Raw genomic sequence first — 63501 nt, 5'->3', positions numbered from 1 at the left:
ACAGATGAGCACGCGTGTCACCCGGTGCATCTGGCGCTCCGGTGTCGTCCCCCCCCCCCCCCCCGATGGAGCGCTGCATTTACGGTGTGGGTACCGGATGTTCTCGGGTTGCCGTATGTTCTCGGGTCCTTCGGGGGTCCTTCCAATGAGTTATATCACTAGAGGAGACATCACGAGGAGAGCACCGCCATCTTGGTGAGGTCAAGTTTTGAAGACCAAACCACTTTTTATAACATTTAATAAAGAGCTCTGTTTTTACTTTCAATCAGTTCATTATATGAAAAAGAAGAATGGCTTGAAATTGCTTAGTTTTGTTCAGAAATACAAACTTCACGAGTACCCCTAACTTAACTAGTATTAGACTATTTAGATTTTTTCTATGTTCCTTTATTTTATTTTACTTTACTTATGTTTTTATTTATTTGTGTGTTATGTTCATTGTTTCTTTTTTTCCCCTCTATTCTTTATTTTCTATGTTAATATTTTATGTTTGGCAATGGTGACTGATCTTCGAGGCAATATTGATTACATTGTTATTGTTCGTTGTTAACGTTAATGTCATTGTTAATGTATGATACCGCAATTGTCAATAAAGTTTTTTTTAAAAACTTAGCGACGTTAACTCATTGGTCGTGGCAACTTACAGCCAATCAAATAGTGTGACGTCATCATTGGTCGAAGGACCCCGAAGGACCCCGAGAACATACGGCAACCCGAGAACATCCGGTACCCACACCGGCGTCCGCCACCGTTTGCCGCTCACGTGCCTTTTTGGCATTAGTAATGTCCACACTGTGCCCTCCAAACAACACTTTTCTCCTCTTTTCCACCTCGCCAACGATAACTTTTACTTCACATTGAGTGAAGTTACGTTTTTTTGATTTCCTCTCGGTGTTTGCCATGGTTCCGCAATCAATGAATATTCATTTGTGGGCGTTTCACGGACTATTTATGGACAAATATGGGCGTGTCATGAAGCCGCAAAAAGCTGCGCTGCATTTAGAATCGGTTGTGATTTATTAAGGGAAAGATGCGTAGGATGTGCGTGCGCACGGTTTTATAAATCCGAATATTTCTTTGTGTACGCACGTCCTATGTTTCATCCGTACGCCATTTCTGACGCAAATCCTACGCAAAGTTTTATAAATGAGGCCCCTGGTTGGGCTGGGGCGGCGCTCTCTTTCCCCCGTGTTTCCCTGCTCTCTGTCTCTGGGGGCCTCGCGGCGGTCCTGGTGGTCCTGGCCTGGGTGGCGGATTTGGTCGCCCGGGGGGGCGGTTGTCCCCTGCCTGCTGCCGTATGGCGTTGGGGGGTTCCGGCTGCCGCTGCTGCCGCGGCGGGGGTCTGGGTGTGGGGATGGCTGGGCGCTCCTCCTCCTTCTTTTCACATTCCACCATCCATTTTAGAAGAACATAAACACTCACCTGAGCACAGGTGTTAGCTCACCTTTGCACTAATAGTTTGCATGATGGAATGAATGAAATATTTCACACTAGTTCAAATCAAATCAAATCAAATCAAATCAAACTTTATTTATAAAGCACTTTTCATATATAAATATAACACAAAGTGCTTTACATTAAAACACAACAAAATATAAAAACAAGCATTGACGATTTAAAAATAAATAAAATAAAAATAAATAAATAAATGGGGCCCCCCTCCCCGTACCTAGCCCCCCACTCCTTTCACACCTCCCACCCCCTAAGTGATGGCAAAGGACAATGAGAAATAGGCTGAGCACAAAAAGAGGATGCTGGAAACGCTAATAATTGGAACCTCCCCCTCCGGGAACAGCCGCATAGACAGCCAAATGCAGCTTCACAGGCGGGGACCGCTCCACCACAGCTAAGTGGTGATGCAGGTCCCCATCTAGAGCTGCAGTGGCTGAACAGCAGCCGACCCAGAAGGAGGGGTTCCAGCTGAGGAAGCACCGGAAATAAAAATGAATAAAAATGAGAATAAACAAGTAAAAATATTGATAAAAACAATAAAACATTAAAATAAGGTAAATTAAAATAACGCGTTAAAATCAGATTCAAGTTCATAAAACAAGATAAAATGGATAGATAAATAAATAAAATAAAAAGTACATATAAATAAATAAATAACTGAATAAATACATAAAAGTAGTAAAAAATTAGCTAAAAGCCAGGTTAAAGAGATGGGTCTTGAGCCTTTTCTTAAAAGCATTAATGTTCTCTGCGGCTCTAGTTGGTTTTAAGGCATAAGTATGCGTTTGTGAATACTATCTGTTTTGTGTACATGTTGACATGTGGACATTTTTACAGCTAGCAGGTGTGTTTATAACATTTCAGTTGGTGTGTAGACAGGCCCCGCCCTTTTTGTACTACATTTGAACCTTACCGTAATGATAAACAACCAGTAAACCTGTCTGCTCTATGCTGCTTCATGGTCTTACCCCCCTTCCCCTCCTATTATCACCCTCCTACCCCCCCCTCTCTCTAGCGTCCCTCTCTCTTCTTCCCTCCTTTCCTTTTCCGTCCGGTTCAACACCAAAGATTTTCAAACATGATTGAAATTAATAAAGTTTGGCCTCAATTACAAAAGGGGTTTATTCAGACATACCTCTGGTTCGTCTGAAGATTAATAACCCCTCTTGTTAAAGTAAAATATGTCCAACACAAGAGGCCCTCAGCTCTCCTCTGTTTGCCCAGCTGTTGGACAGGACAAGTTAAAAAAAAAAAAAAACTATACGACCAATGAGAATGGCGCTTTTGCACACGTGTCTGGAGCTTATGAAGTTACAGTAAAACACAACTTGGGGGCGCTCAAACACAAAACTGTCTTACCAGTGAAGAAGATAGACGCCAAGTAGCGTCTACACTGCCACGACATTCTGAAATATCCCATGATACATTTTCCGCTCTTGTACCAGTCGATACCAGTCTTCTCTTAAATATGGGATGTGTCCAAAATCGGCGTCTTTTCCGGCGTCTTTCATCATTCAACAGAACAATAATTTCTTCATCGCTGGAGCTAGAGCTACTGGTGCTGGAAATATTCATGTTTTCTTTATATGATTCTGACAAGCGCGTAAATACTTGCTCTCTTCTTCTGAGTGAAAAGCAAGTTTAAGAAGCGTAAAGTTGCGCAGCGCCACCTTGTGTACAGGGGTATTTCTGTTTTACATTAAGCACCATCTAATGTCAGGGAATGAATTTGCATGTTCACTCGGCTCATCGTCAGTGAAAATCGCTTGGGTGTGAACACAAAAAACGTGTTGAAAAACGCTGGCGAATAACGTGCGCCGATATTCGTCCCCGTGTGTACGACCCTTAAGCATGTCTGGGTTGTTCCAGATGGGGTCATTTTCACGGTAAAAGTGAAGATTTTGACACTTTCAGAAATTCCCACCAGGCTGTTATAGTGGATTTACATGAATACTTTGGAAACAGTCCTGTTTTGATCTGTTTGGATGATAAATGGTAGATCTCACAGGTTGATCTTTCCACATATTGCCTGTTCTAAGTCTAACCTTGAGTTGGTTTCTGAATTATTTTATAACGATTTGAAGATTGTAATCTATATTGTAATCTGTTAGTGGAAGTGAGGTCATTCTAAGCCTCCACAGCTTTCTGCAGAGTTTAAAGGTTTAGACTCATTCCTGCAGGTTTATTGATCCATCATTGGGACCAGAGATACTGGCTCTACAGAAGTCCTAGTTCTGAACTGATCAGGATTCCAAATGTGGGTCAATAACTGAGTCCTTGTGAGTCAACTTGATACTTTTATTGATGAAAGCAGAACTCCTCTTTGTTTGGAGTTGGAGCAAGCAGAGTACAGGAATGCAAACTGTGAGCAGCACAGAACAGGATCAGCTGATCTAGATAAGCGGCTCTGCTGCAGTAAAGCCAGATGTTCAGTGGGATTCAGAGAAGGTCAGCAGGACATTTCACTGTCGCCTCAGGAATACAGACATCAGAATCCAGGTTAGTCTCTGTCACCATGAAAGTGAACAGGCAGGTTGTTCTCACACTTGACCAACAGCTTCCTGTTAGTCAGCACACTGCCCTGATATCGGCAGTCGGGGTACTTGGCTCCTGGCGCCAATTCGCACCTGACGATCCTGAACGTTCCTTTGCTCAGTGTTTTGTCTCCGTATGGCTCTCCTTCACCTATACAGATTTGTTTAACTCTGTAATCGGAAGAGACGATGAAACTGTTGCTATCTTTACATTTCCGCTCGCTGATGTGGCTGTTTATTGCTTCCATCTCTTGGTGACAGTGAAGCAATTCCATGCTGTCACGTACGTGCTTCCAGGAAAAGCTTTCATATGTAGCCAGTGATGAGTCAGCAACGAGCATGAGGATCAGCAAACAGCTCAGCAGGATCTTCATGGTCACCTGGAAGCAGAAACAACAACATCTGTTGGTTTTTCAGCTTTTCTACCAAAGCAGCTGCAGATCCTCAACACTTTCTTCCAGAAAGCGTTTAGCAGAAACCAACACGTCTAGAGATCCTAATGGGACCAGGATCACAGTGATGGATGGCGTTTCTGCAGAAACCATGACATTCCTGGAATTCCCTGTTTCATCCCCAAAGAAGGACCAGGACCTTCTGTTCTAAACGTCTGTCTGTCTCCGTTCAGAAGAAGGAACCAGCAGATAAAGCAGTTTTCTAAGGACACTTTCAAAGTCCCTCAAACTGAAAGGTCTGAAAGGAACTCCAGACTTTCTGGAGAGTGAACTGATGGCTGATGGTCTCACCCACAGTCTCTGGTTCTTCAGGAGCTTCAGAACGGGATGCTGGACCCACGCTGGTTCAGGCAGGAGGACCTCTGAGGCGTCAGCTGCTGAAGGTCTTCAGTCTCTGAAGATCTCACAGGCTCTTTATAGAGAGCAGACGGACAGGAAACGTCTGCAGGGACAGATGCAGATCAGAGAAAGGGAAGTGAAGACCAGAGATACAGATAGAAATGCCTTTATGGCGCTGGTAGGCCGCCCGACCACCGCTGATCGGCTGGTGGGAGCCGTCCACAGTCTGGTGAGACGCCACAGCAACGAGAGGTGTCTTAGTACGCGAGCTGTGCGTTCGCTCCAACCAGTTCCGTCGTGGCGGGGGTGGGACCCGGACAGAAATGACGGTTAAAAACAATCAAAGCACAGCAGCAGCTTTAATCCCCTATTTGCGGGGAGAGAAGGGCGTGCAGCCTGAAACACCTTCCTGAAGAAAAAGAAAAATGGTTTGCAAGAGCCTTAATTGTATGTGCAGGAAGAAGGCCAGTTTAGCATACCGGTCACTGAGAGGAGGGCGGATCTAGGGGAACAGAGTCACGTCACGCTTGCAGACTACTGCAGCCACGCCAAAGGTGCGCCAAAGTCTGTCCGATTTCTCGTGTCCAGGGAGCTGCCTGCCAACCCCCTTTCCACTTCCCGATGCCTTGATGTATGGCACAGCACAAGTTCATGTCCCAACGGGGAGGAGGAGGGCTTTTAAAGCACCGCCACCAAATGAACACAAGCCTCATAATTAGTGGGCGTGGCCTACTTGCCACATGTTCAAATAAGGTGGTAGGGGGCAGGGCAGCTGATGGGGCCAATGCCAGGTGGGCTAGATTTAGCACACTTTTGGTGCTGGGTTCTGTTTTGTGTTGTTTTTTTGTAGTACTGTTGGCTGACAATATTTGTGTGGTTCCTTTCTACTCCCATTGTGTTAGAATTTGAAGAAAAAGTGGAAAAGCATCTAATTAGTATGAATGAGATTGAAAATGATGAACAAAACTCTTAATATATGAAAAATGTTCAACATCTTAAGGTTTAAATGGAATATGAATGTAAAGACAAGATTTGAAAATGCATGAAAAAGAAAATTCAATATGAATCCTTGGATAAATGGAGAAGGATCCAACTATTTAGAAGATGAATAAAAAAGATGAATAAACTGGTAATGGATGAAAAACATGGAATGTTTAACGGCTTGAATGAGAATCTTAGATGAACAGTTGAGGAGAGAGGTTTAACTGGCAAAAACAGCCTAACTTCAATCCACTGATGGGAACAGAGACTGAGTGGTGATGGGGACAGGTTACCATGACAACAGCTGAGGTTGACATCCAGCCAGACTTTTGGTTTGGCTTCTCTGTATTCACCGTGTCTTCATGAACATGTCCATGAACCAAACATACTGGCTGTTAGGAGGGATTTCAAACTCACTGAATTAGAAGCCCAATCATTTCTGACAGTTGGTCCATACAGGATTTCTAATTCATTAGATCAACCTCAGTGTCGTCATAGTAACCATCAACTATAAGCCCAACATGTGTCTCCTAAAATCTAAAGAAAAAAATCAATTTTCAAAACCAATAAGATTGTTACGGCTGTGGCTGTAATATTGTTTTATTTGTATATTTGGAGTGTTTTTCTGTTTTCTTTGGTTTTCTTTGTCTTTCCTTTTCCTTTCAATCCTATAGTTGTGTGCAGATTGGATTCCAGTATCCAGAGCAGCTGATTGGCTGTGGAATTCCAGAAGCAGCTTTAAAAACTGCCACATCATCTGTTGGACCCCCCCCCCCCCCCTCCAGCTGACAGCAGCAGAGCATTTGACAAACATTGTTAGAGGCTTTTGTCCTTGAAATGTGGGTTTGGTTGTTTTTCATTGTAAATAAATCCCCAGCTTCATTTCAGTCTGGGTCCCGTGAGAGTTTATGAGTCATCGGTGAAGAGAATTTTCCTTTATGTTACACCCATTTAGAAACCCCTAGACAGGGTGTAACAAAGATATATAAACACAACTTCAAAACAATTGAAAGAAAAAAAACAACACAAGTTTGAGCTCAAAAAGCTCAATATTGAATAACCGCCAATCAAATCAAATCAAACTTTATTTATGAAGCACTTTTCATATAAAAATATATCACAAAGTGCTTTACATTAAAACACAACAAAATATAAAAACAAGCAAGATGATTAAAAAATAAATAAATATAAATAAATAAATAAATAAATAGGGCCCCCCTCCCGTTACCTAGCCCCCCACTCCTCTCACACCTCCCACCCCCTAACTGATGGGAAAAGACACAAAAACATGATGCTGGAAACGCTGGTAATTGGAACCTCCCCCTCTGTGAACAGCCGCATACACAGCCAAATGCAGCTTCACAGGCGGGGACCGCTCCACCACAGCTAAGCGGTGATGCAGGTCCCCATCTAGAGCCGCAGTGGCTGAACAGCAGCCGACCCAGAGGGAGGGGTTCCAGCTGAGGAAGCACCGGAAATAAAAATGAATGAAAATGAGAATCAAAAAGGAAACATATTGATAAAAACAATAAAACATTGAAATAAGGTAAATTAAAATAACACGATTAAAAATCAGGTTCAAGTTCATAAAACAAGATAAAATGGATAAATAAATAAAATAAAAAAATACATATAAATGAATAACTGAATAAATACATAAAAGTAGTAATAAATGAGCTAAAAGCCAGGTTAAACAGATGGTCTGGAGCCTTTTCTTAGAAGCATTAACGCTCTCTGCGGCTCTCAGGTCCTCTGGCAGACTGTTCCATAAACGGGGGCCTTAGTGCTGAAACGCAGCCTCTCCATAGGTTTTAGTAATCAACTGAATTGAACTGTTCCTCATTCAAGATGAACAGGATTACTGCTCCTCCATTTTAGTTGAAGTGACTTGCTTCAGCAGCATTCTGTTCAATGACGTTCAAGCAGACAGAGGAGCACAAAAGCATCAGTCAAGTCCATTTTTGGTCAAATATTCCAACCCAACATGAAGAAGTTTAAGGGAGCTACCCACGTTCAAACAAGCAGACTTCACATTTTCAGCATTTCTGTTCCTGCCAACCAGGACAACATAAGGACCACTGATCATTGTATTGATGAAGTCTGTTAGTAGACCTTGGACCTTCAATATCAATGAAACAGTCCCGCCAAAAGCATGTGGTCATGTTTTCTGGGTCTCTCCTGTTGCTGCCTTGCACAGAGAAGTCCACATCAGATAAAGTGCAGAGGTCCTTGGCCTGCAGTGGAATCTCCTCACTGACAAACATGTTGGAGAACACTGCCGGATTCTTCCTCAGCTCCTCCAGTAAACCAAGTGTTCTCAACCCCTCAACAAACCTATCCAAACATTTGAGAATGTGGGAATCGTCCTGGGCAAATGAGGGTTTCATTTTTCAGACAGGTGGGACAGGTGAGGCACTTACTGCTCCAGGGCAGTCGCCAATCTTCCATTGACCAAGAAGTCTGCAGCTGACTGGACAAGGGAGTCCTTCTCCTCCAGGCTGGACACATGTCTGAATGATGCTGAGACCATCTGCTGCCTCTGCAATTGTGCTGTTCGCCTGTCAGACTGTTGTTGCTTCCTGTAGCTAAAAAGAAAAAGAAACACAAAGATAGTGAGTGGCTTGTAAAGATCCCTTCCCTCTAGAAATGAGATGTTTCAGCAATAAAGCACTGGTGTTCATGAGAATGTTCATGGATATCCTCACGGCTATGGTTGGGCTGAAGGCCAAGTGACGCAGGTAACCTGAACACGTTTGAAGCCATTGATAAATCCTAGAGAATAAGGCTGTGTCACTGTACTGTCCATTCAATGGAGAACAACGTTCTCCTGCTGACTGATGAACTGTTCCCTGAAAGCATGGTCACCACCTTCATCCACCGTGGACGGGGGGGTTGGTATCCCACAGATTGGATAGAAAATTCTTTGGGAAAGAAATGTGGACCGACTCCTCCATGGACCACACACACAGTCATCATTTTAGGCCCCCCCACCCCCCACCCCCCCACATGTCCACTTTAGTCTGCAAAGCTAAAATGAAAGAACAGTCAAATCTAGCTCTGCTGTAATGCTTGTTCATTTAACACCTTCAAATGCTCTGATTCATATTAGTGCTGCTACAAATAACTTTTTATTGCACATTTCAAAACATGCTTCAAAAAGGTGATTCAGTACATTGAAGAAATGAAGAATCAGGGAAAAATCCTAACCAAGAGTTAACAAATGAAAGTAAAAGAACTAAAAAGACGATCCAGACAATAAACACATGAAGAAACCTGCCCAATACATCAGAAACAAACAGAATCAACAAATCAGAGAGGAGAAATAAGGGAGCAATCATGTTTCAGTCATCTACATTTCTAGAATTGTTCCAGTTGAAGGAGTACAGTCCTAAGAATTTGGGCTTCCCTACCTTGAGGATCCAGAGACAACTGCCGGTCTTTCTGGTGTCCCTCAAAGATCTTTGACTGGTGGACGGCCCTCATCAACAGCCTTAGGGACTCTCTTGTGGGGCCGCCTTCATCAACGGTCAATCATGGTGAGTGAATCCTGCTGGAAAACTCCGTGGATGCTTTCCCCTTTCAAGTGGGGCAGAAGAACTTGACAGACATGAAGGTAACCCAGAATCATTTCTGTATCCAGAAATGTTTAGTTCTATTTCCAATCTAGTTTCACTTCCATCCAGAACATATTTGTATGTCTGCAGTCCACAAACAGATGAGAAATAGTTTCCTCTCAGCTTTAGATACAGAATTCTACCGTTCAGAGAAAGATCTCTCATTAACCACATGTTATATCTTTGGATCATTTGTTCACTTATTGGCTTGAAATGAACTTCACTGCGATTTTTGTCATTTTTATGAATAATTCTACCAAGATATGTCAGTGAAGTTTGAACAGAAATACGGTTGATTTCTGGTGAATCCCAGTCTTTTAGTGGAAACAGGACAGATTAGTTAAGGTTCTTTTCTAATCCAGAGACGCCAAAGAAGTCCTGAATTCCTTTGATTGCATCTGTTATTTCATGTTCATTGGACAGAAACATAGTTGTGTCATCTGCTAGTTGAGAGACTTTAAATTCTCTCCCTGAAGCTGTAAAACCACCAAATGGACATTTTGAATATGATTTTAATAACCTGAGGGGGCTGAGAGGACATCCCTGCTGGATTCCTCTGTTAATGTCCAATCAGGAGTCAGTTTCATGGAGCTGTTGCATCCATTGAACAGAACCTCCATCACTTTAAAAATCTTTGTCTTTTGGAATCAAGAGACTTTCTGGTTTCAGTCTGGTTCTTCTCATAATCTAGATGACCTGCAGCTCTGATGCAGTCAGAACAGCTCAGTGTTATTGGCTTGATAAGAAGAGTCAGGGGCAGAGTGAGCAAACCAATGAGGGTTCAAATCCAGCCTTTGGTCTTAGTGAATTATCTAACAGTTGTTTTTTAAATTATCAGAGAAGTTCTTTACCATCGAATGGCTTTGCTTGTCGTAAAAAAAGGACCAGAAGAGTCGCGGTCCGGTTTGAGTGAACAGTCACTTCATCTGTATAGGTGTAAACAAAATCAGCAAATAAATGTGATTGAAGAGCAAAAACAAAGTGCTGTCAGCTTCCTGACATTTCTTCATCAATATCATGTGAAAGTGTGTGAATAGTGATGGCGATAATGAAACTACTGGGAGATTGAATCTTTTTGTTGTTGTTCTAAATGGTTTGATCTCATTGGACCACAGTGACATCTAATGGCTAAAAAACTGTTTTCAAAAATGCTAAACTCAATAAAACGGAATGTTTTGGCTTTTTTATTTCATTGTAGTCAGATTAGTGTGGAATAGGTCTGCAGAATTTATCTCACATTTATTGTTATCATGACACAAAGCTGTGCAATATGCATAATCACAAAAGACAGTGAAAATAGCAATAAATGGTTCCTTTAAATGTGCTAAAATGATCTTATGGCACCTTGAATTATTTAACCAATCAAATAAATCCATTTATGCATTTGACCAATCGGATGGACGCCTTACCGTTGTTGACCAATCAGATGGAGCCCTTTTATCTTAGATGTCCGTCTCTTATGGTCATTTGGAATATAAGTTTTACTATGTTGCAATGAAACGGAAATGTCTTTGGTAGTTTTGTTATTTGTTCATATACTAAATGTTATATGGTTATCACAATATTGATCACTAATATCAATAGTTTTCCTCATATGGTGCGGCCCCAGAGTGGAAGGACATTTGATTGTAATCATGTGGAGACGCTTCTGTGTCAACATCACTAGTTTCTGGAAGCAGATTGGAACCTTCAATAACTTTATGAAGGAAGAAGATTTGATCACCTGGACTTTTTATTCATGTTTACATTATTCATTGTGTGAAACCATGGGATGACAGAGCAACTTCAATTTCTGACAGCAGGAGGAGGAAGAGGAGGAGGAGGAAGAGGAAGAGGAGGAGGAGGAGGAGGAGGAGTTCCATCATGTCCTCCACTCTGTTTCTGTCATTTAGCTGATGGATCTCCTCCAGATGTTCAGTCCAAAGCTCCATGAGAACAGAGCTGCTGAAGGGCTCTGTGGTGCAGTGGCTTTGTGTTGCACTGTGAAAGGTTCAATTCCCGTCTGTTGCTCAGGATTCATTTCAGCTTCAAAGGAACTCAGTCAAAGTAGAAACAGAAACTCTTTGAAGTGCTGAAGATAACGTGGTGCAATAACTCAGACTGTTGGTGAACTGTCATCTAACTCAGAGGTTGCTGGTTCAAGACAGTCTACATTGTGGAAAAACTAGGAGTTTCTTTCCAAAGATACTTAGCAGGATTTGAACCCTCAACCTTTTGCATTGGTGGTCTGATGTGTTTCCACTGAGCCCTCATGGCTGGAACAGAGCAGTAGCTGGTCGTTCTGATGAGGTGAAGACGTTCCAGACTCTGAAAAAACTGTTGATGGATTTAGAAAGACATTAGGAGGGAATTGAACCCTCAGTCTTCTGCTCCCAGGATCAAGTGGTTCCCACTGAGCTGATCTGTCTGCAGCAGATCAGCAGCTGGTCTCTGTTTTGAAGTGAAGATGTTCCACACTCTATTCAAAAAACAGTTTTTTGGACCATACTTTGTGGGATTTGAACCCTCTCTCTTTGATTTAAAGGTCAGCCGTGCCTCCACTGAGCCGTTGTGTCTGCAGCACAGCAGCAGATGGACTCCTAGTTTCTGTTTGTTAACTTGTCCAACAGCTGAGCAAACAGATGAATCTGGGTCAGGAATCTTTAGACACACTAGGTGGAGATTTGAAGAAACTCCTTTTGGAATTTAGACTCAACTTTATTCATCTGACTTCTATTTGGAACATTTTTTGTTGGAGCGGATGGAAAAGAAAAGGAGGGAAGAAGACAGAGGAGGGGGGGGGGGTAAGACCATGAAGCAGCAGCATGTCTAGAATCATTCCAGTCAGGGTCAGATGTAACCCTGGTCTATCCTAGGCACTTTAACGTTGGGAGGTGGGTCATCTAGACCCACTAGACAGACGCTGAACCTTTTTTCTTCAATGATTTGTGATCTTCACTGGTGTCCATGGATTCCATGAAATCTTTCCACCTTTATCCACCTTTGTCATGGTGGGGAGAACAGGTCAATGGAAGGGGGGGGGTCATCTAAGACAGCACAAGGGTTCATCCAGATCTAGAAGGGGCGGGGCCTGTCCACACATACTCAAACGTTGGAAACATACCTGTTGGCTCCAAAAATGTTCACATCCAGACAAGTCCGCATGTCCACCATCCAACTCATGTTCACACACGCAAACACACAGTTTCAAGGAATTTAGCAACAGTTTCCAGAGAAATTACCCAGAATCCCGTTTGTTTCAGTCCAGATTCTCACTTTCTGACTTTGGACTGAAAAGTTCACAGTTCTGGAAAATAGGAAGAAAGCCTAAAGTCCAGAACTTCATGAGCCGTCTGGCGCCGATGGGCCGGTGCTCACCAGTCTGCGGTGGCTGATGGCGTTGAGGCGGTGAGCGATGGCGAGCACCGTGACTCTCTGAACTTCTCCCGGATGCTTTTCTGGATCAGCTGGTCCGTCCTGCGGGGACACAGAGTGCTTAGGAGGAGCAGGTGGGCCGCCTTTGGACAAATGGACCCGGAGTCCCGCTGCACCTCTGGTCCACGTTGGCAGCGGCCTCGCCCATGATGACGATGCGGTTCTTCCTCAAACACAGCAGCTGCCTCTGACCTCTGACCTGGTCTAGAGCGTTCCACAGAGCTTCATCTGAGTGTTGGTGGAAAGGATCCAGGTTCTTCCTCATAGTTCCCGTGGAGACAGAAGCTTTTATTTTGGAATTTCTTCATTCAAAGCCTTTCCACATGTTGGATCCTCCCAGGTGTCAATCTTCATCTTCAGTGGATTAACGCCACCATGAAAAACCTCTTCTTTTTGGAAAACAGCAGCTCTGTTTTATTGTTCCAGATTATTCTTCTAATCTCAGATTACCAATGAAATCAAACAGAAACCAGCACCGGCCGGCTGTCCTCACTGTAGGTGAAGCTGACCTGGTCAAAGGTCACCAAACCTTTGCTCAGCCAATCGGGAGGAGGCCGCTTCTGGGTTTCCAGGGGGAGACTGGCTCTGGAGATGGGTGTCCTCTTTCCACAGAGGTCATCTGCAGACACAGGCGGAGCCAAACGTCTGCAGATGCTTGTGCAGCCGTCTGCGCTGCTCCTCACCATGTTCTCCATCTGGGCGCTCTGCCTCACGCCCCACTGGAACACGCCCATCAGCGTGACGGCGTAGGTCAGTGGCACGTCCAGTTCTGAGGAGGAAACAGAAAGGAGAAGTTGTGGCGCCCCCTGGTGGAGACCAGCAGTGTTTCTCAGGGTTTGGGAGCAGCAGGACGCCAAAGGTGGTGATGGGGATGAAGATGACGCAGATCCCATGGAGCCGGACGGCAAACCAGCGGGAGGTGGTGAGGAAGAGGAACCACACTCCTGTGCAGAATTCCAAAAACTCATTTCCAACTATCAGCAGTCTGTTTGGTTCTTCTTCCTCACTTTATCCACAAACATGACACAGCAAAATGTTGGGAAAGTCTTCAATATTGACAATTATGAGCAGTTTTATTCTTCATTTTTGTTTGGGAGTCAACCCCCACAACAATATTGTGCACAAAGCAGCAAAGTGTGTGGGTGACCTGCTGGATGCTCACGTTCTAAGTGTGGTCAACCAGAGTTTATCAAAGATTTTACTCTGCAATGTCTTTCTAATTTTGGTTTAAAAAATCTCATTTTCACTATATTCGTTTTCTACAGTTTGCTGTTTTTTTGGTCTAAGTTTTTTCTAATTTTCACTGTATTATTTCTGATTTCTGTTGTGTTTTTTTCTGAACTTGCTATCAAATTCAAAGTTGGAAGTGTGATCCAATGAAAACTTCATAAAGACACTTTTTTGTTGTATTTGGAACAATCTCACAAATCTGAACAAAAATAGCTACAAATGAGGCTTTTCACAGCAAATATGAGGTTAGATTCCAAACAGATGAAATCATTCTAGGTCCTGATTAATAAATGGATGGCATGACAGCACTAGTATCAATATGTGGTTTGAATTAGCAGCACCGTCTCCAACAGTCTGCATGAAATGAGTTTCTTTTTAGATTGGGAAATTCAGTGGCAGCTTATGGAAAACCATTGCTAAATCAGTGTTCAAACCCTAGTAAAGGCTTTTTGGATGAACATTGGAGACACTGATGGGATTTGAACCAGACAACACTTTGTATTGATGCACAAATACAGCAACGTGTTTCCATGGTGATGAGTCACCACCAATTGAAAAGAAAAAACAACAACATAGAGACGGTAAAAACAGAAGATATTTGAAAAAAAAATGCATCCAGACAATAAAAGGCAGCAATTTCTCTCCTGCCTTTGGTCTGAATGAATTGTTAAATTCCACTGTTGGTTTTTAGAGAACACTTGACATCAGATGGTTCCAAAAACTGAGTGGAACCTGGTGAACGCGTCCTGAGCCGACTCGTCTACATCCTGGATCTCCAGAGGGGAACTGGTTTGGGACTGGATGAGAAGGAGGGTCAAAGGTCACTTTAGTCTGTTCCATTTAGTTTAGCCATTACCTATTGAATTGGATGACTTCATGTTCTTTAGGGTTTGGTGTTTATTCTACAATTACCGGTAGAATTGAGACGACTATTGTTGGAATATTGGACTACATCAATCAAATTGAATAGAATTGAAAGAAGGGGGGTTCATTGACTCTATTGAGCCTTTGATCTGATTGAACAGGAGTTTCTATTTGGTACATTAGAGTTTCTGGGATTTGGTTAACATTTAATAATAGAATGAATTCAGTTTCTGTTTTGGTTTTTGTTCCCAATAGTACCGTCCTTCCACAAAGAACGTCCCTAAGATTCCCAGTTAAGAAAGGAATAAAGTAGGTTTGTTTCAAAAATGTCATTTAGAAAATCTCAAAGAATTCAATGAAAGCGACTTGCTGATGTCACAGTCTTTAATGAAAACGGTAACCAACTTCCTCAAATGTTTCAAACAACAGTTGTTTCCATTGAAAGCCTTGGGTCTAAAATGAAAGCTGTGAAGACAACAGTTCAACATTTGGAGAAACATCAACCAAAGGACATGGATCAGTTCACTGATCTCAGGATCTGGAAAAAGTCTCAAGTCAATGGAAACTTAACCCTAGCTGGTTCAATGTTTCTGACAGAAAAGGATTTCTGCTTTGACCCAAAGGCAGAAGAGACACAGCCAGTAGAAGCATCTACCAAGCAAGAAGAATCATTCAACAAACATGAGATTTTGGTTTATTCATCTTCATATTCAGCACATTTTTCATCCAGAAAAACAGATTTTTAATGTTTTTTGTCCCTTTTACAACAAATGGTATAGATTTTTGTAATGTAGTAAAAAACACCTTTTTTAAACGGGTTTCCCTTTGTGATGTCACATTTTCAAGACATTTTTGTTTCTTTCTCTATGAACTCTCATCAAGCGGCTGTTGATCAAAGTTCTTTGTGTTTGGAAGCCTGTCAATCAAAAGCATTCCAGAGAAAAAACCCGCTCAGCCATCACTGACGTGCTTGAAAACATCAATATTCAGGATTTACACCATTTCCAACCAGGAATTGAATCAAATCAATCTATTTTCTAAAAATATCCATTTTTAACAGATGTTTATCAGACATGACTAGAGGTTAGTTTATAGAAAACATTCAAAAAATGAAAACATTTGAAGAGACGGATAAAAACGTGGTAAAAAAAACTAACAATGACAGAAGAAAATACATTTGATTGGCTTATGACAGAAAAATGTTCAAATAAAAATGTAAATTAAATGAATAACACCAATCAATAAAGTTGATCAATTAAATGGTTTTCTTACGTTAAACAGTTTCAGGGAGAGTTTCCCTTTTGTTCCATTGAAATGTTCAACACATGATGTCAATAAAGCTTTCTATTTTGTATTAATCCAAAGCCTTAACACAATAAACAATGTTTTCAAACTGAATCAGCTGTTATTTAAAGGAAAACAGGGAAAAAAGGAGAACCAGAGCAGCTGAGCTGTGACAAATGAAAAGTTATAAAAGTTCAAAGTTGAACTGCAAAATGATCTGAATGATGAAAAAATCATTCTATGTTAGTTTGATGAATTATATAGTACATAAATATTAATGGTACAGTCTTAGAAATGTGCCTTTTCTAAGGTTAAATGAATGAATTAGCATATATCTAAACTAAGGTCAAACTCTACTAATTTGGTTTATTCTGATTCAGAAAAAGATTCATTCATCTATGAATGACTGTTATTATTGTCAGAAAGAACGCAGACATTGTCCTAAAACTAAACAGTGATCCCTTTCAGATCAAATGATTGCTCCTCACCCAACAGGAAGGACTCCCATGATGCTCAGCGGCTGAGAGGAGCTCCTCATCAGGAAAAACTGCTTAGTTGGCCTGGAACTCCTCCGGTCCCGGACCAATCTGAGGAGTGAAAAACATCCATGATGCAATATTAGAGGAGAATCTGCAGCTGGACAGTAAACATGTTGATCAGTAAACAGGTTCATGGGTGTCCGTCGCTCTCCACAGATCAAGAAAACTTTGAAAAAGGAGGAAGAGGAGGAGGAGGAGGAGGAGCACTGCCAATTCTCTGCTAGAAAGGAGGAGTCAAGAAGAGTCATGTTTGGGAGAAATGATCCTGATCTTCAATGTTTCCTCCAAGAAATGATTTGAAGTGTTCATGAAGAGCTTTCAGAGTGTGACATCACCATGGAAGATGGTTCACTTCCTGCTCCAAGTCGTAGCACTGATTGGTCCGAATCGGTCTTAGTCAAGGCTTCTACCACAACTACTTTTTGGCCAATCAGGAGTGAGCTTGTTGGAAGGCCACGGCCCTACCACTTGAAATCTGTCAAAGGTTTGAAATGTTAGATGTGGGGGGCCAGCAGGCTCCACCTACTTTTATTGAAGCCTCTGATTGGTCAGTTCATAACTTGAATAGCTTTACGCTAAAAAAGAGAATTATCAAGATTATTAAAAATAGAAAAAATGGTTATTCCCACAAATAGGACTGAGAAAAAGCTGTTTATTTCTCTATAGACGTCTATGGGATTTTTGGCTTCTTGGAGCCCCTGGTAAACTGAGTTGGAAACCCCTGATCTGTACAAACCACTAAAGATGAAAGAAATGGTCCAATCCTTTCAAACTGGAGCCGTTTCCAAGTGAGTCCTGATTCTATCACCTCATAGGATGTTGGAGTCCAAACCTTCACTCTGCTAAAAACAGGCCGCTCAGAAAGAAGTCCAACATTCTTTCTGCTTTGGCAGATAAGTCAAAGAGAATCTGCCAGTTGGAGAAGAAAAATGGTTTGACCAAGAATTCTGATATGAAGAAAATCAATTCCAGTCACTGTTTCCTCTTGATGAGAGGATTTTTCTTTTCTAGTGTTTGTCTTCCAGGAAACAACCACATTCCTTCACAACAGCTTTGATTGACTTTAGGCTCTTTTTTCTAGATGCTTGTATTGAGGAGGTTTCAAACAGGAAAATTCAATCAGAACCAAATCAAAGAAAACATTTTCTGCAGCTTAAAGTGGATTTCTTTGTTTTTGCTCACATCTCCTATACGCCTACAGAATAACATTGATTCATTTGTTGATGAGACGCTTTGGATGTGTTTGTTTTTGAAAAGTCTATCAATCTATTTTCTCCTGTTTTTGGTTTGGAAGAAACCAGGGGAGACGTGGGGGTCTGATGAAGATGATGGTCAGGAGGGGGAATTGCATCACCCCTGTGGGTGTCACTGAAGGAGGAGAAAAACCCCCCTGCTGGAACATCTGACCCACTACCCCTCTGATGGACGACGGCGGGGGGGGGGCTCCTCTCTCTGCTGTCCCAACCTGAACTCCTCCTGCAGGCGGCTGCTGCTGCCTAGCTTTCAGACGGCGGGGGCTCCTCTACGTCCTGCTGGCCTTCGTCTCTCTGCTCACCGTGACCCTCAACCTGCTGGTTATCATCTTCAGGCAGCTGCACACCCCCACCAACGCCCTGCTGCTGTCCCTGGCCGGGTCAGACCTGGTGGGGGGGCTGCTGGTGATGCCCATGGAGGGGGTTTGCTACCTGGAGACGTGCTGGCTGCTGGGCCGGCTCATGTGCGCCCTGACGCCTTTCCTCTCCTACTGCCTGCTGTCCGGCTCCCTGGGCCACATGGTGCTCATGTCCGTCCACCGGTACCTGGCCATCTGCCAGCCGCTGCTGTACCCCAGCAGGGTCACCCTGACCCGGTGGTGTTCCTGATCTGCCTGTGCTGGGGCTGCTCCGCCCTCTACAACGGCTGCATTCTGATGGGACAGCGGCCGCACAGGGTCCACACCTGCCACGGCGAGTGCGTGGTGGTCATCAGCCACACATCAGGAAGTGTCCACCTGTTCTTCTGGTTAGTCGGCCCCCGCTCTGTCATGCTGGTGCTGTACGCCCGGGTGTTGGTGGCGGCCGTGTCTCAGGTCTGGCGCCTGCAGACGGTCCCTTCTGTTCCCACGGTGAAGAGGTGGGAGTGGAAAGCAGCCCGGACCCTGGGCATGGTGATGGCAGTGTTTCTCATGTGCTTCTGCCCGTACTACTACCCTTCCCTGGCAGGCCAAGACCCCCCCACAAAGCTGTGGTATTATCTTGGGTCATGCTGCTGAACTCCTGCATGAATCCCCTCATCTATGCCTTGTTCTATCCCTGCTTCAGGAAGACCACCAGACTGATCTTCACCCTTAAAATACCAGCCAGACCAAGATCCTGGAGGTGAAATTGACCACAAGCCAAGCTCCTCCAACCTGTTAAAGTCAGCGTTCATTCAGAGAAAAGACAAACAGATGAGAAATGTTTACCCACAAGGCCATTTCTTTGGTTAGTGGTAAACTCCACAGAATGTCTGAATCCATGCCTCAAGTCCCAATAACCCTCAGATTTCCTCTTTGCTTGTTTGTGATCAATGTTCTAACAATAAAGGTTGAACAGTGGCAGTAAACTACCGTTATCACAGAAAACACTGATTTACCCAGAACACGACATTTTTACAATGTCAGGAAAATGTGAAAGAACATTTCCACAGGATGTTCTGTTTGAAAATGGACAAATATCAAAGGATTTACTCCATCATATCAACTCCATGAAACTATTTTAAATGTTTTGTTTCCACAAACTTTAAATCTAAGGATCTAAAGCATAAATCCTGGGATAGCAACGGTTAAATGTCAAAAGATGATGAATGATTGATGGACTTTAACAGTTTAGCTGCATGAAGTTAAGCAGTAAAAAGGTTTTCAAAAAGACAACAAAAAGATGCTATTAGGCTACAAATATTCATCAATCAATGAAAATTGAAAGTATAGAGAACCTAAAGTAGATCATCCTTAAACAAAAGGATGGAGTTTGGAGTCATTTCAGGAAGTGAAGATCATCAATCTCCATCACTTGGAGGAGAAATGTTTCAGAAGCTGCCATGACTCAACGGGACGAAGGAGAAGCTTCATCGTCTCTTTTCAGAAGCATTCCCTGTGAAAGCATGGTGGTGGTGCTATCATGGTGTGTATTTTCCTTGATGTTTTAGCTGTAGAAGGCTTGTGTGGTTTATTAAAATAACACTGACTGTGTTTGAGAATAAAAGAGTGATTGCTGAGCTTAAAAACACTGAAATATTCAGAAATAGAAACGTTCTACCAAAATCTGCTTTGGAATCCCACGTCAAAAAGTCTCCTCTATTCAGTTTGCTTATTATGGGTAATGTCTGCCACCTGCTGCTGTGATCTGCTGCTGCAGTTTATCAGAGATTTAACCATTTTTGGAGGAAACTTGTTCTCTAAATCAGAAGGAATTTCAACATTAATATATCCATGACAATCTGACAATCAGATGTATTAATAACAATTAACAATCTGGCGGAGCAGATATAGGGGCGTCCGTCCGCACGCCCCTATATCTGCTCCGCCAGACGGACACATTGACGAGAATATCAGTTTTGTTCATTATTTCGTTCTGTTAACTATTATTTATGAGGATGAATTGCACAACATGCCAATATTGCAGAACTTATTTCACTTTTCTTTTTCCAAATATGTGTTCATTTGAATTTGTTGTAATTTTCGTTTGATTTTTTTGTTTGTTTCACTGCTGATCGATCAAACGGATGTTGGTGTAGCTGTTAATTGTAAGACTTGCTTTGTGAAGTCTTCATGTTATTTCTGAGAGGCAGTATTGTCATTTTCACTTTCACGTGTTTCTTCCATCTGCCGACGGTGTCGCCGTTTCTCATTTCACCCGTTTTTGTGCGTACGCCTGGGTCAGAGCTTGAAGGACCGCACATTTTCCCGTCAAGTTTGCTTTTTATAAATCTCAATTATTAGGTAGAGAGTGGCGTACGCCTTCTTTTGTGCGTACGCAACATTTATAAATGAGGCCCCAGGTTCTGGTGTCTTTCCCTGTTCCAGACTGTGGAGGTGAACAGGGGATCCATGGTGCTCTTTTGATTATGCACTGACTTGATTCTATAAATGCATGAATATTCTATTGTGAAATATGTTTGTTTCCAGCCTGCAGTAACAGATGAGATGTGCCGAGGTCAGCAGCTATTTTATTTACACATTTTCCAGACATCCTTCAAGTTTATAATGTGAACTTTAGAGTTTAAAACTGTTTTCAAATGTTTACTCTGGTTTTTAGTTCTTTAGTTTAGTTTTTTAGTTAGTTTTGTTCCATTTAGTTTAGCCATTACCTATTGAATTGGATGACTTCATGTTCTTTAGGATTTTAGGTTTATTCTAACTATTGTTGGAATATTGGACTACATCAATCAAATTGAATAGAATTGAAAGAAGGGGGGTTCATTGACTTTATTGAGCCTTTGATCTGATTGAACAGGAGTTTCTATTTGGTACAAGGATGGAGTTTGGAGTCATTTCAGGAAGTGAAGATCATCAATCTCCATCACTTGGAGGAGAAATGTTTCAGCAGAATTGGTTTGACCTCAAGATCATTTTGGAAACGATGTTCTTGATTCAAATGGAGAAATTCTTCAATGAAGAGACTTCAAAAGTCAATTTGATATTTAATGTTCAACCAAGGAATTTCAGAAAACCTGCAGAGAAATTCCAATTGCTTTAATCCATTTAATAAGAAATAGAATATTGTCTTCCAATGTTCAAATTAAACTACCAAATTTATTCATAGATGAAATAAAACTCACTGAAAAATGTGATGATAAATATGTAAACAAATCCTTTAAAGGTCAATTCTACCATGACTTTAACAGTAAAGTATCATCAATCTAAAATAACAGACACATCAGGTGATCAACTATGGAAATTCATCAAATGGCCCGTAGTCCCCAAAATGAAAGAAATGCATCCAAATGAAAACAGATCATCTGAATTGACTGTGTTTGAAATTGAAGTCAGACTGTATTTCTCCTCATTGAATGGATTCAGAACTCAAATCCTTTATTGATGACATTTGGAAATCTGCTCCAGAATAGTTACTGATCTAGAGTCCAGATTGTTAAATGCCTTGAAATGTCATTGATGCTGAAAGATTTCTAGATTTTTAGACATGTAGACATTGTTTTGTGTGTGTAGAGCTGTGCCTTGCATCATTGTGTGGTTGTGTCTGAGAGTTTGTAATGATTATATTTCAATAATAATCAAATCTAAAAAGAGGGCGTCAGCAGCTTTAGCATCACCCACCAAGCTTTAGTTTGATGTTTTCTACTGGATTTATTTCCTTTTTGTGGAATAAAGTTGTTTTTAAAACATGATGGCGCTGAAACCAGGGAATTCTGGGATATGTTGGCATGAATAAATGCATACAAACATCCTGCAGACACACAGCGATATGTGTTGATTATTTATTTATTTATTCAATCATTCAAACTTTATTGCACATGATGTCATTTTCCAAGGATTCACTTTCAGGTTTGCAATAAGAACATCATTGTAAATAACAAATACACACATGTATAAATCTACTTTAAAGGAAAACCAGTCATTGTAATTTTCAAAATAAAAGCACGTTGTCCAGCAGAGTTGTACTGTTGTACTTTTGTACTTGACGTTTTTACCGTTTGTAAAAGTTCTCATCTGCTCCAAAACAGCCACCAAAGTGTATTTTGGAGATGTAGCTTCCAGCCTTAAAGGAGGCGGCGCTGTCATGGTGTGGGCTTTCCACTCTGGGATCTGTTTGTTCCCAAAAAGCATCTCAAAGCCATGAGGACTTTTCTGAACTTCCAGTCCCACACAGACACATGAGTTGGTTTGGTTCTCCTGTGTTCTGCAGCAGAGACGTTTTCCTAAACTTGTTGATGACTAAAGTTCTGCTGGTATTTTTCCTCTTCCAAACAGAACCAGAACCTTTTGTAGAGCTGCTTGCTTCAGTGTGTAGAGGAGTGTTTGATTCTCACATCTGGATCTATTTTGGCTAAAGGTGCTGTTTGCTGGTAACCCCCCCGCTGAGGATGTCTTTCTGTATTTGTGCTTCTGTTCATCACTGATTCAATCAACTTTTCCTCTTTTCACGTTGGTGACTCCTTCAATTAACGCAGAAAAACATCAAACTAGTTTTTATGTCTATTTCAGATACATTTGGACATTTTTATTGTTTGATTCTGTTGGTTTTTGTGATTTCTGGTTTCTATCCATCAGATTTAGTAGCTGCAGCGTCACATGACTTTAGAAAACGTAAAGAAGTGAAATAATTCAGATAAATGTGTAGAAAAAACAAAGAAGTGGAGATAAAGAATAACTGGAATTTATTCTAGGAGCATCTTAAATTCAGGGAGAGCCAAGGCGAACACAACAAACAGAACACACCTCTAGTAAACGGAGAAACAAACTTCCCTCAGATCCTACAAAATAAAAGTCCCAAACCTACATGCTGACTGTCTGACCACTAAAAGAAACAGGAGAACAAGGATTTGACAGAAAATGGCAGCTCTCCCCTACAAAGTTGACAGTTTCTGTCTCTTCCAAATCAGCCCATGAGCCCAGCCTGATGTCACCACTGTTAGACTGCAGACTGGGGCTGCTATGCTGCTCCAACTCTTCTATCTGATCCTCAATCATCAATACAACCACTGGCACCTGGTCAGGGGCGTGTCCAACCTGAGAGGTAACCATCCATGACAATCCCCTTCACGTTGTAGCAGTGTTTCCAGCTAGAGCTAGGGCCTCCATCCACATCAGTTTAGAGAAACCGTCCAGGTTTACTTTGAACCAAGAGGAAACTTTTTTATTTAAAATGGAAACTAACTGGAGCCAGGTTAGTTTACCAGCTGTTTACTGGTTGTTGTTACAAATTCATATCAGAGTTTATTTGCAGGAAACGACCAAACTTCACAATTTGACCCATAGTGACGTTTCAGAAGTTAGAATTAGAGGAAGTGCAGTTCTCCATCAGTCCACTGGGGGAGCTGCAGCACCATAACTGAGAGACAGTGGAGCTGATCTCAGATCAGTTCCTGCTGCAGCTCTGACACTCATCTCCACTTCCTCTGATTCCTCCATCACTCTGCTCTCCACCTCCCAGGAACACCGTCCAGTCACCACATCTCTGCAGACCAGCTGCTGCTGCTGCTCCTCTCTTTTCCTCCAGGAGGAACATCAGACTCACCACCTCCACCTGCAGAGAGAAAGTAGAGAGCCAGAGATGAAGGAGTGTCTCCTGATCCTGGTCTGTCAGTCAGTGATGCAGCACAGCAGCAGAAAGAGCAGCAGGAGCTTCAGTCCTGTTCAGAGCAGCAGCTTCCTGTCATCTTCACCTGTTGGAGCTTCTGCTGCTCTGATTGGCTGACTGTTGTCCTGAAGCCTGTCATCATTCTCCTCAGAGCTTCACTGAGAAGCTGCAGCTTCACAGGAAACTCTGCATCTTTGCTCTCAGACTAACTTTAGGACCAAACATCTGGAAGCAGCTGGACTGACTCCAACCCTCTACTGACCTCAGAGTCTGCAGTTTGGAGTTTGGACTCTCCACCAGATCCTGGAGCTGCTGAACATCTGAAGACTGAAGGTTGTTGGAGCTCAGGTCCAGTTCTGTCAGGTGGGACGGGTTGGACTTCAGAGCTGAGACCAGAGCAGCACAGCTGGTCTTTGACAATCTGCAGTCAAACAACCTGAATCCAGAAGAAAGAGTTGAGTTTAAAGACAAAGTTCCTGTTTTTCATCCTTCACTTCTTCTAAAGAGTTCAGAGCTGAAGAAGATCAGAAAGTTTAGAAAAAGTCCAAAGATGTGAAGCAGCAGCAGATCAGAAGAGTCCAGCAGAAGCAGAGAAGAAGAACATTCAGGAACATTCAGGACAACATGCAGCTGCTTCAGGAAAGAAGTCCAGATGTGTGAAAGTCAAACATCAGCCTGTGGCTGCATCCAAACCAACTGATGTTTCTGCAGCAACAGCAGAAAAAGTCCACTTCCTCTTTCTGCTCAGCTCTTCTCCAAACAGCACTGAATCATGGGAGAATTTCAGCAGCAGGATGCTGGAAAGTCTTCCTCCCAGTTTTCAGGAGATGATCTTCCAGTCCTTCTCTGCTGCAGCCCTTCAAGCAGAGACTTTCAGCTCCAACAGATCAAAGCAGAGAGAAGAAGGAAGTGATGAGGAAGAGTCAGCAGCAAATGTTGGACATTGATCCCTGATCAAGCATGACTTCAGCTCTGAATGAAGAGTCAGAAGCTGCTGGGAGCTTTGATGGATGATGTGATGATGTTTGTGGATGAAAAGGTGAGGATGTTTGTGGAGGATGTGTCTGTCAGAGCAGCATCCAGCTGCAGCAGGACTCTGTCACCCTAACCCTTTGGACTCTCAGCTGCATCTGCTGAAACACAGCAGGACTCAGAGTGCATGTGAGCGTGCACGTGAGGCTGCTGCTTCTGCACGCGCTTTAAAGGAGTCTCTTGGACCAAAGCCTCATGTCTGCAGTTCAGTCCTAACACAACTTTGTCATCATATTGATGTGAACACAACTGAAACATGGAGTCTGACCTCAGAGTCTGCAGTCTGCAGTCTGGACTCTCCAGAAAACCACACAGATGAAGAACTCCTGGATCCTGCAGGTTCTGGTTCCCGCTCAGGTCCAGTTCTGTCAGATTGGACGGGTTTTCCTCCAGAGCTGAGACCAGAACTTCACAGCTGATCTCTGACAAACTGCAGTCCTTCAACCTGCAATGAGACAGAAAAGTGTGTTCAGGAGCAGTGATGCAGCTGGAGGTCCAGGAACTTGGTCCATTCAGTCAGGTGGGACCCGCCCTGATGAGACACTGACAGATGACATTTTTAGGAGAGATTTTGGAGGGAAAATCATGAAGACCTGGAAATGAAAATGAATTATGCATGGGAGGGGCTGTTTATCAATTTCTTTTGAATTTTAAAGTTGAATGACATTGCAATAGATTTAATATACCTTTAAAATGAAATGGAAATGAGAAACGAAAATAAATTTTCATCTGAAATATGGAACCAAAAACACATAACAGTTTAAAATCCAATAATTTTACTTTGATTTAAAGCTTTGATTTCTAAAATGTCAGATTAAATACTTTTTCTCCATCTTGAATCCTAAATTGTAAAATACATTTTCAAATGACATCATCACATTGTAAAGTGAATTGTTCATTGAGAATTGAAGATCACTTTGAATGATTGGTACAAGATCTTCAGTAGGAAAATCTGGATCACATTTTAATGGATCTGACACAAATCAAGAGAATATAGAAAGGTTAAACCCCCTGCAGATATTTTACAGAGAGTGGGCGACCTTGGAGCATTTCGGGCAGTCAATCTCATGCAGGCAGTTACTTAGGCCACTCCCCCAGGGCGGTTCAGTTAATCAACTCACCTGTGCAGCATCAAATTTAAGTCCAGGTGTGTAAACTGTTCGTTCTTGTTTACTGCAGCACTGAGTTCTTTGCCGGTTCTCCTTGCTCGCTGTTCTCCTTCTCCTTCTGCGTCTTGATGTTCTCCCCCCGTTCTTTTCGGATTGTTGGATCTCCCTTCTTACGGGGGGGGTCCGTCTCCCCGCGTATGCCGCTCTTTTTTCGGCTACCGGCTCCCGGGGCGTCTTTGGAGCTGCGGTTTTCGCATTTTCTGCTGCGTGTCTACGGAGAAGCGTCCTGCAGCTTTTGGGTTGTCAGTGGCGATCCATCGGGACATGTATCGGCCTTATTGAGTGCCGTGATCGCCGGAATGTTTGGTGAGCGGCGTGCTGCCATCTCTCATGCTTCTGTGCTGTGTTTTCTTCCGGGTTTCGTTTTCTGCTTGACGCGGTCATTGGTGACGTCACGCCCCTCAGGACCCTGGGACTTGCCGTCCTTAATAAGGACACGGTTCAATTCTTCAAAACCTGGTCCAGTTTCTGCTGTGTGGGCAGGGCCGGCCCTGATCTTCTGGGGGCCCTAAGCGAAATGTAATTAGTGGGCCCTCTAACTGATCGGCATCACCAACAAAACACAACTGTTGTTGTAATATAAATGAAATCTCTCTATTACTACATTTTGTGAATGTATTATTGTTGCTGCAGAAGAATTGAACACAGTATATTATCTGCATGTTGGATGCACATTTAGTGAGGCCAAACCAATTTTAAAAGTGAAAAGAAAAAAATATGAATGACAAATGTGTATATATAGATATATCTATTTTTTAATGTAACATTGGGCACTCAACAAATGACATTCCCAAAACTCCAACTTATTAAAAACAGCAACTTAATAGACAATAAAATAATAAAACAATCCAAAATAAAGAACACAACAGCTCAATGAGGGGGATTTTGAGGGGGTTTTTGGAAAGTCAGAGTCTTTCTCAGTCTGAAAAGGACCTCTTTCTGGATCAGAGAGTGTGGTTGGCCATTCAGCTGGACCAATTGGATTTGAGGTGTGTGGAATTTTGGATCCAGTAGCTCCTCTTTCATTCACGCCTCTCTTGGAGTCTCTGGAACATAAAGACATAACTTCAATAAAAGCAAACAGTGAAAAGTCAAAGAGTCCAAACAAATCTACAGAACAGTTACAGTGATGCTGGAAGCAGAATGTTGGAAAGAAGTGCCCTCACTTTTGTGTGTGTCTGCAAATGTATGACTTTCTTTTAAGTAGTAATGAAACAAAAAGTTTGATATAGGTTCCATATGGGGTGGATTTGAACTTACTAGCAGCATCAATGTTTTCCCTTTCAGCAGAAGATGTGGTGACAGCAGTTTCTTCTGCAGCTAAACAACAAGAATTATTATACAATAATTAATGATGAAGTTAATAAAATAACTATAGCAGAATACTACTAATTATATAATAGCTCATTTAAAATCGGTGTGCAGGTTTTTCACAATTTCATGATCTTTTTATATAATTATGAGAGATTTATTGTTTGGTTGTATATTTGCTCAAGATCATATTTATTTATTTAGTTATGAACAACTGGGGGCTCCATACTTTTCAGCTGCTGTTTATGAAAAAAAAGGGGTTATGCAGACATTTCTTTTAAAATTACTTTACAAGCTAATTAATTGCCTGAAATCACATCTTCAGTGATGTCAGGAACATCTTGGGATGTGGACGCTGCACCACCTCCAATACTTTTTGATACTTTTTGAGAGCAGAAGAGACTGTCGGCTGAGACGGAACTGTGCAAAACATCATCACTACGTAGAACCAAAACTGCAAAATACAAATAAGAAATTAATTTACCCATTTATAAATAATAAATGTAAACACTAATTTGAGTATAAATGGAAATATAACCATTTATACACTTCTTTAGTTATTATTTTGTATATTCATAATTTTAAAATTAGTACATTTATTTTGTTTGTCATTTATCAGAATCTTTTTTTTATTATCATTCTGCAGAGCACAATGAAATTTTTTCCAGCAACTCTCGATATAAAAAAGGTAGAATAAAATAAAATAAGAATAAGGAGCTATATAAGGCATAAATACTTAAATACTGTACAGTAGAGTGGGGTGAATATTGCACGAGTGGGTATTCCACATTAGAATGGATATTGCACATACAGCATGAATATTGCACACAGTTTAAAATAGAGTCAGAGCATTATAAATGAGAACATTTATTTCCTAATTGTATTTGGCAGTTTTCATTCTCCATATTTATGCTAATGCCAGATTTTAAGACACACTGTTGAAAAAGTCAGACTACCTGACTGTCTATAATAGATAAACAGCAGTTTTTATACTGACATAAACCAGAAAATGCAGAACACACTAAATATGTGTAGCAACACAACGAAACAACACGATAACGTGAGTTAAAACATTTATCAGCCATTACCGTTGTCATTATTTACTTTTCTCTACTCTCCGCCGTTTAGGTCATGTTCGCCCTCATCTTGGAAACTTGGGCATCAGAATTATTTTCGAGTTTTCCATGGAAATTAATTACGACAAAACGGGGTCGTTTATGTGCAATCTTCTTCACCTCGGATCGATTAGTATTTACGTAAATTGCGCAGCTGCACATAAATACTGGATAATGTAAAAAATACGGCCCCAACATCCTCCAAACTTACCTTGTGATTGATGTTGAAGCTCTTCATCTTTTTCAGCTCCTGATGGATAAAGTCTCTGTGGCATTAAGTTCTCTTGTTGTCGCTTTTTGTAACAAAATGCACTCATTTTTTTTTTCTTTTTCCCAACTTTATTAAAACAAAATGCACTCGTAAATACACACTGCGTCAGGTTCTGACAATGATGTTGACCAATTGTTGCTAAGAGTGGCGTAACATCATTATTTGGGTTGCCAGATTGGTTCAGGTGTGTTGAAGGGGGGGATCATTAAAGTGCGGGCAACTTTCTTTTGCACAACATTCAGAGCACACTTTGGTATGGAAAGCTCTATGAAATGGGTCGCCAGATTTGGTTCTTTTTTTATTTCATTTTTTTCGGCACTTCGGGGCCCTGGTGGTGACGGGGGCCCTACGCGGCTGCGTAAATCGCGTATAGGGGGAGAGGAGGGAGGGAGCCGTCCAGGGCAAGCTTTATAATTAGAGCTACCTGTGCTGTGTTCTGATCATGGAAAATGTGGCCGATTTATAAATAATAAAATTACAAACACATTGGTGTAGATTTTATGTATTTGTTGATAAATAAACCCTCAAGTCATTAGTCCATGGCAATATTTATTTTTGTGCCGCTGAACGATTTACGGGCTCTTGCGAGGAGGCTTTTTTTTCTGTAGTTTTATCTTCTAACTTACTGAAAATAGCTTTATATATGAATCTGTCCGTGTTCCTGGCAATAATTCAACCGTTTTTCATGGGATCAAACCGAAAACGAGCAGATATGCAGCATCACAGGACGGCAAGGAGGAGGAACAGACGTCTCAGAAAATTTCCTCTGGATGCCCCTGACCAGACTTGAACAACTTGTGAGTTAAACTTTAAGTTTTTTTATTAGTTCAATTTAAGCATTTGTTACTAATTATACTCAAAGTTACACAGTCTGCTGGGTAAGACTTTTTAACATTCTTTTTCAACACTGGATTATGAACTGTATAGTCTAACTACATGAAACACTTGTGAGATCTAAGTTTAGTATTTTTTATTCAGAGTCAAACCATATCACTTGTTTTTAACAAAAATACTTTTTTTTTTACTTTTTAAATATTTATATAAAAATCCAAAAACCCAGCCAAAAAAAACCCACGAAATTTTCCAGTATTTATAAATACGTCATAAACTAAAATGTAAGACATCAGAATAAAATGAAACATAAAAAAAATCAGATTTAATTTTCTCAATGAAATAATTATTTTTCTATTTTACAGGGTCTTCCACGTCTCTACTGCTTTGCCAACATAAAGGTTTCTGTCCTGGCCCTCTATGCTGACGCTCAGTCCGACACAAAACCAGACTTTCGGTTGACCCGCAGGACCATTGAGCATCTGGTGGAGCAGCTTCGGGTTCCTCACACTCCTGGGGGGGTGGGGGGGCACACAGGAGACTGAAGTCCCGGTCTTCCTTTTCTGGCTGGCGTGTGGCACATCATACAGTGTGGTAGCCAGGGCCTTTGACACGCCACGGTCCACTGTGAGCGACGTTGTCCACAGGACGGCAGACCGGATCCTCCAGCTGATGAGCAGGGTCACCCAGCATCCAGTGGGAATGAACTGCCATTAGTCACCTCTGGTTTTATAGCAGCTCGCTTGGTCTTCCACCTTCCAAAAGGTCGTAGGGAGCATTGATGGCTGCCACATAAGAATAAAGGCCCTAAAAGAAAATTCAGCTTGTTATTTTAACAGGAAGCTTTTTTATTCCATTCAACTGCAGGCTGTATGTGACTCTAAGCCAAATTTATAGATATTTTTGTTGGGAATCCAGGATCAGTCCACAGTTCACAGGTTCTACGTAAAAGCCAAATTTATGTAAATCAAACATTACCCACCTGAAGGATCCTTTTGGGTGATGGTGGGTATCCCTGCATTGCACATCCCATCACGCTGCTGACACCCTACAGGGAACCCACTAGGAATGCGGTTCAGGCCCGTTACAACCAGCACCACTCCAGAACACGCTCTGTGGTGGAGAGAGCATTTGGCATTATGAAGATGAGGAGGAGAGCAATATTTCTGGGGGCACTGGAAGTAAAACCAACCTTTGCAATGAAAATCATTGCCTGCAGTTCAGTTCTGCACATTCTGTGCATCAGCGAAGGGGACTGCTGGGAGCCACAGATGTTGAGCCACAGCAGGTTGACATCAGGAACATGCAGGACGAGCAAAGTGGAGTCCGTCTGCGAGGACAAATCTCTGCTTTCCTTTCAGCTCCAACTGTGACACACATGACTCTAGAAGACCAGGAGTATTGTTAACATATATAAAATAAATGTTAACATATAAAACGAAAATGTTATATGAAAATTCTTTTGAGATTGTTAAAAATGGCTCAGATTTAAATAATGCATGTAAATAATTCATTTTTGTTCCTGCATTTATTAAACAAATTGCAAAAACAATGACGACGTTACATTTTGTGAACAATATTTTAAACTCAGGTAAGCTTAACAGACTCTCCTGTCACTCTTTGTCCCTTCGTGCTCTTTCCTCCTCTCCTCTTTCAACAACAACCTTTACCCCAACATGACAACGATTACAGTTTAATGATAAATAAATACAAATCTGATCAAGTGTCTCTACTCCCATCCGGCACGAGCTTGCCTGATAACAAACAGGCTATCTTTCTCCATCCACAGATGGAACAGATTTTCCTTATCCTCGTCTGTCCCTACATATATATTATCACATTTAAAAAATGTGTTAATAACTTATTACTACGGTTAGAACTCACTCATTTTTTATGTAATATCAACAGCGTTTGTTTTTAGCATTCGGCGCTAATTCGCGCTAGCGTTAGCTTTAGCATTACCGAAATTGATGAGCTTCAAAACAATGTAGATAGTCGATTGAGGAATATAACATATTACACACATCATCTTACATATTTACAAATATATTTTACAACAGATACTTGATACTTTTAAATATACTTACATTTTTAAGTCCTCTTTCTCGCGCAATCGTCCGCCATCTTCGAATAATTCAAATGCAGTGTATTGTGGGTCACACGCAATGCATTCTGGTATGAACGCAGTGCATTCTGGACAATATTCGCCGATCGAGTGAGCATCGATCCACACTGGTTTTTCGTAGAGAATTCTGGGAAATTTCTAGTGGACATGATTTTTGAACTGTAGATTCGGACAGCACTACAAAATGGCGACCGCACTATATAGTGCACTATATAAGGGTTAGGGCGGTAATTCGGACACAGCCTCAGTTCCTGATTCAAGGAAAACCAAGTTGCTGATTCATGAAAACATAGTTGCTGATTCATGAAAACTTGTCAAAGAGACATTGTAGAATTTTCCAACAGCAAAGCTAAATGAACAGAACCCTTTTCAGAACCTTTAGAACAGGAAATCCTCCTCTGTGTTCCACAGAAATCCACAATGAGTCCAGATTTCCAAAAGAACTGGGATTAGCGGTTTGGCCCTGAAGAACTCATGACCAGGACTGCTGCTGAACTAGTTCAGATAGTTAACGGCACATTTGATGGACAGAAATGACAGAGCAATGCAATATTGGAGTGTGTCTGAAGGTCACACACACAACAAGCTCTGAAGAATTCAACTTCTGTTGTTCTGAGTAAAGTCAGCCTGCCCACTTCTCACAACAGATGAAAATAGCAGCTAGCAAGCTACACAAGCGCACACCATACAACACAACAAAGAATCACTTGGAGGCAGAATTAGGAACAAACAACATTTTCTGTTAATCCCTCTTCTGTCAGAGTAGAAGATCCAGAAAGCAGAAGAGATGAAGAATCAGACACTTCAGACGCTTTTCAGCCGTGCAGAATCACAAAGTGAAGCAAGTTTGATCATGACAGAGGAGATCAGCGCTTCAGCCAGACCATTTACCCAGAGAGAAGTTCTGAAGAGCTTTGATTTGACCAGGATTTATCATTTAAGGCTCACAGATCTCAGACGTGGAAAACTGCATTTGTTCACCTGTTCAATATAGCTAAGATCAGAAATCTACTTTCTAAGAGTGATGCTGAAAAACTCATCCATGCATTTGTTACGTCTAGACTGGATTACTGTAACTCCTTGTTAGCAGCGTGTCCTAAGAGTTCCTGAAGAAGTCTCCAGCTTGTTCAGAACGCAGCAGCTAGATTGTTAGCAGGAACTAGCAGAAGAGATCACCCGTGCAGAATATGGAGGTGAACATCCTAATGGATTCATTTCAGTGAAATGGTTCATTTTGTTTAGGGGTTCAGATACTTCAGTGTTGTGTTGTGTATTTTGTGCTTTTGTGTAGAAGTTTTTATCGTGTTAAAAGTGATGGACTGTTGTCTTTTGCGTTGTCTGCGTTTTAACAAACCATTTGTGGTTGTGTGTGTGAATTGTGTGTTTAGTTGGAGTTGTGTTGGTGACATGGCTAAAGGTAGATAAAGAGAAGCGGAGTCTCTGGGACCAGCAGGAGGTCCAGGTGATTGGGGAACCAGCGTATTCAAAAGCAAATGAAACGCAGCAAGGAGGATCTGATGACGTCTGACAGGACAGAGCAGTGAAGAAAGACAACGTCTTCCTCTGGGGGGGTCAGAACAAACAGGACAATGAGATGCACTCAGGACAGGGAGGTGTGACAAAGCAGGTTTGTCTGGGAACTGCTGATAGAACAGGATGGTGGACGCACAGCACACACACACATACTACATAAATAAACACAACAACACAACTATTGCGGATGAACAGAACGCTGCAGTATTAGAGGCTCCTGAATCTCTGATTCTACAACGGATGATGTCATTTCTGCAGAGAAATGTTATATTTGTTAGGAAACTTTATCTGGAATCACTGCAGAGAAATGCTGTTAGTTCACACCCAGCTTTTCCAGACATACGAATAGTTATGATAAGACTAAAATAATGGACAATAGGACAGACAATGTTTCCATTCATTGTGTCCACTGACGATGCATTCAGAAACTATAATCAGTCATATTGTTGGACACACATCCTAGAGTTCAGCCTCTCCTCAGCTGCAGGTCTGCAGCCTTGAGTTTCTCATGGAGATGAAGTCAGAGCGCTTTGTTTAGAATGGACTGCAAATGCTGCAGAGGAGTGTCTGTGCAGTGCTGGTGTCTACACAATGTTAGCTACACAACTAATGTTTCTGCAGACTATGACTGTATGATGATAGGATTGAAACTACCAAACTCAGACTAACAACCAAACTTTAACAAATGAACCTGAAAGGGAGAAACAATTGTGGATTAAACCTTTAATGTCAAAAGGAAGAAAATAAATTAGAAGACATCAATAAACGTTTAATTGAGTTACAGCTGGAAGAGGCTAGAAAGAAAGCAAAACTAAATAAATAAATATAAAGTCAAATTCAATTAAATATATAAATAACATTTCTTAGGCTCACAAGTAAAGCTTAGTGGTTGAATTTGTCCTAATCCTGCCCTTCACTGTGCACATCTACACAGCCCTCATAAACCACAAGCACTGGTACATTTCCACCATTCTGGATTACAGTCACTCTACCAGATGGAACTCCACTGCTGAGTGGATGAACTCACTCATGAGACGCAGTTCCTGATTGGTCCAACAGAGGAGCCACTGGCAGACTGGTACTGGGGATTTAGATCCAGAAACCACAGAGCATGAAGGTATTCTGTCAGCTTTTCTGGTGTAGAAACCTTGGATCTCCAGCCTTGAGCCCTACGTCTCCCCGTCTGACCCCCCTCACATGATTTTTCTTAAGATAGAAATGAGAAAACCTGGTACGAAGGCCCTAACAGAAGGACAGTAATAGGAGAAGCTCAGCTCACACCCTCTCACAGGGCGTGGTTTCTGATGTCAGCTGATAAAGTACCCCCCTCCCTCACAGTGCGTCCCAAACATCAGTTTAAAGAATTTGGTGGAGTGTTAAAACGCCCCAGATGTCCCAAGTCTGGTTTTCTCCCATAGCAGAGACTTATCACATCATGGTTGAGGGAGGACACAGCCCCCCTAGAACACGTTCAGGAAACTCTCCATCATGGTCGTGTACAGACTGACCCTCCCCTGATGAAGGCCTTAATTGACTGACAGCCTCATCATCTGTGGGCTCAGAGCACCACAGATGATGGGTCGGTAAATTACCCACCAATTTACCCGCTGTAAATAATATTTGGAGCTGTTCAACCGTTTCTGATCCTAATCCATTCGTAGCCCTGGCTGAACTGGACCACTCCCACTCCTGGTTTACACGCACTGACCTCACTGATGTTTTCTCTTTTTTCTGTCTGTACAGAGGTCACCAATAGGCCTGTCTTTGACCTTTGGTCTCTGTTTCTTTATGTACTGGGGTGTTTATGGAGCCACGACACCTGCAATGCAGACTAGACACAAACACACAATTCTGATGACGTATTTAGTATGTTTTCATCTTCCCTTACTAAATAATAAAAAAGCCTTTTTGCCTTAAAGACAGAAAGAGCGGACAGCCACACCTCTCCACCTCTCCCCTTTTGCTAAAGGTTTGAACATTCATGCAGACTCTTGTGTGTCTTTTAATTTCTGCACACTTCATTTTTGGACGTCCTGAACGAGACGGAAACAAGAATCACAAAGTGAAGCAAGTTTGATGATGGCAGAGGAGATCAGCGCTTCAGCCAGACCATTTACCCAGTGAGAAGTTCTGAAGAGCTTTGATTTGACCAGGATTTAGCATTTAAGGCTCACAGATCTCAGACGTGGAAAACTGCATTTTTCACCTGTACAATGTTGCTAAGATCAGAAATCTACTTTCTAAGAGTGATGCTGAAAAACTCATCCATGCATTTGTTACGTCGAGGCTGAATTACTGTAACTCTTTGTTAGCAGCGTGTCTTAAGAGTTCCTTAAGAAGTCTCCAGCTTGTTCAGAATGCAGCAGCTAGATTGTTAGCAGGAACTAGCAGAAGAGATCACATCACTCCTGTGTTAGTTTCACTTCACTGGATCCCAGTTGATTCCAGAATCAAGTTCAAGATCCTCCTGTTAACCTATAAGGCCTTACATGGAATGACCCCATCCTATATTAAGGACCTCATGGTCCCTTACCATCCAATCAGAACACTTCACTCACTAAATGCAGGACTGCTTGTGGTTCCTAGAATTAGTCAAAGTACGGTTGGAGGTAGAGCGTTTAGCCACCAAGCCCCTGTTTTATGGAATAAACTCCCAGCTCATGGAAGAGAGGTCGACTCAGTTTCTACATTCAAAGTTAGACTGAAAATATTCCTCTGTGGACGGGATTATTGTCAGACTAGATCTACATGAGAACCTCTGAAAAAAGAGAAAAAGGAGCCTCAGAGTCTCAGCAGCAGCATACGGTAAGGTGGGAATGGGGGGGTCAGTCATCACTCTGTAGTCATGTCATCAGTCAGTCATCTGGACTCATCATATTGATGTGAACACAACTGAAACATGGAGTCTGACCTCAGAGTCTGCAGTCTGCAGTCTGGACTCTCCAGAAAACCACACAGATGAAGAACTCCTGAATCCTTCAGGTTCCGGTTCTCGCTCAGGTCCAGTTCCGTCAGATTGGACGGGTTTTTCTTCAGAGCTGAGACCAGAAATTTACAGCTGATCTTTGACAAACTGCATCTCTCCAACCTGCAATGAGACAGAAAAGTGTGTTCAGGAGCAGTGATGCAGCTGGAGGTCCAGGAACTTGGTCCATTCAGTCAGGTGGGACCCGCCCTGATGAGACACTGACAGATGACATTTTCAGGAGAGATTTTGGATGAAAAATCATAATGACCTGGAAATAAAGATGAATTATGCAAGGGGGGGGGGGGGGGGGGGGGGCTGTTTAGCAATTTCTTTTGAATTTTGACCTGAAAACATAAAAGGTGAAGGAAAATGCTGTAGATTTAAAATAACTGATATAAAAAGGAACTGAGAGTTGAAAAATGGATTTTCATTTGAATTATTGACCAAAACAAATCAAAGTTTAAATTACCACTACTCATGGCCTGCAGATACACCAGGGCAGGAAAAAGTGCCTAACGAAGGGACTACAGGGCGTCGCATCGATAACTACTTTTTAAGAAGTAGGTTGAATCAGTCGACTGAAGTTCAGCAGTAGGACACACACCACAGTCTGCTGGACATCAACACTCCTGTCCCCGAGGAGGAAGAACTAGGCACAGGAGAACAACTAGAAGCCAACACGTCGCACCCCTCAATTGAGGGCGAAGGCCATTAGTCAAATGGCCGAAGTCCTGCGACAAGACACTGTGGATGGAGGTCAACAACGTATTCTTGAAGGGGGTCAGAGCAACACCATGAAAAAATTTGGAGAGAATGGGGAAACTCATCTTCACATACGGATTGGAACGGTTCAGAGTGGTCAAGGGCAAACGATCTACCCCGAAAATCCCCACCAAATCCAGAAGGCAAAAAGAAATAGACCTGCTAGTTAATGAGAGGCGGCAGCTTAAGAAACAGTGGAGGAAGGCCCAGTGGCGGTTTTTGATATGGGCGAAGTGGGCGGTGGACCAGGTGGACTTCATAGGGGGCGGCATTTTCCGTGCTCGTTGCGTTTCACATAATGTGCTACAAAATTCGAAGAGACAGATTTTAGCTTTTATTTTGACATGCCTGCAGCTGCCGACACTTTTCGCTCTTATTTTGACACATCAGACTCTTAACAATGTCTTCATTCTATTCCCTCTTCACACTTATGGTGCAAAAAAAAAGGATGAAATAACTCAGAGTGAAACAACGTAAAACAGGCACATGAAAAGAAATTAGGCAGACCAATTCAGACTAAAGCAGGCAATGAGGATCATTTCCCACAATTCCCCGTTCCGACATAGCAGACCCGACGCGCACGTGACCACCGCCCTCTGTTGCAAGACTCTTGCGCCCCCACCTCTTTGCTGTAGTCTTTGGAACATAATGAGTCAAAAAATTCGACTGGGGGGCGCAACTCACCGGAGGCTGAATCCCACTAACAGGTGATTGGGAGTCTTTTTCTATCCAACAATCATCTGTAGGCCGCAGCTGTGCGCTGTCGTCATGGAGTTGGAGCCGCATGTGTCAGAGGGAAGGGAAGGGGAGGGGTGGTGGGCGCAGACCATTTTTTATGGATGGAGGTTTTTTGGAGGATTTCTACTGTTGGTGTAGCACAAAGTTAGGAAAATGTCAAATATGTTTGGAGTAATCCCACTGATGAGTGCTATGATTTAGTTTATAATGTTTGATAACACCTAAAAATAAAATTCACAATAAGTTTTTTTTAGATCCAATCCCTCCCATATGTTTCACAAAGACTCACACATAACGTCCCACAACAAGAAATTATTGCTAAAAATGAAGCAGGAGTCCAGCTCTAAAAAATGATAAAAGAGCAAAGAAAACGCAACGATTTGATTTGTAATTTCTTATTATTAATATTTCCAGGTTTGTTTGTTTTGTTCTGCAGCATCTTCAGATTTGTATAATTTTGAAGGAATATATTTCTATGGAGAACAAAATAAGTTATTTAAGGTTTAACTTGAGTTATTCTGGAATAATGTTCCTGTTTCTATTCATATTTATGTTCAAAAAGTTCAGTTTAAAAGGTTTAAAAGTTTAGCTTTAGTGTGTTCAGTAAATGTTTATCTTCTTCGGCTCAAAACCTAAAGCGTGTTTTAAATTTAGGCCCCCTGTGTGACTGAGTTTGACCCCCCTGTAATACGAGTCTAGAAAATTCATGCATTTTTTTGTCTAAAATGGCTAAATAGAAGATGGAACACAATAGAATGTTGTCAAATTTTGCTTGTGTGCGGGTGGGGCTGGTGGGGTTACTCGCCCAGGGAGTAAGTTAGTGTAGAACCGCCACTGGGAAGGCCACAGAGGAGGAAAAGGAGGAAATAAACGTTCTGCTGGAAGAGATCAAGGGTAGGCTGTCCACACCGAGAAGAGCAGAAAACCTCCTGAAGAAACGCAGACGGAAGTAGCAAACAATATCACGGTTCTATAAAGATCCCTTCAAATTTGTCTATTTAAAAAAGAAAAAAGTGGAAGTCTCTGAAGAGATCTCACTCCCACTTGACATGCCACCAGAGCACACCAGAATACCAGCTGGACATGAGTCCACCTAGGCGGAGTGAAGTGGTTAAAATTGTGCGTAGGGCAAGGGCCGCATCCACTCCCAAATGGAATTCCATATAGGCTCTACAAAAATGCCTCAGGCGTCCTGCAATTCCTCTGGAAACTGATGAAAGTTGTGTGGATAAAGAATGAGATTCCAACATCCTGACGGAGAGCCGGAGGGATCCTCATCCCCAAGGAGAAGGACTCCTCAGAACTCTGACTATGACCAAGGCTTGCACAGTACGGCTGTTGGGAAAGCTTTACAAGAACATCGAGTTGGCTCGGATGAAGATCAAGCCTTTAGAACAGGAAATCCTCCTCTGTGTTCCAGAGAAATCCACAATGTGTCCAGATTTCCAAAAGAACTGGGATTAGCGGTTTGGCCCTGAAGAACTCATGACCAGGACTGCTGCTGAACTAGTTCAGATAGTTAACGGCACATTTGATGGACAGAAATGACAGAGCAATGCAATATTGGAGTCTGTCTGAAGGTCACACACACAACAAGCTCTGACGAATTCAACTTCTGTTGTTCTGAGTAAAGTCAGCCTGCCCACTTCTCACAACAACACAGATGAAAATAGCAGCTAGCAAGCTACACAAGCGCACACCATACAACACAACAAAGAATCACTTGGAGGCAGAATTAGGAACAAAGAGCATTTTCTGTCAATCCCTCTTCTGTCAGAGTAGAAGATCCAGAAAGCAGAAGAGATGAAGAATCAGACACTTCAGACGCTTTTCAGCCGTGCAGAATCACAAAGTGAAGCAAGTTTGATCATGGCAGAGGAGATCAGCGCTTCAGCCAGACCATTTACCCAGAGAGAAGTTCTGAAGAGCTTTGATTTGACCAGGATTTATTATTTAAGGCTCACAGATCTCAGACGTGGAAAACTGCATTTTTCCACCTGTTCAATATTGCTAAGATCAGAAATATACTCTCTAAGAGTGATGCTGAAAAACTCATCCATGCATTTGTTACGTCGAGGCTGGATTACTGTAACTCCTTGTTAGCAGCGTGTCCTAAGAGTTCCTTAAGAAGTCTCCAGCTTGTTCAGAACGCAGCAGCTAGATTGTTAGCAGGAACTAGCAGAAGAGATCACATCACTCCTGTGTTAGTTTCACTTCACTGGATCCCAGTTGATTCTAGAATCAAGTTCAAGATCCTCCTGTTAACCTATAAGGCCTTACATGGAATGGCCCCGTCCTATATCAAAGACCTCATAGTGTCTTACCATCCAATCAGAACACTTCACTCACTAAATGCAGGACTGCTTGTGGTTCCTAGAATTAGTCAAAGTACGGTTGGAGGTAGAGCGTTTAGCCACCAAGCCCCTGTCTTATGGAATAAACTCCCAGCTCATGGAAGAGAAGTCGACTCAGTTTCTACATTCAAAGTTAGACTGACAATAATCCTGTCCACAGAGGAATGTTTTCAGACTAGATCTACATGAGAACCTCTGAAAAAAGAGAAAAAGGAGCCTCAGAGTCTCAGCAGCAGCATACGGTAAGGTGGGAATGGGGGGGGTCAGTCATCACTCTGTAGTCATGTCATCAGTCAGTCATCTGGACTCATCATATTGATGTGAACACAACTGAAACATGGAGTCTGACCTCAGAGTCTGCAGTCTGCAGTCTGGACTCTCCAGAAAACCACACAGATGAAGAACTCCTGGATCCTGCAGGTTCTGGTTCCCACTCAGGTCCAGTTCTGTCAGATTGGACGGGTTTTTCTCCAGAGCTGAGCCCAGAGCTTTACAGCTCATCTTTGACAAACTGCATCTCTCCAACCTGCAATCAGACAGAAAAGTGTGTTCAGGAGCAGTGATGCAGCTGGAGGTCCAGGAACTTGGTCCATTCAGTCAGGTGGGACCCGCCCTGATGAGACACTGACAGATGACATTTTCAGGAGAGATTTTGGATGAAAAATCATGAAGACCTGGAAATGAAAATGAATTATGCATGGGGGGAGGGTTAGCAATTTCTTTTGAATCTTGATCTAAAAACATGACAGTGATTGAAAATGCAGTAGATTTAATATAACTTTAATATGAAATGGAACTGAGAGTTAAAAAAAGGAGTTTCATTTGAATTATTGACCAAAAAAGTACAAGTTTAGATTTCAATAGATTTCAGTTTGATTAAAAGCTTTGATTGTCATTTTCATTGTCATGTCATTTTTTTTGGATAATCGACAAATCATGGACCCCTTTTTCTTATTTTGTTTTTTTTCACAGAATTACCTTATAACAAAAAAAAATTAATAAGGGAATATGAGGATAAAAAGAATTCGCTGTCAATTATTGTAGATGGTTGAATTTATTGATTTCTAATTATTTGACTTCAGGTGCTCCAAAAATGGATTCATGATTTTTCTAAAGGAAACATATTTTTAACATATTTTTAATTTTTGATACTTGATCAATTTTTTGCTATGAAGATTTCTGAAACAGTGTTATGTCATTTTTACTGATATAGTATTATTTTTAATCATATGCATTGTTTTTCTAATGAATATAATCTGCATATATTGTGAATAACTGATCTGTATTTCTTCTTCCACTTTCGGCTTCTCCCATCAGGGGTCGCCACAGCGAACAAGTCGCATGGTAAATTTGGCAATGTTTTACGCCGGATGCCCTTCCTGACGCAACCTTCTCAAACCGGGCTTGGAACCGGCAGAGGTAGAGAAGGGAACAGGGAGCAGCCCGGAGTCGAACCCTGGTTTCACGGACGGAAGGCGCCGCAAACCAGCACGAGCTAAACCGGCTCCCTAATAACTGATCTGTTTTTGCCATGTTGATTTCTCAAATACTTATTTTTTACATAATAATTAAGTAATTCATCTTTGTCAGGTGATTTATTGATCCAAAAGGATACTTAATTCTGTCTGATAAAAGTGATGAACTGGATAATGATAAATCATTAACAAAATGGTTACAGTAGAACAGGGGTGGATTATAGAAGTTCACTACCTTCCCTTTCAAGCAATATTTAATTTTATGTCTAATTATCCTAATTTGAATACATCTTTGTATGAATGTATAGCTGATGATTGTAATGTAATTGTGTATTATTTTTACATGAATGCTTGAAATAAACAATTTCAAATCATTTCAAATCTAATCAGATTAAATAGCTTTTCTTCATCTCGAATCCTAAATTGAAATGCATTTTCAAATGACATCATCACAGTGTAAACTGAATTGTTCATTGAGAATTGAAGATCACTTTGAATTATGGGTAAAAAAATCTTCAATAGGAAAATCTGGATCACATTTTAATGGATCTGACACAAATCAAGAGAATGTAGAAAGTTTAAACCCCCTGCAGATATTTTACAGAGAATGAAAATTCATGAAAACAAAGTTGCTGATTCAAGGGAAAAAAAGTTGCTTATTCATAAAAACAAAGTTGCTGATTCATGAAAACAAAGTTGCTGATTCAAGGAAAACAAAGTTGCTGATTTATGAAAACAAAGTTGCTGATTCAAGGAAAACAAAGTTGCTGATTTATGAAAACAAAGTTGCTGATTCAAGGAAAACAAAGTTGCTGATTCAACTTGTCAAAGAGACATAGAATTTTCCAACAGCAAAGCTAAATGAACAGAACCCTGTTCAGAACCTTTAGAACAGGAAATCCCCCTCTGTGTTCCAGAGAAATCCACAATGAGTCCAGATTCCCAAAAGAACTGGGATTAGCGGTTTGGCCCTGAAGAACTCATGACCAGGGGCCTCATTTCTAAAACTTTGCGTAGGATTTGCGTCAGAAGTGGCGTACGGATGAAACATAGGACGTGCGTACGCACAGAAATATTCGGATTTATAAAACCGTGCGCACGCACATCCTACGCATCTTTCCCTTAATAAATCACAATCAATTCTAAATGTTCCGCAGCTTTTGCGGCTTCATGACACGCCCATAGTTGCCCATAAATAGTCCGTGAAACGCCCACAAATGAATATTCATTGATTGCAAAACCATGGCAAACACAGAGAGGAAATGAAAAAAACGTAACTTCACTCAATGTGAAGTAGAATTTATCGTTGGCGAGGTGGAAAAGAAGAGAAAAGTGTTGTTTGGAGGGCACAGTGTGGGCATTACTAATGCCAAAAAGGCACGTGAGTGGCAGACGGTGTCAGACGCCGAAAATGCTGCAGCCTCACAACCTCGGACCGTGGCCGAAATAAAAAAGAAATGGTCAGATATCAAAATCCTAGTGTTGTTAGGACTTGAAGTGGGACAGGCACGGCGTGGTTCCTCCGACTGCTCCTCTGTAACGCCGGGCCCAAAAGCCCGCAGAGGTCCAATAGGACGGCTCGAGGAAGTGGGAACCGGCTCATAAGCCACTCGTCCTCGTTTGCCAGCAAGTCTTCTTGCTGGCAAAAGATGCGTTCACTCCGAATTCTTCCATTTGCCACATCTTCTAAGAGCGCAAGATCAGCCATTGTGCGTCATTACGCATTGTGATGGGGCATTTTATTTCCCTCCATTTAATTGATGACAAGCTACAGATGTCGGTAATAATCCACGTGGAAATGGGAAATTGATCAGCAAATGTAATTTCTTGTTGCTTTCTGAATGGTTGAGACATACGCCATACATTGTTTTATGAAAAATAAAACAAACTAAAGGCATATGCATGAAAACCATAATTCAGTAGCTTATGAAGAAATGTTTTACTATGAAAACAACTTTCCCCAGTGGACAATTAATACGTCTGTCTGTCTGTCTGATTCACACGCATCTGGCGGCGCGTGCACACGCAGCAGCTCCTCTCTCCCCTACCTTCCATGTTTTTTGGCTTTTCTTTTGGCTTTATCTTTTTGGGTTTCAAGGATTTATTGTTTTTATTTTATTTATTGCTCAAAGACCTCATAGTGCCTTACCATCCAATCAGAACACTTCACTCACTAAATGCAGGACTGCTTGTGGTTCCTAGAATTAGTCAAAGTACGGTTGGAGGTAGAGCGTTTAGCCACCAAGCCCCTGTTTTCTGGAATAAACTCCCAGCTCATGGAAGAGAGGCCGACTCAGTTTCTACATTTAAAGTTAGACTGAAAACATTCCTCTGTGGACAGGATTATTGTCAGACTAGATCTACATGAGAACCTCTGAAAAAAGAGAAAAAGGAGCCTCAGAGTCTCAGCAGCAGCATACGGTAAGGTGGGAATGGGGGGGGGTCAGTCATCACTCTGTAGTCATAAGGGACGGGTAACGTTAAGGTTTTAATGGTACTACTCCTCTTATTGATACTGCTTATCGATCCGGTATTTTAACAATACTCATCGATACTTTTTGTGGTCGAAAAATAAATAAATAGCAAATTTGATTTGATTTATTGATTTATTTCAAGCATTGTAGTCAAAGCAATAAAGAAATTACACATATTTATCAAACTCATTACAGAAATGATGAAATGCATAGATTAAAAAGACAGAAAACAAAACAAAAATGTCACTTAAATCACATTTTCTTAATTAAATACAGTGATCATTAACTGAAGTATAAGTAGAGTTTGATTTATTGCTTGAAAAGGAGTGGGAAGAAGCAAGCTTATATAATCCCACCCCTACTGAGTTCATTCATTTGATAGTTTTACAGTGTTTTAAATCCGGTTCTGATCTGATAGATTCTCTTCAAGTAACAAAATCCAGTGACTAGTAATGATTGATGATCTTCAGAAAACATTCATTCATGATTTCAGGAAACAATAATGGTACCGATATGTATTAATAATTGAATATCATTAGAACACATGATAAGATTAAACCAGAAATTATTGCTGCACATTGCAGATCAAGTAAACAAAATCAATAGCTTATTGATTGTACAGGTAATTGAAACCTTTCAGTAATCATTATTGCACATTACAATGTAACACTCATTGGTTGTAATTAAAAGAGCTTTGATTATTTCACCACAATCAAGTTCACACGTATTTGGAATTATTCAAACAGCTGTTGATCCTTAAATCCTCTTATCGTCATATCCTGAAATCAGAGTTTCTTTATACATTTTCTTGAATATTTGAACATTTTTTGAGCTCATCACTTAAACGGTTCCAAAGTTTAGTGCCACACACCGACACACAGAAACCTTTCTTTGTGGTTCTTATCAGTTTGATCTTGAAGTTCCTACATCCCCTCAGTCTGTAGCCTCCTTCATTATCTAAGAACTGTTTTTGGATATTGAATGGTAACGATATCCAGCTGGCTCTGTATAAAAGTTGTGCAGTGTAAAAATCCACAAGGTCATACAGTTTTAAAAGTCTAGATTGATAAAGTAGATTGTTTGTCTGATCAAGATATCCGGCTTTATGTACAACTCTGACGGCTCGTTTTTGAAGTAAACAGAGAGGATGTAGTGAACTCTTGTAATTATTCCCCCAAATTTCTATACAGTAGGTGAAATATGGTAATATTAAAGAACAGTACAATAAATATCTACTGTTGTATCCTAATATATGTTTAGATTTACAATTGAAATACTTTTTGAGGCTTTAGTTTGTATGTGTCTGATGTGTGGCTTCCAACTTAGTTTGTCATCGATAAAAACCCCTAAGAATTTGATTTCTGTAACACTTTCGATTAAGACATTATTTATTTCAATTGAGAGCTCTTTATTTGTGTTGTAGTTTCCAAAAAACATCACTTTGGTTTTATCTAGGTTCAAAGATACTTTGTTGTAATCCATCCATAGTTTTATATTATTTAACTCTGTGTTCACCACCTTTATAAGTTCCCTTTGATTGTCTGTAGAATAGAATATATTTGTGTCATCAGCAAATAATATGAGTTTCATAAGCTTTAAAACATTGAATATGTCATTTATGTAAATATTGTATAGCAGCGGGCCCAGAATTGATCCTTGTGGGACATCACAACTGATCTCTTTGGTTTCTGATGTATCTTCATCAATCTTGACAAATTGTTTTCTTCCCGTTAAATAGCTTTTGACCCAAGTTAGCGCTAGTCCTCTTATCCCATACACTTCCAGTTTGTCAAGTAGGATGTCATGATTGAGAGTCAAATGCTTTTTTTAAGTCAATGAAAATTCCAGCTGCATATTTCTTTTTGTCCAAAGCATTTGTGATTTCCTCCACAGCATCAATGATAGCCAATGAGGTAGATCTATTTTCTCTAAAACCATATTGGTTTTCATTTATAATGTTATATTTTTCAATAAATAAAGCTAATTTATCATTGAATATTTTTTCTAAAATGTTTGAGAATTGTGGAAGAAGAGAAACAGGTCTATAGTTTGTAAATTGGTGTTTGTCTCCACTCTTATAGATGGGAATCACTTTGGCTATTTTCATTTGGTTTGGGAATCTCCCAGTTTGTAATGATAAGTTACATATGGATGTTAGAGGCTTAGCTACACTATGAATGACTTTTTTCACCACCTTCATATCTATATCCTCACAATCTGTTGAGTTTTTACTCTTGAAATTATTCACAATTGATATCAGCTCATTTTCATTCACATCAAAGATAAAGATTGAGTGTGGGATCCTTTCAATAAGTGGATTATTGTCTTTGCTAGTTTTGCATTTTGGAATTTCTGCTGCCAACTCTGGACCCACATTTACAAAGTAGTTATTGAGACCGTTTGCTGCTTCATTGATGTCATAGCTTTAATCCCTTCTCGTCTATAAAGTAATCTGGATAAGTTCTATTTTTGTCCCATTTTTAATGATGTTATTTAATATTTCCCAAACTCGCTTTACGTTGAATTTATTTTCATTCAGTAGATTATTGAAGTACACCTTTTTTACAGTACCGTGTTATTTCAGTTAGTTTATTTTTATATGACTTATATCTTTGTTCAGTTTCTCTTGTCCTCTGTTTTAAAAATTTTTTATACAGGTTATTTTTCTTTTTACAAGCATTTTGTAGACTGGTGGTTAACCAAGGGCATTTGGCATATTTGTTCTTGAATTTATAAATTGGACAGTTCTTATTGTAAAGTGAGCTAAATATTTCTAAAAAACATTTATAAGCAATATCAACATCTTTCTCTCTGTACACAGAGTTCCAGTTTTGTCTGGATAAGTCATTATTCAGAGCATTCATGGTTTTTTCATTTCTTAGCCTTTTGTAGACTGGTTCTTTTATCATTTTCTTTGTCTTCACCTTGATGTCAAAAAGTGCAAAAACTGGTAAATGATCAGTTATGTCACATATCATTAGTCCACTCATATGAGTGTATTCTATATTATCTGTAAAAATATTATCAATAAGAGTCGCACTTTGAGTAGTGATTCTGCTGGGTCTTGTTATGGTTGGATATAAACTCATAGCATACATTCTGCTGATAAAGTCGTCGGTGGCTTTATGTTTGCTGGGGTTTATCAGATCGATACTGAAGTCTCCACAGATGTATAATATTTTGTTATTTAGAGAGGTAAACATCTTTTCCATCCAGTCACTGAACACTTCTAAGCTTGACCCTGGCGACCTATAAACACAGCTTTTAATGACATTTTTCCCTGAATCGTTACATATTTCAATTGTAAGACATTCCGGTATTCCATCCACTGCGACAGACAATTTATCAATTACCATAAACTTCATACTTTTTTCCACATATATTGCGACTCCTCCACCTTTTTTGTTTACTCTGTTCACATAGTTAAGTTCACAGTTTTCCAATTCAAAGTCAGCGTCTTTGTCGCGGCTGAACCAAGTCTCAGATATGGTTATGATATCAAAGGAATGCCCGATGTTCTGTAAATAGTCCTTGATGTCTTCAAAGTTGGTATACATGCTTCTGCTGTTAAAGTGAATAATTGATAGTTTTTTCTTCTGGGTTAACAGAGTTTTTAAAGTCATCTATGCTGTAATATTTGCAGTCCATATTAACAGTGGAAAAGAATTGATCAGGGTCGATGTCTTGAAGGTTGTTGTCATCATCACTGAATATTTGAAGGTCGGTTTGCTCACCATTCAGATCTCTCAGAGTTGTGGTTGCAGGTGACTGTTGAAGAAAAAGTGTTGTTTTTTCAGAAGCCATGGATAGTAGAGTTCGTCTCCTCATCTCGTCAGACCAGCATCTTCACGTATCTCTTGTTTAGACTGTAGTGGGTAAATATTTTTCCAAATCTTGCAGGCTCCTGATAAGAACAACCTTGGACTGCTCAGGGGAACCACAGAGTTTGGCATAAATTTTACAGTCTTTTACCCAGGTTCCTTGAATTTTCCCCTGCTTTTTTAAGCAACGTGCTCTTCTGGCGATGTCGGCATTCCTTTTCGTGAGATTGTCATTCATGAAAACGTTGGTTCCCCTCAGATTTCTTCCTTGCTTCAATAAAGCTGCTTTGTGTTTCCGATTGACAAACTTTAAGAGGATTGCTGGTTTGTCTGTGTCTCTTCTCCTGGGAAGCGGTCTGCAGATCTCCACATTGTTGGTGTCCAGAGAAATTCCATTGGACTTTAGGAACTCCTCCACCTGTTTTTCCACAGAGCTCGTCTCCTGCTCGTCGGATTGCTCACCATTCCCAGCGGTCACCGCATGCGCGTAGGACCGGGGTTTGACTTTCAATCCGGTGATTATCACGTCGTTAGATCTGGAGATCTGCTCTTGGTCATCCATTTGTTTTTTGGTCATCCACCTCTCCGATAGCATCCAGAATTTGTCCATGAACAATCTTCATAGCTTTGTTCTCTTCCAGCACAAAAATCAAGCATCTTCCTCAAGTCCTCATATTCCTCAGACACTGGGTTTCTTCTTGGTGGCATGTTTAGGAATTGCCTCTCTCAATATTTACGCTTTTATGCGGTAAATAGAGTTGCTCTATGCCTGCGTGGCATCTTCTCTGAGAGCCAGAAGTAAAAAAAAAAAAAAATTAAGAACATAAACTGTTTTATTTCCTCATTAAGTAACAACATTGTTTTTTTTAACAAAACATTTCACTTTATACATGAGGATGTTCCAGACAGGATGTTTATTTAATTATTGAATCTAATTGTTTTTATTATTTATGAGCGTGATGTTTCTTTTGATCTTTTGTCCATTTTCCACAACCTTGAATAGACTTTTCTGTCTGTCAAACACCAGAGTTAAGTTAAGTTAAGTTAAATGATGGAAACAAATTCACTTTGATGCAGACTCCTTTCTATTTATTTATTTTTCTTTAAATCCAGTAAACCCAATAAATGATATTAATTTTACGGATGACAACTATCATTAGTTATTAACTATTATTAAGTATTAGGAAGCAGCTGATTGTTTGTCGAGGGTCTGGAATCATAAGCGGTGAGTCTAAGCCCCGCCCCCGCCTCTCTACCTGTTTGTTGTTTGCTCCGCGTGTAATCCCCCCACCCCCGACCCCCTCCGCTGCTGCCCCAGCGTGTTCTGCACAAACAGCGCAACATACAGTCATCGTAGTAGCAAAGCCACAGGATGGTAGGCAAACTTCATTAATTTTATGCAGAAACGGGTGTTCTTAGTCTAGGGCGCTCACGTGTCCCCTACCAGATCACCACTGACTGTGTGTGCGCTGCCTTGTCTTGTGTGTGTGTGTGTGTGCGCGCGCGGCGCGTGCTGTCTGAACAGCAGCCCCGCCCCCCCGTGCACACAAATAGACAGACTGAGCTCTCCTCTTCAACGAGAATACCGAAATTAATATAATCATTAATTAACGGAAAATTGACTGACTTGGTGACTTAAATATGGCATATAACGCTTATATTATGTGGGACACAAACAAAAGTAACTTCACTACCGTAGCAGAACCGTTCAGGTCAGATCTTAACGATACTGTGGTCTTGAAGAATGTTGCCCCGGGGCTGGTTCAATAAGTCATGTCATCAGTCAGTCATCTGGACTCATCATATGGATGTGAACACAACTGAAACATGGAGTCTGACCTCAGAGTCTGCAGTCTGCAGTCTGGACTCTCCAGAAAACCACACAGATCAAGAACTCTTGGATCCTGCAGGTTCTGGTTCCCGCTCAGGTCCAGTTCTGTCAGATTGGACGGGTTTTTCTTCAGAGCTGAGACCAGAACTTCACAGCTGATCTTTGACAAACTGCAGCCCTGCAACCTGCAATCAGACAGAAAAGTGTGTTCAGGAGCAGTGATGCAGCTGGAGGTCCAGGAACTTGGTCCATTCAGTCAGGTGGGACCCGCCCTGATGAGACACTGACAGATGACATTTTCAGGAGAGATTTTGGATGAAAAGTCATGACCACCTGGAAATGAAAATGAATTATGCATGGGGGGGTTAGCAATATCTTTTGAATCTAAATCTAATTAAATCTTGCAATTTAACTTTTATTACATCTTTTAGAAAAAACAGCTAAAACTTCCTGCTTTTTCTGCCACAAGTATCACAAAAATGCATGTGAGATTGCGGAGAGGCTCTAGATTGACAATACAGACTAAGAGTTTTTCCTTTTTTTTGGATGCTGGTGTGCCGCGGGACTTTTGTCAAGGTTAAAGTGTGCCCTGGCTCAAAAAAAGTTGAAAAAACTGCTATAGACCATAGCAGAAAACTATGGATGCATTACCATTGCAGCATTTTTGTCGTCCATGTGACACATCAGAACGGCGTTCTGGACGTGTGGTTTGTACGTGATAAAACGCTGCTTTTTACATCCATCTTGGGACAACACAAGACTTAAAAGCATTTTTTACACCTGTGACGGAGTCCCGCCAGGAAAGGATGCAGAGGAGCCAAGGTGAGGATATTCTTTCATTTATTCAAGACAACGCAGGGCCACACAGCGCATGGCACCTCCGTCTCACTCCTCATTCACTTCCTGTGACACTTCCTTATAACCCCTACGCCCCTCCCACGGGCGGTGCTCTCCATTATGCCACAGGAAGGTCACAGGAAACACATTTTAAACATAAAACAAATAGATACACAAAGAATAAAACACAGTGTGGCCCCCCTCGTCATCTGATGGTGCCACACCATCACATCATCCCCCTCCTCTGAGGGATCGACGATGTGCGGCGATCCAATACAGTAGTCTGCCGCCGCGCAAGACAGTTCTGCAGTCCAACCGCCAGGCATCAGCGGAGCCTTCCTCTGGCCCGTGCTCCTCTATCCACGTCCCGGCGCCGGATGGAAAATAATAAATAGATACACAAAGAATAAAACACAGTGCCCCCCCCCCCCCCCCCCGGTCATCTGATGGTGCCACACCATCACAACACCACTTTTCCTGGTAATTTGTGACGCCTTTTGTTTGCCATAGTAAACGGAGACACGCAGAGGGGGGGGGGGGGTAACAGGTTAAACCCAGACTTTGTCTGCTCTTACAAATGTCAACAAGTTTTAAAATGAACACTAAGACTGATCACCACTCAAATAAAAAAAGAATGATACTGTCCATTTGTGGAAAATGTTCATAACTACTGTAATTTCCTGACTATAAGCCGCTACTTTAGTCATGCGCTTACAGCCGTGTAGCTTATTCATTGACGGAGATTTATGGATTTATTTGATTGCTGCCATGAGCGCTGTAGAAAATGTATGTTTTAATATCTTATTCTTTATTATGTTACAGCTTTATCCTTAGTGTGAAGTGAACTTATTTTGAACTATCCAGATTTATGGTCGTGTGACATTCCTTTTTGCTTTATGGTTGCAGCATCCTGTGAAGACATAGGATGTTCTTTGTGCAAACTTAGGTGTTTTTCTTAGGTGCCATAAATATGCCATGGGCGATATCTGTACCATCTGGGTTGAAGATTCTTCCCCTGGGAAAGTGTGAAGATTCGTGTTCTCATGTGGAGGTTGAAGCTGACCTTTGCTCTGGATACCGGTAAAAGGAACCTTGAGTTGTCCAGGAATGATTTACTCTGACCAGATGGGGACTCTTGATCATCGGACTGTGTGCGCCGGTGAAATGGGCCCCCGAGAGGCGGAGCGGATCCGAAGCTGGCAATCGTCAGCTATTGGCCAGAGGAAGCAGGCGGGCTATCAGCTGACGAATCAGAGCGACCAGGGGCGGAGGACCAGCGACCATGATCTTTCCGGAAGGCGGGGATTCAAACACCTTAAAAAGACTGTTTTCAAACTCTTCCATTGTTCTTGGGTAAATCTACGAATAATTCGCATGTAACTTGTGCGTCAGTAGATCTTTACTTGAGAATCCAGATATCTGCATTAATGTTTTAATCTGTGCTTTAGAACTATTGTCAGGGAAATAAACTCAGTGTATTTTTGAACCGGTTGAATCCTTGTTTGTTTTACCACTCTCGACTATCGAACACGCATGTACGGAAAGAACTGAAAAACGGACGATCTCTTTCCTTCTGCGCACTTTCAGTCTCAGAGCGGAGGCTGAATGCATGATACAACTTTTAACAGCAACTCAGTTTGTTTACGACACACCTGTAAGCAGCCAAACACCATGGACCTCACTTCAGCTGTTAGACACTTCAGTCATGGTTTAACAAAAAGAAACACCCATGCCCAGCTGCATCCCACAATCCTTTGGTGCCATTTCACCCAACGTGCACGTGACCGCCACTACAATATGACGCAACTTTCAAGTTAAAAGCAATCGTTAAAAGCAGTGTGAAAAAAATCCATCATCACCAACGGGTTTGGAAAAGCCGGTCTGCTGCGTGACGGAGAGAACAGCGCAAGAAAGGAGAGAATTTACCTCAGAGTGACATTGACACTAGTCCATCTATTTAGCAGCTCTGTAATTTACGAAATGATCTTTTAAACGTGTTTTGTTATTGTTATGGTTATTATGAAGCGCCTGTTTGCTCATTTTATTTTCAAATAAGCAGTGCTTGTTTTTGGCAGAAAAAAGCCGAAAGAACGGTGAGGTGAAGGCTAACATGGCCAACAACAACATTTAGCCTGGATACATAAATAAATCCATGGGGGAAATGCAGCAATCTGAAGCTTGGCTGCACATAAATATGTGGGAATGGCAGCAGCCTTTATTTTGTCGGAACACGACTTTAAAAACAAATTCACGTGATTGTTTGAACGGTTTTCTAAGGACTGAGCGATATTTTTCTTTGAAAAGCTCACACCGCCCCAAAGCCGCTGTGTGAGATGGAGACATGGTTCTCCTGAATTCGGCTGCTCATCCACATAGAGTTGCGGGACAGATGACAGTCTGAAGCCCCCCTCCCGTAACAAAGCAACCTCCCCGCCCCTCAAACACAAAACTAATTAAGTCCGATTGCTCTGTACGGTTCGCTCCGTCCACTGGCAGCCGCGTCCCGCATGCAGGGACCGGACGTCAGGGGGCACGAAGCGCTCCTCCCTGGCGCCCCCCTCTCACAAGGGGTGTCGGAGAAGATAGGAAGGGAGAGACCGGGAACCCGCAGCTCAAGGGTGGAGCACAGAGGCGTCCGCGGAGTAACAGTGTGTCACTGTTGTGGAAGGAAACGTTTGGCAGCACGCGCTGCGCTGAGGCGCGCGCTTTAAGTCACTGCTGCTTTCTTTTACTGGTATGTTTTTTTAACCAGCACTGTTACTACCATATTGCAGCCGTGACATATGCGGAAGGAGAGGAGAGCTACTCTCCTGTTCTCCCCTCCTTGCGCTGCCCCTCCCTGCTCCTTTTTGAACACAACACAAACAACACAATGTGGTGACCTGGGGGTTAGCCCCACCTTAAGCCCCTAAGGCTCATGGGAAGTGGGGAATCGCAGGTGTAAATTTCCTCACCATAACTGAGGGAGCTGTAAGCAGAAGGAGCTGCTGCTCTGTAGATCAGAAATCTGTTGCAACTGTTTGTCCATTGAAATCTGTAGTTCTGGGGATGGATTCCTGTTTTCTTTCCAGAACACAGAATTTAGTCCCAGTTCTACACAGACGTGTGCCATGCCCCCCCCCCCCCTTCTCTTTCCTCCCACCCCCCTTCTCTTTCCTCCTACTTTATTCATGTCCTCCTGTTAGGAATAATTAGAAAAAGAATAGTTAGAAACTCCCTTTTACTTTTAATTACACTAACTTTTACTTTTTATTACACAAATGGTTTAAACTTGATGTATTATCATCTCAAAATTATATTACACTTGAAGAAAGCACAACCTGTGGGTGGGTTTCTCACACCACTGTCCATCGGGTAATCTTCTGAATATGCAAATGCAGGGTTTATATACCAAGCAAATTTCTGAGTTTCTTTGTTTGGACTTTGATGCAGCAACCCTGTTCATCTGTCTGTAACCCTTCGTACAAATTTGTGCGGAGTAAATCTTCACTGAAGCTAAAATGAGTCATTTCCAGCAGCACATCTAATCATCTCTCACGGCACACATGGTTGAAAAACACTGTGCCGACTTCCGGGAGAGCTTGACTTCCGGGTTAGAATGACGCTGTGACGCGGATCTGCTCGAGACCTGGTGGAAAATAAGATGATTTAATCCTGGGAAACTAAAACAAACAAGCGGCATATCTTTTTTTCTCCCCTCTTCTTTTTTTCTTTTTTTGGATAAACACGCCGTCTCAGTATCTTTTTTTTCGGATTTACTCCATCCTGGAGAGCTGCAGCAGCGAAGAGGATCTGGACAGCCTGACACGCTACATCGACGAGCAATACGAGCACTTCGTCATGAGGAAAACCCCTCAGTCAGCCAAGCCAGCCGCCCCCACCAAGCGGAGCCGCCCCGAAGTATCACCGGGAGCTTCTCCACCGAAGACGGAGTTCCAATCTAACGCGTGGGATATGCTTCTTAGCATTGATGCCAAACTATCCAGCTTCGACAGCCGTCTTTCCCTCCTGGAAGTTCTTCACCGGGAATTTCAAGAGATCAAGGATGCTCTAGAATTTTCCCAAAAACAAGTGGAAACCCTGACCGCGGAGAATTCAGCACTGAGGGAGTCGGTAAAGTCCATCACTGATGGAATGAGCCAACTCTCTGAAGAAAATAAGAAGATCAAGGAGTCCATTCTGGATCTTCAATCAAGATCCATGAGAGATAACCTGGCGGTCATGGGAATACCAGAAACACCAGAAGAAAACGCCGAGGAAAAAAACTTTATTCAAACCCAGCTAAAGCTTCCAGAGGAAAAAGTTAAAACCATAAACTTTCACCGTGTGCATCGCATGGGAGCAGTGAGACCTGGGAACCGCAGGCCCAGACCCATCGTGGCCAAGTTTGTCCTTCACAAGGAGAAGGAAGAGGTGAGGCGCCGTGGCAGGGAGCTCCGGGGGACCGACTTCAGGATGGATGACCAGTTCCCCAAAGAAAGGATCCTGTTCCCCATCAGGAAGAAATTTCTGAATGAAGGGGCCCGCGCTGTCATATCTGTGGACCGACTCTATGTGAATGGACAGCTCCACCGCGACCCAAACGTCACTCCCTGGCTCTACTAAATCAGACATGTATCCACTCTCTTTACACTCTCTGCACAGGTGTCAGTTTATGCTTATATGTGACACACTGGGCAGAACTCACGGGGCAGAAAGGTTTTCCACTTTAGGTAAAATCACCACCAGTCTCCTCAGCAGCTTCAAACCTGTTCATGATAGGTTTGTTCTGTTTCTACCCTTCCTGTTTTCTTAGTTATCCCCCCCCTCTGCACTCCTTTCTCTTTTTTCTTTTTTCACACACTATTCCCTCCCCCTCACCTAAGCTGCCACATAACTCAGCCACTCTACAATAGTACTGATCTGAACAACACACTCAGACACTCAGCATGTCCAGCATTATATCACATGCACTGTACATTACACATAAAGCCTCATAGCAACATCAAGCACACCATTATGTGTACATATTAGGGGTGCACAATATACCGCAAATTTATCGTTATCGCAATATCAAGCAGTGCAATATCCATATCGCAAAAGTCAGCAAAAATCGCAATAAATGGTTACCTTAAATGTGCTAAAACAATCTTATGGCAGCTTGAAGTATTTAACTAATCACATAAATCAATTTATGCATTTGACCAATTGGATGGACCCCTTTTATGTCAGATGTTTGCCTCCTACGACAACGAGGGTCATTTGGAGTATAATTTTTAAATTGTTGCAATGAAACGGTAATTATGTTTTTGGTTGTTTTGCTATTTGTGTATATACCGCAAATTATATCGTTATTGCAACATTGATCACTCATATCGCAAGTTTTGCTCATATCGTGCAGCCCGAGTACATATATACTCATTTTTGCCTCCATCAATAACATACAGTTTCTAGCATTCACCTCAACAGCAGCATGTCCACCCTAAGGTTAGTTACTTGGAATGTGCACGGAGCTGGAACCAGAGAGAAGAGACTGAAAATAATGACCAAATTAAAAAACCTCAAAACTGATTTTGCGTTTCTTCAAGAAACTCATATGTCTAATTCCTCAGTGAATATTCTCGCCACAGCAGATTTTCCCAACGTATATTCAGCTTGTTATAATTCTAGACAGAGAGGAGTAGCAATTCAGATAAATAAAGAAGTTAAATTCACAGAAACTAGTACAGTCATAGATCCAGAAGGAAGATTTATAATAGTCACTCTTTCCACTCAAAATATGCAGCTGTGTTTAGCTAATGTGTACGCCCCCAATGTAGATGACCCTAAATTCTTTCATTCCTTCTTCTCTCTCTATCTGAACATACAGACAAATCGCTAATCATTGCAGGTGACCTCAACATGTGTTTAGATCCAGAGATGGATAGGCTAAATAACACAGGAAATCTTAGAACCTGGCAGTCCACAAACACTGTCAAACAGTACATGGAGGATTTTATACCTTTTTTTCCACAGTTCATCAATCATTCTCCAGGCTAGATTATTTCTTGGTTAACAGCTCCTTGTTGAGCATAGCTACGGAAGCACAGATCCACCCATTACTATCAGCGACCACGCACCAGTTTCCCTGACTCTTAAAAACAAAACATCACCACCTTCATTAAGGAGCTGGAGGTTCAATACATCGTTGCTCAGAGACCCTAACTTTAGAGATTTCTTTGCTAAAGAATGATCCCCATATCTTCAAAATAATGACCCCCAGGTATTTCCTTGTGCCTTTTATGGGAGGCCGGGAAAGCAGTCATGAGAGGAAAAATAATCGCCTTCTCATCCCACAAAAAAAGAAAAGAAAACTCTAAACTAGCGGATTTAGAGCAAAAAATCAGACTGTTAGAGGAAACCTACAGCAACTCTCCGGATGATCAAACTCTACAACAAATAAGGAAAGTAAGAATCGAATTAAATGAAATAACTAATCAAAAAACACAGTTTTTATTACAGAGACTACGCTTGGAGAGATTTGATCACAGTAATAAATCTGGGAAATATTTGGCAAATCAACTCAAAATAAACAAAGAGAAGACAACTATTTCATCAGTCATAGACCTAACAGGAAATGCAACACATGATCCAGCTGCAATAAATTCAGTTTTTAAAAACTTTTACCAATCTCTCTACTCATCCCAAATTAATCCTTCTGACAATGACATCAATAGTTTTCCCAATAGCATAGATTTGCCTAGACCAACAGAGGAACAAATCACAGCCCTGGAGTCCCCTTTTACTAAAGAAGAGCTGCATAAAGCATTAACCAACATGCCTAGTAAAAAAGCCCTAGGACCAGACGGCTTCCCAGCAGAATTTTATAAAGAGTTTTGGCAAATCTTAGCTCCCATTTTTCTCAGAATGACAATAGAAATTAAGGACAACAATTATCTACCTCCAAATATGAATTCTGCTAATATAATCTTACTACTAAAACCTGAAAAAGATCCCACATCACCATCCAGCTATTGACCCATATCGCTGATTAATGCAGATCTTAAAATAATCTGCAAAGCTTTAGGCTGGAGAAGGTAGTTCCCTCTCTAATACATCCTGACCAAACAGGTTTTATAAAGGGTAGACATTCATCTACCAACATGCGCAGATTAATCAACCTCATAGATTATACAACCATCAACAACCGAGAAGCAACCATTTTGTCACTGGACGCAGAAAAGGCATTTGATCGGGTCAAATGGAAATTTTTAATAGCCACCCTGAACAAATTTGGCTTTGGAAAATCATTTATTAACTGGATTAAAATACTATATGCCTCTCCTAATGCTCGTATCAGAACAAATGATCAAACATCTCCAAGCTTTAATTTACAAAGAGGAACCAGACAAGGCTGTCCACTATCTCCGTCTTTATTTGCACTATTTATTGAACCTCTAGCTGCTGCTATTAGGCAAAGTCGAGACATTGAAGGCATTCAAACCAGAAATCTAAGAAACACAAAATAAGTCTTTATGCAGATGATGTTTTATTATTTACTCCAAATTCACAATCTTCCATCTGCCAAATCATCTCCCTAATTAATAGATTTTCCTCAGTTTCAGAATACTCCATAAACTGGTCTAAAAGCACAATTCTACCAATTAAATTGCAATTATCTAAATCCATCATCTATTAAAATACAAACAGGCAACATAAAGTACTTAGGTATAAATATCTCCTCTAGGCTTTCTGATCTACTCAAGCTAAACCACACCCAACTCCTTAAAACAACCGAGGCTGATCTCACTAGATGGAAAACTCTGCCCAATTCTCTAATAGGGAGAGTTGCAACCATAAAAATGATGATTCTCCCCAAAATTAACTACCTGTTTTCAATGATTCCTTCCAAACCTCCAACTACTTGGTTCAAATCATTAGACTCATTCATTTCCCAATACCTCTGGGAAGGTAAACCCCCACGGATCAGTTTAAAAACTATTCAAAAACCTAAAGATAGAGGAGGACTAGGCCTTCCAGACTTCCAGGACTACTACTCCGCGAACAGATAGTGTTATGTACAAAAATGGCTGAATCCTGGTGTGCTGGATGAATCCTGGCTAGATATAGAACAAAATCTGTGATAACCTAAATATTTCTAATTATCCTTTCTTCAGTTCTAAAATTAAACAACACAATTGCTTCAGAAGTTTAAACATCAGCTCATCTCTAACAGCCTGGTGGGATTTTCTTAAAAAAAAACAACCTAACTTTATTTCCATGTAAACTTACCCCCATTTGGAACAACCCTGACATTTTGATTAACAAAAACATGATTCATTTTGCTTCATGGAAGAACAAAGGAATCCAGCAGTTCCAGCATATAATTCAGAATAGAACATTTATGTCCCTCTCATCCTCAGCCTATAGAATTAATATTAACAAATTTCTAGAATATCAGCAACTTAAATCAGCTATAAGCACTAAATACTGCCTGACCCAAATAGACCTAGACCTTCCCCTTACAGTAACACATTTCATTGACCTTAAAAATCCCAAACTCACCTCCAAAATTTATAAGATGTTATCAGACATAGATGAAACAATTTACTTACCCATGACAAAATGGGAGTCTGAGCTATCATTGAATTCTAGGGATCAATTTTGGCTACAGATCTGTTTGAATGCCTTTAATATGACCAAAAGCCCTAATCTGCAACTTATTCAATACAAGATTCTCCACAGAACTCACTACACCGGACAGAGGTTATTTAAAATGGGTCTCAATCAGTCTGCTGTATGCACACAGTGCATAGGTAACAACATAGACGACTATTTGCATGCTCTGTGGCTCTGTCCACCTGTCCAATCATTTTGGCGTAAGATATGTGAGGATTTATCAATCTGGTTTAATCATAAGATTCCTGCTTGCCCCAAATTCTGCTTATTAGGTGACCTGAATAACATCAACATGGAATCTAACAAGGCTTATATGGTTCTCACCGCTGTATGTATCGCAAAGAAAACTATCCTCCTGAACTGGAAATCTAAAAATAATCTTAGCATCAACCACTACAGAAACCTCATGTCAGAGCATATTAGTTTAGAGATAATGTCCTTGTAAAGGAAATTTGTTTTATTATTATCATTGTTTAAATGTATTTGTTTATATGTTAACTCAGATTGACCTTTTTACCTCTTCTAAAAACAGTTGTGTGTTTGTTCATCTGCTTCTCATCCCAATCCCAGCAAGAGAGGGGGTTTTACGACACACTGTCCTCAGCTGATAAGGGATACTGTTTGAAGTTAGAATCCAACCAAAAGGGTCATTTGACGACACCCCCTAATGAACTTTTTCTTTGTCTTGAAATTGTGACCTCCCACTTGTGTTCTTAATAAAAGCAGCACAGGGAAAGGCAGACCTTGGAGAAGAGAAGCGTGGTAGACGTTTTCTGTCACTCTTGCTCCTCTCCCTCGTGCATGAGAAACTTGATTCTTGTTGTGGTTTGTTGTTTATAATTGTGTTTTTCTTTAATGTCTAGATGCATTTATCTGACAGTCCTCCACAAAAAACCTGTCGGCTTCAGACTCTCCCTGGCTCCAGCTGGTTAGTCACATCACCTAGTAGGGGTGGGATGGTGAGGGGTTGAGCCGGGTCCTGGCTGGTTGGGTGGGCCGGGCTGGGTTTGGGGGGGTGGGCTCTGCTGGGCTTGCCGTTCTCCTGGCTCGGGGCTCTAGTTGCCTGGGGGGTTCCTGGGCTGGTGCCTTCTGGGCGCAGGGTAGGCAGTGTGGCTGACCGGGAACGGTGGCCGGGTGCCGTGCTGGGTAGCTGGTCGCCGTGGCGAGGGCTGGGGGGGGGGGGGTTTCTGGGGCCTGGGGTCGTCTGCCCATGGCCGGTGTTTCGCCCGTGGCCAGTGGTTGGCACGTGGCCTGGCCCCCCGGGGGTTGACGCCGCATTCACAGCAGGGGTTAAGGGGTTCACTTGGGTGGGTTTACATTTTTTTTTTACTTATTATTATTATGATTTAATCTATTCTTGATGTATGTATGCATGCATGTATGCATGCATGTATGCATGCATGTATGCATGCATGTATGCATGCATGTATGCAGGTATGCATGTATGTATGTATGTTTTATTTTTTTGGGGGGATGGGGGCCCCGGGGGGGTGGTGTGCTAGTCCTTGGGGAGGTCAGGGCATGGATGGTGGGGCTGGACTCCCTACCCTTCCGTTCTGGCACCGGGACCCTTCCTTGCTGGCTGTCTCTTGGCGCTACAGGGCTCTCTCCTTTATCTGCGGCAGGCTTGCCGCCTCTTGGCTGCCTGGCCGCCCTGGGAGGGGGGGGCGCCTACTGCGGCCAGCTGGGGGGCCGGTCGCTCGGGGGAGCCTCTCCCCCGGTTGTGCCCATCCGCCTGCTCCTCCCCGCCCTCACCCAAACAAAAGTTGCACACAGGCACATAGGGCTCCCGGAGGGGTATGCTGGCGGGGCTCACTGGGGATGCCCCTCTCTGGGTTCTCGTTGGCACCCGCCCTCCTCCCCGCTTTTTACTTGCATATTAGACACTCTGATTCATCTAGGGCCTTGTGGAGAGGGTCTGGTGGAGGGGGGCACGGTGAAACATCCGTGCTCACCTTTCGCTGCCCCCCCCCACAATTTTAACTCCCACTTTAGACACACACACTGCATGCTAGCAGCACACACACAGCAAATACACACCACTCACAGAGGGATCCCGGAGTGGGGGTTCTGCAGCTTGGCAGCGGTGGGGCCCCCACACTGGAGACTTCCTATTTTACCTGCAGCACACACACAGCACTGCCACACCTCCATACATGGGTGGGGTTGGGGGGGGGGGTTACTGCGTGGCGGCGGGGGGTGGGGGGGGTAACCAGATGATTGTGAGTATGTGTGCGTGAGTGCATGGGTGGGACGGACCTGGCTCGCTGGGATCCTCTGGGGCTTTCCCTCCCCATCACAGAGAGGGGAGGGCACTTAAAGGGTTAGGGGGGGGGGGGTGTTGTAGTGGGTAGGGTTATGGTGGTTGTCTGTGGGTGCGTGGCGATCTCTGGGTTGCCCGGGTCGCGTGCCGGGGCTGGCTCGCGGACACAGGGCACCGGTCGAGTGGTGGGCGGTTCTTGGGTTCTGGGGGCCCTCGCTTCGTTCCTGGTGCTCGTCTCGGCGTGCGGCGCCCGGCGGCCCCCATGGCTGCCGCCTGGTACGGCTAAGCGCTCCTGTTCTGTGGCCTGGGGGCCGGACACCGCGTTCGCTTATGTCTCTGGGCATTGGGGGGACCCCTGTAGGGGAACCTTCTCTGCGCCTAGCTGAGTTGGGTGGGCGTTCCGCGCCCCCTCCCCTCCCGGGCTGCCTGGGTCCGGGTGCTGGGGGGGCCCCTGGCCTTGGGGGTCTCTCCTCCCCTCTCCTGGTCTGGCTGGGTAGGATCTGGTTCCCCACAACACAAGGTTCACTTCGGCAGCATGCATGTATCTCCACCCCCACGTGCACGTGCACGTGCACACTGCCACACTGCTCCCTGTCTGCTTCATCCCTCCTCCTAACCCACAGTGTATTAATGGACAGATATTTTCCGCTCATCTCCGTGTCAGATTTTTAACCATGATGGAATATTTGTCTTTTTTACAGCAGATCTGGTATAATTGTTACAGCTTAAATGAATAACTTATCCAAATCAGTGCTTGTATCCCCACTTTTTTCACCTTTCTTCCTTTTACAGTCTTTCACCCCCCCCCTCCCACACACACACATTTTTTCCATCTTTCCTCAAAATAGTAGTTTTTAACTTTTCCCCACACACACTCTTTCTCTTTCGGCTTTTTCCCAATCAGGGGTCGCCACAGCGAACAAGTCGCATGGTAAACTTGGCAATGTTTTTACGCCGAATGCCCTTCCTGACGCAACCTTCTCAAGGCAACCGGGCTTGGGACCGGCACAGAAGTAGAGAAGGGAACAGGGAGCAGCCCGGATTCGAACCCTGGTTTCACGGACGGAAGGCGCCGCAAATCAGCACGAGCTAAACTGGCTCCTTTCCTCCCCACACACACTAAAAGTAACAAATAAAGAAATAAATAATACAACAAAAAGGGGTTAATAAAAATCTACACTCTGGCTTCTAAAGTTCTATAACATCTTTTTGTGATAGTAAAACCTGTCCAACACAAAAGGCCTGCAGCTCTAATCTGTTTGCTAAGCTGTTGAACAGAATGTGTGAAAAGAGGAAAAAAAATAAAATAAAATAACACTGTAGAGAATCAACATTTGAATGAAAGCTGACCTGAGAGTCTCCAGTTTACAGTCTGGACTCTCCAGTCCGGCTGACAGTAGCTTCACTCCTGAATCCTGCAGGTTGTTGTTCAGACTCAGGTCCAGAAGTCTGAGTCTGGAGGACTGAGAGCTGAGAACTGAGGACAGAGCTGCACAGCTTCTCTCTGACAGATTACAGCATCTCAGTCTGCAGAAAACAAAGACAGACAGCAGTTATTGAATCTTTCATGTTTCCATCAGATTCATTTGTTCACTGAAGGTGATTTTCATGAGAGTTCTTACAGAGCTTTGGTGGAGGCTTTGACCACTGGCAGCAGCCTCAGAAGAGCCTCATCTGAACGAGAGTAATTCCGCAGGTCAAACACTTCCAGATCTTCTTCTGATGACAGTAAGAAGAAGACCAGAGCAGACCACTGAGCAGGAGACAGTTCATCTGTGGAGAGACGTCCTGACCTCAGGACCTGTTGGATCTCCTCCACTAGAGATCCATCATTCAGTTCATTCAGACAGTGGAACAGGTTGATGCTTCTCTCTGCAGACAGATCCTCACTGATCTTCTTCTTGATGAACTGGACTGTTTCCTGATTGGTCTGTGAGCTACTTCCTGTCTGAGTCAGCAGACCTCGTAGGAGAC

The 63501-nt window shown here is 42.1% G+C and overlaps 1 protein-coding gene, 2 long non-coding RNA genes and 1 pseudogene across 3 annotated transcripts in view; 1 reads left to right on the top strand and 3 right to left on the bottom strand.

Moving 5' to 3' along the window:
* Positions 1–3736: 3736 nt before the first annotated feature.
* On the bottom strand, positions 3737–5680 carry LOC144983657 (uncharacterized). Its single transcript, XR_013647419.1, has 3 exons — positions 5257–5680; positions 4730–4880; positions 3737–4366 (listed from the first exon to the last, which is right to left on the bottom strand). It is a non-coding gene; the product is annotated as an uncharacterized LOC144983657 (long non-coding RNA).
* An 11767-nt stretch (positions 5681–17447) lies between these two features.
* LOC144982126 (trace amine-associated receptor 1-like) lies at positions 17448–19284 on the top strand (annotated as a pseudogene).
* Positions 19285–29955: 10671 nt separating this feature from the next.
* On the bottom strand, positions 29956–32249 carry LOC144983665 (uncharacterized). The gene is made up of 3 exons (XR_013647431.1): positions 30902–32249; positions 30692–30822; positions 29956–30516 (listed from the first exon to the last, which is right to left on the bottom strand). It is a non-coding gene; the product is annotated as an uncharacterized LOC144983665 (long non-coding RNA).
* Positions 32250–62774: 30525 nt separating this feature from the next.
* LOC144983618 (NLR family CARD domain-containing protein 3-like) overlaps positions 62775–63501 on the bottom strand; it is a 2165-nt gene continuing 1438 nt past the window's right edge. The window contains exons 1-2 of the mRNA XM_078930510.1: positions 63150–63501; positions 62775–63054 (exon numbers count right to left, since the gene is read on the bottom strand). The exon at positions 63150–63501 is cut by the window's right edge and continues 1438 nt beyond it. Of these exons, the coding sequence (XP_078786636.1) occupies positions 62790–63054; positions 63150–63501 (617 nt within the window). The 3' untranslated portion in view covers positions 62775–62789. The remainder of the gene's footprint in view (positions 63055–63149) is intronic.

Source organism: Oryzias latipes, chromosome 2 (assembly GCF_053564925.1).
Source record: "Oryzias latipes strain Hd-rR chromosome 2, Olatipes_Hd-rR_3.1".
Lineage (NCBI taxonomy): Eukaryota > Metazoa > Chordata > Actinopteri > Beloniformes > Adrianichthyidae > Oryzias > Oryzias latipes.
The sequence above is the reverse complement of the archived record's forward strand: the minus strand, read 5'-3'. Positions and strand labels throughout refer to the sequence as shown.